General features: G+C 42.7%; 2 protein-coding genes and 1 pseudogene across 2 annotated transcripts; 1 reads left to right on the plus strand and 2 right to left on the minus strand.

Annotated features, from left to right (window-relative positions):
• Positions 1–17,609: 17,609 nt before the first annotated feature.
• LOC144503063 (peptidyl-prolyl cis-trans isomerase A pseudogene) lies at positions 17,610–21,341 on the minus strand (annotated as a pseudogene).
• Positions 21,342–23,844: 2,503 nt separating this feature from the next.
• ndufa8 (NADH:ubiquinone oxidoreductase subunit A8) lies at positions 23,845–39,118 on the minus strand. The gene is made up of 3 exons (XM_078226570.1): positions 38,757–39,118; positions 33,471–33,636; positions 23,845–24,144 (listed from the first exon to the last, which is right to left on the minus strand). The coding sequence occupies exons 1-3, from the start codon at positions 39,104–39,106 to the stop codon at positions 24,007–24,009; spliced, it is 654 nt and encodes a 217-aa protein (XP_078082696.1). The 5' UTR covers positions 39,107–39,118; the 3' UTR covers positions 23,845–24,006.
• A 494-nt stretch (positions 39,119–39,612) lies between these two features.
• On the plus strand, positions 39,613–58,428 carry morn5 (MORN repeat containing 5). The gene is made up of 5 exons (XM_078227592.1): positions 39,613–39,683; positions 49,688–49,835; positions 50,386–50,494; positions 51,219–51,350; positions 58,161–58,428. The coding sequence occupies exons 1-5, from the start codon at positions 39,613–39,615 to the stop codon at positions 58,268–58,270; spliced, it is 570 nt and encodes a 189-aa protein (XP_078083718.1). The 3' UTR covers positions 58,271–58,428.
• Positions 58,429–65,263: the final 6,835 nt, after the last annotated feature.

Genomic DNA, 65,263 nt, shown 5'->3' on the forward strand with positions numbered 1-65,263 from the left:
CCAGAGGTCCTTGATCCCCGTAGGGCCGTCTGTGGTTTAGAGGGACCACATTCCTGCTCTCACTTCCTGGGGCCACTTCCATCCACGCTGCCTGGCGGCTCACCGTTAACATATAGCATGTCTGTGCTTTTGAAAGAAGGTGAGCTTTTCTGAAGGGCAATTAAAGATACTGGCCGAGCCAGTGATGCCCACACCCTGTGAGATAATTGTAACATTTTCTATGCCTAATTTGTACCTGTTATTCATTTGGATCTATATAAATGTACAGGTGAGAAATCCAGGACAACATTTTATATTAACAGACCGGCAGGAAGTGGAGAGTCCAGTAACGGATCAGGAACCTGTCTGTTCTGTCAGAAGGCTTTGCTATGACTCTGTGGCATGCTGAATCCGTCAGAGGGAGGATTTCCGCAATCCCGGCATGGGTTCGAGTGGAGAACTCCACATTGATTCCTTAGACATCCGCAATTAGACCTGGGAAGGTTTCTTTCTGGCTGCCAGCCTCTCACCCGGAGGTTCTGCTGTGGGGTCTGAGGGAGTGAGGTGAAGTGATCTTTCCCAAGGATATGAGTAAGAGTCGAATCTCTCCACCCAGGCAGCGTGGATGGAAGTGGCCGAGGAAGTGAGGGCAGGAATGTGGTCTCTCTGACCCAGACACAGCCCTGCGAGAATCAAGAACCTCAGGAGGACTGGAAAGTTGAATGGCAAAACACTTCGCTTGTCCAGCATTCTCTTCCAGAACACTCCTCACAACAACACACCTCGCAGCTTGCTCATCCCACTCTCCAGGCACCACCTCACACATCCCTCTGAACAGCCAACCCTCACACCTCACCCTCATTTCACACCCATTCCTCACAATCACCCTCCACAAATCTTGTCCTTCCTTCTTTTTCCACACTATCTGTTTCTCACACTGAACTCTCTATAATTTCTCCCATTGTAGGAGGAGCATACACAATGATCGTTGTTCTTCTTGTTTCTCATCAGAGGTGGAAAGTAGAGGTGCAGAAGCTTTTTCCCATTGCTGCAGTGAACGCTGACAACAAGGGAGGCACAGACCAAAGTGAGTGAAGGTAAACTGACTTCCCCAAGAAGTTGGAAATCACCTGAACACATTCTCAGGATAAGTGCTGTGAGCAGCGGCCTCTTACCTAACCATGGCTGGAGCTCTTTTGTATCACTGTTCAAAGCCTTCCCAGCCTGTCCGTTTCACTGAACAATTACATTCCTCAGTGCCCTCACCATATTGTTCTTGGTGAATTCCATGCAGCCTGGGATACCCAGGCATTGGCTACTAACGCCAGAACACTGGTTGAACCCTGAGGTGATAGTTTCTTTGAATATTTTAATTACTTAGCCAACAGCCCCATGGTGGAAATCTCTGTCACCTACAAACCCAGCAGTAGATGGGATCTTGCTGTGCTCCTGACCAGATGTCAGTTTCATGGCTTGAACCAATGCTCCCATTGGCAGTTCACATTTTGCCCCCTGTGACCCGGAACAACTTTGATAATAAACAGATGCAGAAAAGTAATTTATGAAAATTACACTCTTTAAATGCTGTGGTTTTTCTCATAATCCACAGTTCAGCCAATCTGCTTACTAAAGTTGTTAATCTCAGCCATCGAGCAAAAGCCTGGTGTGTAAACGTACTTCTCCCACAAGCAGATGCCTTCACAGATGTAAGTGTAAAAAGCACCAAATGCAATCCTTTCATTAAAAGCTTTTTAACATTTCTACAGTGGTTTGATACAACTGAGTGGCGCTGGGCTACATCAGAGGACAATTCAGACTCAACTACATCGCTGTGGGTCTGGGGGTTACATGTAGGCTAGGCCATGTAAAGACAGCAGATTTCCCTCTCAGGAGGACATTAGTGAACCAGGTGGAATTTTAAATGCTATGGCTTTTCTCATAATCCAATTCAGCCAATCTGTTTACTAAACTTGTTAATCTTAGCCATTGAGCAAAAGCCTGGTATGTAAACGTATTTCAACAATTTTCATGACTAAAACGGGCTTTTTATTCCAGATTTATTCATTACTACACATCTTTGTGACTTGGAATTAGAATCGCCATTACTTCATGACAGATATCACTGTTGTCAGGTCAAAATCCTGGAACTCTCACCCTAACAGCATTGTGAATGTACCTACGTGACATAGACAACCACAGTTCAAGAAGATGCCTCACCATCACCTTCTTGGGGCAATTGGGGATGGGCAGCAAGTGTTGGCCTTGTCAGTGATGCTCACACACCCACAAGCAAATCTAAAAAGATCATTTGTGATAGATGATTGCATGACGAGGAATGAAGATGATGGATTGCAAGTGGAAATTTACACAATTCACTCATTGCTGTAAGGCATTGTAATCATCTGCCTTATGGGATTAATCCCATTTTAAAGCATCATCGAGTAGTCTCCATTTCCTAGATATTTTATCTTGTTGTTTATTGAAATATAAGTAAAGTTGTCAATCTCGAGTCACAGCCTGCCTCTGATTATAAACAGCAATTGTCATCAAACAAGCTACAAAAACAGATGTTTGAGACAAAAACATTATAAAACCTACTATAACCTACTACAACCACTGGGCAGCACGGTGGCACAGTGGCTAGCACTGCTGCCTCACAGCGCCAGGGATCTGGGTTCAATTCCCGGCTTGAGTCACTGTCTGTGCCGAGTCTGGCCAATGCACCTAACCAACACGTCGTTCGGACTGTGGGGTGGCACGGTGGCACAGTGGTTAGCACTGCTGCCTCACAGTGCCAGGACCACGGGTTCAATTCCCGGCTCGAGTCACTGTGTGTACGGAGTCTGCACATTCTCCCCGTGTCTGCATGAGTTTCCTCTGGGTGCTCCGTTTCCTCCTTACGGTCTAAAGATGTGCGGGTTAGGTGGATTGGCTGTGCTAAATTGACCCCTAGTGTCAGGGGGACTAGCTAGGGTAAATGCATGGGGTTATGCAGATAGGGTCTGGGTGGGATTGTGGTCAGTGCAGACTTGATGGGCCGAATGGCCTCCTTCTGCAGGGATTCTATGGATTCTATGACAGATGACATCAAATAGTGCGAAGGAAATGTTATCAAAAAATCTTTCTTTACATCTTACACTTAATGTGCCAAATAAACAGCAAACTTCAATATTGCCCAGAGCACTTTGTGTGATGATCTTTCAACAGAGTTGTGTTGTCTGATGTTTTGTGTAATACAGACTGGCTGTGCGCATTTACAATAAAAGTTCCAGTTTCCATTTATTAGTCTTGTCAGAGAATCAGTGTGCCTGAGTGTAGCAAGCTACAGCGTTCACTACAGGGACCTAAACTTGACTGAGTCACCAGAGATCGATAAAAACAAGTGCCAATCATCGCGGAGCAATAAACAAACAGTCAGAGGAAACACAATAATAAATATTTACAGTTGAAGTGCAAATTGGAAGATACTTTCTTCCTGTCTCAAAGAAATACGGCACTTTTGTTCCGAGGCTTTGTGCCTTTTTCATTTGCCAAGATCGGCTTCCTCTGGTTGTCAGCTGATGGTGACCTCCACCTTCCTCTGTGCAGCTCAGAGCACAGACTGCCACGAGCCCTCGCAGCCACACCTCGGGCTGACCACAGCTCCCTGCCGCTTGCACATTGCCAGGGTCAGGCCTATCTGTCAGCAGCTTCCTCAGCCAGAGACCACACCTGGAAAAATCTCCATTTATCTTGAGCGCAGTCAGTCTCAGCGCTGTGACTTTGTGTTGCCCGATTGTTGTCAGCAGCTTTCAATGAGCTATATACATCCTTTCACGATAACCACGACTTTTTGAAAATACCGTCAGCCTGGAAACGAAATAACATCCGCGCTTAAAATTCATACTGTTCAAAAAGGTTTCCTCATGCACTATTCATAGAATCTCTACAGTGCAGAACGAGGCCATTCGGCCCATCGAGTCTGCACCCACAACAATCCCACCGAGGCCCTATCCCCGCAACCTCACATATTTACTCCGCTAATCCCTCTAACCTACACCTTCCAGGACACTAATGGGCAATTTAGCATGGCCAGTCAACGTAACCCACACATCTTTGGACTGTGGGAGGAAACCGAACACTCGGAGGAAACCCACGCAGACACGGGGAGAACGTGCAAACTCCACACAGACAGTGACCCAAGCCGGGAATCAAATCCAGGTCTCTGGCGCTGTGAGGCAGCAGTGCTAAACCACTGTGCCGCCCTGTTACAGCTAGTTTGCCCCATTGGAACAGTTCCCAGGCTAGTGTGGAGGTCTGTGAAACCACTGTGAGTGCTTAACTGATTGTGAACCAGATTTACAACGCATCATTAAATAAAGTCTTTTTTCATTTTTAAATTTATTTATTAGTGCCACAAGTAAGCTTACATTAACACTGCAATGAAGTTACTGTGAAAATCCCCTAGTCGCCAGACTCCAGTGCCTCTTTGGGTATACTGAGGGAGAATTTAGCATGGCCAATGCCCCTAACCATAGTAATAAATTATTGTAGAGTTGCAAGCACTTCCTATTTACAAAACCTCACTTCCTGTTGTTGTGTTTTTACAACCCTATAATGTCGGCCTTTTCCATTGTAAATTGTTAAACCCACTTTTAGAATGGAAAATGCCAATGTAAACTTTGGAAGGTGTAATTTGGACCTTCTGCCGGTGTTGGTTCTCCAGCACCACAGTTTTGCACCTGCCAGCTCCTCGAAGAAACTTCTGCCTCCAATCTTCACATATAACAATAAATAATAAGGTTAAATCTAAACATAATATAAAAATAAAGAATAATGTATGGCTTTAAATAAAGATCGAATTAAACCTGTTTACTCAGGCCTAATTCTCCCTCACACTCTAATCCTACTCCACCTTAGGTCTCAATTCCACACACGCAATGGAATGGAAGGTTAACTAATGATGGCTATTAAAACATATTCCTTGCTCATCACTTTAACTTTCTTGTCCGTCACATTCCCTTTAGGCAGTCACATCCCCTGTGTGTTACACTTGATTTCACTCAAAGTCTAGAATACTAAAACTGCAACCTATCAGAACTTAGGGCAGCACGGTGGCACAGTGTTTAACACTGCTGCCCCACAAGGACCTGGGTTTGATTCCTGGCTCGGGCCACTGTGTGTGTGGAGTTTGCACGTTCTCCCCACGTCTGTGTGTGGGTTTCCTCCGCGTGCTCCGGTTTCCTCCCACGGTCAAAAGATGTACAGGTTAGGTTGACTGGCCATGCTAAATGCCTTAGTGTTCTGGGATGCTTAGGTTATAGGGAGTAGCAGGGTAAATATGTAGGGTTACGGAGATAGGGCCTGGGCGGGATTGTTGTTGGTGCAGAATTGATGGGCCGAATGGCCTCCTTCTGCACTGTAGGGATTCTATGATTTCTAACTCAGTAACTCTGAGAAGTGACAAAACAAATCTGATTTATTTAGCTCAAATCGATTTTCCAAAGACAAAATAAAGTTTGAATTTTCTTCTCCCACGAGCATGAACATTTAGGGATCAGAGTGATTTTTGTTAGCGCAATACAATATTAAAAAGTACACTGTCATAGAAACATGATTAAATGGGCCTATAAAATTGTCTTTGAGCACTTCATTAAAGTTTTTACTTCAAACCCTGAGGCCCTGTCAAAAGCTCTTGTCGTGCAGTTGAAACGTTTTGCAGAAAGTATCACTCTGTCAGCTGAAAATGGGAACTGTGCCCCTAATTTCACAATGTATGTAGAACTTTCCAGAATGCATTCTGCTGCCATGGGGTTTTTCAATTTGTTCCTTTTCAAATGATGTGAAAAAAAGCTGATGAATTTTTAAAAGTTCTTTATTTCAGGTGAAGCTGCATTTTTAAATTATTATTGAATCTTCAGTCTTTACTTATGAGAGATGGCAGAGCTCACACAAATGGAGCGGCACGGTAGCACAGTGGTTAGCACTGCTGCTTCACAGCTCCAGGGACCTGGGTTTGATTCCCGGCTTGGGTCACTGTCTGTGTGGAGTTTGCACATTCTCCTTGTGTCTGCGTGGGTTTCCTCCGGGTGCTCCGGTTTCCTCCCACAGTCCAAAGATGTGCAGGTTAGGTTGATTGGCCATGCTAAAATTGCCCCTTAGCGTCCTGAGATCCGTAGGTTAGAGGGATTAGTGGGTAAATATGTAGGGATGTGGGGGTAGGGCCTGGGTGGGATTGTGGTCGGTGCAGGCTCGATGGGCCAGATGGCCTCTTCCTGCACTGTAGGGTCTCTATATGTTTAATTTAATGCCTGTCGTTTATGCTGGAAAGTATAAAAAAGCTAATGATTGTTACAGAAAAGGTATTTTTCCCGGTACAAATGTAACATTTTTCAGGTCATAACACATTCATAGTATATTGCTTATTTCCAATGATTTGAAAACAATCTGCAAAATTAAAAGTTTATTTATGAGTGTCACAAGTGGGCTTACATTAACACTGCAATGAAGTTACTGTGAAAATCCCCCAGTCGCCACACTCCGGCACCTGTTCGGTAACACTGAGGGAGAATTTAGCATGACCAATGCACCTAACCAACACATCTTTCAGACTGTGGGAGGAAACTGGAGCACCTGGAGGAAACCCACGGAGACAATGTGCAGACTCTGCCCAGACAGTGACCCCAAGCCGGGAATTGAACCCAGGTCGCTGGAGCTGTGAGTCAGCAGTGCTAACCACTGTGCCACCGTTGTGAGATCATCAACGTTCACTATTGAAATAAAGTTGTTTCAAGATCTTCAAGAGTTTTCTTTTAAAAAATGTGACTCTGACTTTTAAAAGTTCTGATGGAATCTGCTGAGTGAAATTGATTTAAATGATCTTTAGGAGTAAAGAGAAAATCGCATGAAAATTGCCTGTTGCTTATTAACTTGGTCTTTGGATTTCTTCGGTCTATTTTTAGCTGCAAATATTTTTATTTACCACTCTTGTAGGTAATCCTTTGGTCACTTTGTGTCAGAGAATGTCTTTACTTGCCCAGATATGTGTACAGGACACAGAAATGTCTCTTCAATGAAGTACAATGATTTGTCTTACCACAAGCCCTTGTGTGATCTTTCTTGTCTTAACATTAATTGGAAGAAAACAGGTAGATTGACGGTTAGATTTTTACCTGCCGCTTTGCCAGCTCCTCAAATTGTATACAATAAATAAGTTGCAACTACAGTGCAAAATTAAGGCTCCGCTTTATTCTCAAGCTGATCTGTCCCTTCACTGACCATCAATGGGAGCTGCGACACTTACAAAGAGTCTTTTCTGACCAGTAAGATTCCAGACTTACTCACTGATCAGAAAAGAAAATAGACTAGTATTGACCAGGTCTGTTTAAATTTTAAAAAGGTTGTTAAACATGTACTTGAACAGATTGTATAGGATATTTGTATTTGAGTTGAATGATCCTCTCAGGCACTTGTCTTTAGACTAGTTGCAATGACCTAATTAATTATGCACCCAGGGTTTAGCGCCATATTCCCTGATGGACTAGGCATGATGGTGTATGTCTCGCCATCCTATCTGGGTGCCATATTGAAAAGACACCCAACATCATTCACCCCGCTGTTGAAGAAAGAAAATGGACCTCTTGACAAAGAAGATGGGTCTCCAAGAACTCTGAGACTGGAAGAGGGGCTTCCTCAGTGACACTATCTGGAAGATCCATCTGTAGATGCTCCCACCAGCCATGGCTGTGATGGTTTAGGGTTGTTGACGGTCTCCGTCCCAAACTCTGGAGGCAGCTACGGGCATTGTTCAGGTGAGTCCCAACCTCTGCATGCCATGTTGTTCCAGATGTGCTCTGGACCCATTGTGTTTTCCTGCTAGTGTCACTGATAATCAGGCATGAATGGAAGATTACGGTCAGGCCTTCATCTACATCCCATTAGCTGGATGTAAATCAGATCTACGCTGGCCTCCAGTGGGTTTCTCGATCCATCATGCTGGGCACAAGCAGAAATTCCTGTGGGAAATTCAAGCTGGCATAAACTGATTTTTGTATTCCTGCTGAATCCCTGCCTTTTATCTCTGCTCTTCTCTCTTTCTTCTTAACTGGTACCTATCCCTGCCTGGGACTCCCTTTTGGGACCTTTCCCTGCCCCTTCCCCTTGTTCCCTGTCTCAGACCTCTTTGGGATCTCCCCATATCCTTTTCGTATCTCCTGCCTAGGACTCTTCTCTGATGATTGTGCCCCACCCTTGGGTCATATGACAGGGTTTCACACCATTTCTTTTGGTTTTCTATTGTGGGACCCATCCTGATCTACAAAACACTGGATTGGGTATGTGCTACCGACTCCTGGTCTGCACATGTGCAAAACTCTGGGGCCTGTTCAGACTTGGCTTTCCTATCTTCCAGCTCGATGAGGAAGTAAGTTGGATCTTGTAACATTCCTGTAAGTTTTCATTTTGTTACATACTGATCACTGATTCCGCCTCTATTGGAATTTCTGTCCTTTTAGCAAACAGTCCATAGTTACTCCCAGCTTCCAATGAGTTCCTGGATCTCTGTTTTGCCAAGTAGTAAGTTTGAGTGACTTTCTCCAGGCACTTCAGTTTTTGGAGGGTTGTTTAAAGCACATTCCAATGATTATTCTTCCACCTGACCATGCCAGAATGAATGTATTGGAATCTGTAGAAGTCCGCAAGGTGCATCTCTTAAACTAGAAATTGTATCCTTCCTGCATCCAGCAGCGGCAGCTTGCAAATTCAAGCACCCTTTTTGCACTACTGACTACATGAAACCTTTCCTGTTTGTTTGTGATACTCACTGATTTGTAGGGAAGCCTGTAACCTGATGTCAAAAATGACTTCCACTGCCCTCTTCCCATGGCAGTTAATATGCAGCTCTGGCAAGGATTCCTGCATAACACAGGGATGACTGAGATATGGGAATGATCCATCACAAAGTAATGTACTGGAGAAAACTTTCACCCTTATGTTTCAGGGTTTTCGTGATGTGCATTAGCCTACTCACATTTGAAATTGAAAATCAATCAATTCTCATTGTGATTGCATCTAGGTAGAAATATTAAATAGTTATTCTTGACATCAACTCCTTGTGATCTTCAAAGTAGATGGACAGCATATAGCATAACTGTCTAGAACCAATATCTATACAATTTATGGAATTTTAGGAGACTCAGAGTCTGCTCATTGGTAAACTCGGAGATTGCTGCCATTGTCTCCAAGCATAAATACCTTGCACATTCTACCCTCCTTTGAAGTCTAACAATCAAACCAATCTGTCAAAATAGGTTGTTAACCCTATTTCTAAGCTATGTGCCAAAGTATAATAATCTTATAAACAGCATATGTCTAACACTTACATACTTCAACTTGCAGTCTTCTGACTAGTGCAGAGTGATTGAATTTGCTGTCAAACTGATGCATTGTCAGATATTGAGTTATTAGAGAATAGGAATGCAGAATTGATCAATCAGTGAACATTGTTTCTATTGTTTTACTGCAGGAGGACTGATGGGCTCCAAGACAATTTTATATCTCATGTTATATGGGTTCGTTGTTTGACATCCCGATTTATTGCAGACTTGTCAACATGTGAATTTGAACGTTTTCTGAAAAGGCTAATATCCTAATGTTTAGTAACTTGCAATCCAGATTCTTTTTTAAAATCACAAATGAGAATTGACTGATTTTAAATTACAAATGTGGGTAGGCTAATGCACATTAAGAAAACTCTGAAACACAAGGGGCACAGTGGTTAGCACTGCTGCCTCACAGCGCCAGGGACCCGAGTTCGATTCCTGGCTTGGGTCACTGTCTGTGTGGAGTTTGCATGTTCTCCCCATGTCTGCGTGGGTTTCCGTTAGGTGCTCCAAATTCCTCCCACAGTCCGAAAGATGTGCTTGTTAGAGTCATAGCATCCTACAGTGCAGAGGGAGGCCATTTGGCCCATTGAATCTGCACCAACCGCAATCCCACCCAGGCCCCATTCCCATAACCACATGCATCTACCTTAGCTAGTTCCCCCTGAACTAAGGGGCAATTTGGCACGGCCAATGCACTTATCCTGTACATCTTTGGACCGTGGGAAGAAACTGGAGCACCTGGAGGAAACCCTCGCAGATATGGGGAGGATGTGCAAGCTCCCCACAGGCAGTGACCCAAGCCGGGAATTGAACCCGGGTCCCTGGCGCTGTGAGGCAGTAGTGCTAACCACTGCGCCATCGTGCGGCCCCACAGTCTGAAAGACATACTGGCTAGATATATTGGCCATGCTGAATTCACCCTCTCAGTGTACCCGAACAGGTGCCGGAATGTGGCAACTAGGGGATTTTCACAGTAACTTCATTGCAATGTTAATGTAAGCCTACTTGTGACGCTAATAAATAAACTTTAAAACCTAAAAAAGCTTTCTTCAGTACACTTCTTTGCGATGGGTCATTCCCATATCTGAGTCAACCCCGTGTTACACGTGAAACCTTGCCAGAACTGGAAAAAGGGACTGGGAATAAGAAAAACTGAACAGGATCCTAACCTTCTATCACTTTCCGCCTTAGCCACAACGACCTGCCTTGTCTTTTTACAACTTAAAATGGTGCGGAGAGCTGCAGTCACAGGCTGATCAATTCTTTCACTCCCCCTCACTTAACAATGTGTTGAGTTGTTGGTTAACAACATATCAGAGCAGGTAAAAGCAAATGACTGCGGATGCTGGAATCTGAACCCAAAAGAGAAAATGCTGGTAAATCTTTGCCAGAGGGTCATCGAGACTCGAAACGTCAGCTCTTTTTTTCTCCTTACAGATGCTGCCAGACCTGCTGAGACATATCAGAGCAGTTTGATCTTAGCAGTTCCGTTGCTGTGCATTCCCATAAGCTTTCATAAATAGTGACCAAAGATTTTCTAGAAACAATACAGGGCAGAAGAAGTTTAAACTCTGAGGGATCATTTTACTGACAATCTGGAAACACGGCTGTATTTCAGGTGAACATGTATTCTGTTTCCCGTCACTGCTAGAACACAAATTAAGAGTACCTCATGGAACAGCTGATTAAACTGACTGAAACCCACCACAAGAACCCTTCCAAACTAATTCTAATTTTTAAAAAAAGTCAGATAATATCAGTGAGTAAATGCTTCCTGTGTTTTCTGTTAAGATCAAATAAATATTTGATATACACATGTAAGCCAAAATTAGTGCCCTAAATTCTAACCCAACTTCTTTACAGGGATAATTCGATACCTTTGGTTTTAAGCTACTGTATAAATAAAGCCTCAAAGCACCCAATTCAATCCACTATAGTGGGTCTCTTATGGTGATGTAATGTATCATCAACTTCAATGGAGGCTAGCTTGGAAATGGGAGTCACTCCGAGTGTTTGAAACGGTCGAATTGTAACCGAACCCCCAGTAACTAGCCACGTTTAATTACTTGGAATCAGATGATAATAGGACCCAGGTATCCTACCCTACATAACAGATTGGCTTCAGGGCAACGGGTTCTGGAGGGAACGGGGAGAGAAATCTAAAATTTACCTCAGTTAAGAAGAAGTCACATAACTCCAACAACAAATGATACAAAGCCCAGGTGCATGAATTTTAAAAAAAGGTCTGTTTAAAAAAGGCATTATTTTACTTAGTGTTTAAAAAAATAGCGGCGGTGGTTCTGTGGAATGGTGTATCTAAGGGCTAACCAAAAAAAAAAGAACAAGGTCGCCAGTAAGCGCACTGTTTTATACCAAGTGACGAAATCAAATTGCATTTGAATTACATTTTTTGACTGAAGCTTGCAGGATCACATTGCACGAATAATTAGACCCTGCGGTTTGTGGTAACTGAATAAATCAAATGTGTTTTTTTTCCCCCGAATATGGGAGTGGAGGATTTGGAAGAGTGATAATCTACAATTGTATGCATCTTTCAGAGCCCCGCATCCGTGGCCTTGACCAATCATATTTCAAGTACCGGCAATCTGGCTGGGGCTATTAAGTTGTCAAAGAATTAAGAGTTACATTTGAAAATGTGTTATTCATAAGGCAGAATTTATGGTTGGAGTGGTTATAAATGGCTATAAATCAATGGTGGCCTGGTCAAGGATGACATTCTACACTGCATGTACTGTGCTAAGGAATAAAGACATTGTCCAGTAATAGAGGCCGATGCCGTGTTCAGGGAACATTTCTCCAGCAAGGATATAAATATATATAGTCCACAACATTTGTATAGGATCTGATTTCTGATTGAACTGCTGGGAAGTGCTATTTAATATGTTAGCATGTCCATTACTGAAGGGCGATTTCTAAATTTGATTTGATTTATTATTGTCACATGTATTGGGATACAGTGAAAAATATTGTTTCCTACGCGCTATACAGGCAAAACATACCCGTTCGTAGAGAACATGGGAGAGAAGGGAAGGAAAGGGTGCAGAATATATGTTGCATTCATAGCTAGGGTGTAGGGCAGCAAAGTATACGATTAATAAACAGGGAGATTGAAAGTATTTTTAGAACATTTCTTACCTGGAGCAACCCCCTTTTAACGCTATCTCTTTTTACCACATATTTAAAATGTGCAAAGCTTTAAATTCTATTGGTTTTAGTCACTCAATCATTTGACATGTACCAATTTCCATTCCTTCTTCTCCTGTCTCACTTGCGATTGATAGGTCGCACAGTGGTTAGCACTGCTACCGCATAGCATCAAGGACCCAGGTTCGATTCCCGGCTTGCGTCACTGTCTGTGTGGAATCTGTACGTTCTCCCAGTGTCTGCGTGGGTTTCCTCCAGCTGTTCCGGTTTCCTTCCACAGTCTGAAAGACGTGCTGGTTAGGTGCATTGGCCATGCTAAATTCTCCCTCAGTCTACCCGGGTGGGCATGGCGGATAGGGAATTTTAACTGTGGCTTCATTGTGGTGTTAATTTCAGCCTACTTGTGACTAATAATAAAATAAGTAACTATAAACCTATTTCAGTAAGAATTCGTCTTGATAATATGCATATTAATTGGAATGAAACTCACCTATTTTTTCCAAAAGTATACTTTATTAATAAATCTATGAGAACATTACAACATTCCAAAATGACCATCACACAAAAAAATATTATTCAGGTTCTTTCCATACATCAGGTGGCATTCTGAGACGCTTCAATACAGTAAAGGAAACATTTCAGGCATTTTACAATGGTCTTACAAATGTTGCAATGTTATTTTAAAGGTTGTCGACATAGAAAAAGTTACACTCCGAGGTGCTTCAGTACAACTGAGATACATGTAATATTCACAGTATACACTCAGTGAGTCAATGAAACTCACCTGTTTTCAACATTCAGGCAGAGTAACTGAAGATATGTGCTGTGCAAGTCCTAAGACAATGACTTCTCTGGGACAGAGTTTTTGCCTTTTAATCAGCTTCTTCTAATCAATATGTTCTTCATTACAAACTGATTTGGATAGTACCAGATGCTTTGTTCACACAGAAGTTTTTATTTGTAAGAGGAGTTGCCACAGGTACAATTTTCACGCAAACAGGCGCAGAGGATTGATAATTAAAGAATGGCAGTGCGTTGGAAATGTGTGAGAGGCTGAATAGTCATTGGGGATCAAAACAGAAAGTTCTGGAAAACCCCAGCAACGTTGGCAGCATCTCTGCAGAGAAAAACAAAGCTAGCTTTTTTATCCTTTTACAGGATGTGGGCGTCACTGGCTAGGCCAGCATTTATTGTACATCCGTAATTGCCCTTGAGAAGGTGGTGGTGAACTGCCTTCTTGGACTGCTGCAGCCCCTGAGGCGTAGATGCACCCCCAGTGCTGTTAGGGAGGGGAGGTCCAGGATTTTGATCCACTAATGGTGATATATTTCCAAGGGAGGTGAGTGGCTTGGAGGGGAACAAAGAACAAAGAACAATACAGCACAGGAACAGGCCCTTCGGCCCTCCAAGCCTGCACCGATCATGTGTTCCTAACTAGACCATCCGTTTGTATCCCTCTATTCCCAGTCTGTTCATGTGGCTATCTAGATAAGTCTTAAATGATCCTAGTGTGTCTGCCTCAACTACCTTGCTTGGTAGTGCATTCCAGGCCCCCACCACCCTCTGTGTAAAATACGTCCCCCGCATATCTGTATTGAACCTTGCCCCTCCCCCCCTTACCTTGAACTTGTGACCCCTTGTGTTTGTCATTTCTGACCTGGGAAAAAGCTTCCAACTGTTCACCCTATCTATACCCTTCATAATTTTATAAACTTCTATTAGGTTGTCCCTCAACCTCTCTCTTTCCAGGGAGAACAACTCTAGTTTACTCAATCTCACCTCATAGCTAATACCCTCCATACCAGGCAACATCCTGGTAAACCTTTTCTGCACTCTCTCCAAAGCCTCCATGTCCTTCTGGTAGTGTGGCGACCAGAACTGGACGCAGTATTCCAAATGTGGCCGAACCAACGTTCTATATAACTGCAACATCATATGCCAACTTTTATACTCTATGCCCCGTCCAATAAAGGCAAGCATGCCATATGCCTTCTTCACCACCTTTTCCACCTGTGCTGCCACCTTTAAGGATCTGTGGACTTGCACACCCAGATCCCTCTATGTGTCTATACTCCTGATGGTTTTGCCATTTATTGTATAGCTCCCTCCTGCATTAGATCTACCAAAATGCATCACTTCGCATTTATCTGGATTAAATTCCATCTGCCATTTCTCCGCCCAATTTTCCAGCCTATCTATATCCTGCTGTATTCTCTGACAATGTTCATCATTATCCGCAACTCCAGCAATCTCTGTGTCGTCCGCAAACTTACTAACCAGACCAGCTACATCTTCTTCCAAATCATTTATATATATCACAAACAGTTGGAACTTCCAGGTGATGGTGTTTCCAGGCACCTGCTGCTCTTGTCCTTATAGTGGCAGAGTTTGTGGGTTGGGAAGGAGCCTTGGGGAGGAGCCGTGGATTTGAGAGCCAGGATGGGAAGTTTAAAGTCCTGCAGTTGGATGGGATGAATGAGCCTGCAGATGCGTGAAGGGAACACTGTGGAGCTAGGCTGTGGATAGCAGAGATTTTGGAAGAGTTAAAAAAAACGGATCCTCCCCAAATAGAAAAATAAGTCAGAGAGATATCATAGCACTATCTCAAACCCACTGGCAAACTGGCAAACAGAAGCCGCACAAATCTCGCTGAGTGTTGTCCTCAATTGTGTGGTTGTAACTTTCTGCTACCTTCGACTGAACTCATCTCCGAGGCAGTGTAGGGATTCAAACTTGCTGCCATTTTGCCCAGCTGTGATAAAGATGTTCTTTGAGATCTAAGCATAGCAATTTCTCCACCTCCTCCGTGAAATGTACATAACACCCGCCTCTTTCTCATCTGCCCACCCACAACACTTCAGATAGCCCCATGTCCGGAGGGACATAACAGCTATCGGCTAAAATAAGACGGTCCAAAACCTGTGTGCCCATTCTTTTTTTTACAGGAAACCTCACCTGGGCTATTCTATAGGGCTTCAGTAACACACATTTCTTGAAAATTAGTTACTGTTCAGAATTTTTGTAGAGATGAATTAAGGTCCAAATCATTCCCCACAGCAATACCAGAAGTTCTCACAGGATGGTGGTTGCATGAGATTTGAAAACGGCTAACCCCTAACCCTGGTGAACTCCACCTTGCCGACAAATCTCAGTAAAATATTTTGAAAACTAGCTTGTCAAAAAGGTAACATCCGCACTGTCACTTTCAAAACACAATGTTGCGTTGTATGATAAAGATAATAAATATTAGCAATCAGCAGTATTAAACAGGACTTCGCAGCTGATTTACCACTGAAAGTTACGCGATAAATGGCTTAAACCGTTATTAATAAACACACTTCTTAGATACACGATTGACGTCCTGTGTTTGCACTCTTGTGATAGTGGGAGTGTCAGAATGATTTATTGAAAGTGTAGAGATTTTTCTGTTGGATTGCCAGCCCTCCAGGCAATCTGTAATGTTGCATGGTCAGTGCATTTTATTGGAGCTGTTAAAATATTCCCAGGAAATCCAAACCAGCTGCCTGTTTTCTATTGTCTACTGAGAAAGCCCAGGATACACATCAAATGCCGTGTTCTGGCCATTTGAAAACAGGTGGGGCCACCATGCGCACTGACCTCTGGCTGCCCTCTCAATTGAGTCTTTAATGTCAGCATCTCCAGTCATTGAATCAGCAGAGCAAGAGGGCACCATAGCAAAACACAGAGAGCACTGCCAGATCAAGATAATTCACTCCAATCCAGGACCTATGACCATATGCACCTAATTCATCTTGTACACCATTCCACTGCGGTAAGATTAGTTGTAAGTATTCGCATTCCAACCTGTATTCATGTAAATTGAGTCTGTGTCTTTATAAACTCTGTTTGTGAACAGAATTCCCACTCACCTGAAGAAGGGGCTTAGAGCTTCGAAAGCTTGTGTGGCTTTTGCTACCAAATAAACCTGTTGGACTTTAACCTGGTGTTGTTAAACTTCTTACTGTAAGATATAGGAGCAGAATGAGGCCATTTGGCCCATCGAGTTTGCTCCGCCATTCAATCATGGCTGATAAGTTTCTCAACCCCATTCTCCTGCCTTTTCCCCATAACCTTTTACCCCCATGCCAATCAAGAACATATCTATCTCTGTCTTAAATAATGACCTGACCTTCACAACTTTCTGTGGCAATGAATTCCATAGATTCACCACCCTCTGGCTGAAGAAACTCCTCCATACCTCGGTTCTAAAGGGTCGAGCCTTTACTCTGAGGCTGTGCCCTCGGATCCAATCTCTCCCACTAATGGAAACATCTTCCCCAGGTCCACTCTATCCAGACCTTTCAGTATTCTGTAAGTTTCAATGAGATCCCAACATTTCTTCCGCCTGTTTCACACCTAGTGTTCGCTTGTTACACTTTGCCTCTTCACGTCACTGTTTTACCATTTGGACATTTTCACAGAGACATTTCATACAATACTCTCTTAAATTTGCATCCCATATTAGTGTTCATTTCATCTGTTTAGGGTTTTCTTAAGACTCCATTTGCATGCTGCCCAGGTAATTGTGTTGCCATTTAGCGGAAATTCATTGCTGGCCATTCTGCAGCCTGGGGTGTGAAGGAGAAAAATGCAACTGTGTGTGTGGACAAATCCCAGCTCTATTTGGAGAGAAATATAAGGTGCTTCATTATTCTGCTGGCCGACTCTCTCTCTCTCTCTCTAATGGTGCGGGGAGTTTTTTAAAGTGTAAATGATCACATTTTATTTAAATTGTACAATTCCATTTGAGTCATAGAATCTACAGTGCAGAAGGAGGCTATTTGGCCCATCGAGCCTGCACCAATAACAATCCCACCCAGGCCATATCCCCGTAACCCCATGTATTTACCCTGTTAATCCCCCTGACACTAAGGGGCAATTTAGCATGGCCAATCCACCTAACCCACACATCTTTGAAATGTGGGAGGAAACCGGAGCACCCGGAGGAAACCCACCCAGACACGGGGAGAACGTGCAAACTCCACACAGACAGTGACCCAAGGCCAGAATTGAATCTAGATCCCTGGCGCTGTGAGGCAGCAGTGCTAACCACTGTGACACTGTGCCGCCCCTTAATTACAATTAGTTCAGCTGCCCACAATCGGAGATGATAACTTCCTTGGAGGTTTTTCCACCTTGGCTGCCCAATTTTTCCATCTCCTTCACACCTTCCATCCCGCTACCGCAGAACCAAATACAACATGTTTTCCATCCAGCTATTTAGTTTTCTCAGTGCAGAGAAAGAACTAGGGTCCACTTGTATTTGGCCCAGCATTAACCACAGACAGGATACCAGATCCTGTGTGCTTCCAGCTGAAAATTCTCATCCTTAAACCTTTCACCATAAATGGACTTCCCACCAGTGCCATTGTGCTTTGTGAAGTGCTGGCACATGAATTTGGGGAATGATTCTGTGGAATGTAGAGCCCTTGTAACCAAATCCTTTCTCACCAGTGTGCAATGCGTGGAAATTTTCTGCAGTTTTTGGAACCACACCATAGGCACACGGTGGCACAGTGGTTAGCACTGCTGCCTCACAGCGCCAGGACCCAGGTTCAATTCCTGGCTTGGGTCACTGTCGGTGTGGAGTCTGCACATTCTCCCTGTATCTGCGTGGGTTTCCTCTGGGTGCTCCGGTTTCCCCCCAGTCTGAAAGATGTGCTGGTTAGGTGCATTGGCCATGCTAAATTCTCCCTCAGTGTCCCTGAACAGGTGCTGGAGTGTGGCGACTAGAGGAATTTCACAGTAACTTCACTGCAGTGTTAATGCAAACCTTACTTGTGACTAATAAATAAACTTTACTTTATATCAGCCTTTGAGCTCCATCACGATCCGGAAACATCCAGGAAACAAGCATTTCTGAGCAGCCATTCTGATTCCCTTTACAACCAAGAGCGATTGTCAGTCTGCTCATGGTGTGGGTACATATAACCCATTCCACTCACCAATACTGGACTCGCTGGAAAATAAGTGATAGTGTACTTAGTTCTTTTCCAGCAATGGCGTCGTAAATGTCCGGCACTTTTTAATAACGTGCGTGAGATCTTCTCTGCCTTTTATGCCAAACACATTATGTGTACATGTTGTACACTTAGTTTTCATACCACACCAAGTACCAACCCGAGTGCAATCTGAGTGGACACAATATTCGGAATGGACCAGATACAGGGTTGTTTGGAAATCTAATGTATTATAAATTCAGGTTTAAATGAGAACACTTAGACATAAGCGATGTAATTTCCGAATTTAATTGCCTGCCCAGCAAATTGTAATTGAGGGATTCCGCTGAACTGAGGGCAATTTACTAGAGATTATATTCCAGTCTTAAATTTAAAGATTACATTTATTTATTACTTTTTGGTGAATTTGAATGATGTCACTGTTAGGAAATCTCTCAATGATCGGGGCAATGCAGGACACAGATTAGGGAAACGACCCAATTACATTGTCCAGGTGTCCTGACCTAAAATCAGAGGCTTCTCTATTTCCTGAATTTAGAAAAATTGAACTAAAAATTAAGGGTGCGTTGGTCCACTAGAACTGATTCAACTTATTTCATTTAGTACCCAGACAGGATTGAGATACTTTCATCCCTTGGGTACTGATCACCATACAAACATGGTAGGCACCCACCTTCAGGAAGTTATTTGCCAATAAATCAGACTTGTAATATTAAACTGGATCCAATGTTCTGCTTTACAAAATAAGACTATGAATTTACCATCTGGAAAGACTGAAGCAACATCCCAGTGGCGTGAAGCTGCAGCTTCTAAGATGGCTGAAAATTTGCATCACTGAACACAAATTCCAAAACAATGAAGGCAACCTGTCTAGAAAGCCCCAGCTGGAACAGTTGCCATAAAGAATGTGAATTGGATAATTTCCTAACCCATTGACAGAACATCCCAACAATCAGCAGCACAGGACAGCACAGTGTCACAGCGGTTAGCACTGCTGCCTCACAGCGCCAGGCATCTGGGTTCGATTCCCGGCTTGGGTCACTGTCTGTGTGGAGTTTGCACGTTCTCCTCATGTCTGCGTGGGTTTCCTCTGGTTTCCCTCCCACAGTCCAAAGATGGATTGGCTATGCTAAATTGCCCCTTGTCAGGGGGACTAGCTAGGGTAAATGCATGGAGTTGTGGGGATAGGGCCTGGGTGGGATTGTGGTTGGTGCAGGCTGAATGGCCTCCTTTTGCACTGTAGGATTCTATTACTCTATGATCACCTGGATGGGGACTACATATTAGATGTAATCATCCCAGACTGAGGAATTCTGGCTGAGAAAGGAACTCATCCTAGCCTTAATCTAATCAAGTTGAAGCCATCCACCTGGAATACACTTGCCACGGTCATATTTGGGGCATTGGTCAGTTGGTGAAAGGGGATCGGGTGACAGCTAACTTTTTTTGTGCTTAAGAAGTTGTTTTATCCTGCCAAAGATGAGTAGGAATGATGCTGAAGTGGCAAGAATGCTCTGTGGGCCTCATTCTCTCTCTCCAGCCATCTGGTAAGCTTGAACCCTATCTGCTGATTTTGATTATCCACGTGTGCCAAGATCTTACAAAGAACTCAACACACCGGCTGTAGTCTCCAGAACAGATAAATCATCCGTCTACATCTGTTCACCACCTCAACACTGAAACTAGCAGGATCACCAAACCCAACTTAGTTCCACCCAAGTCATCCAGCTATGAGAATCGTATCACTTTCATCTTTATTAGACTTAAAAGTAGCATTAATTCTATCCTCCCAATCTTAACTTACTGACATGTGCGAAGCCTGGAGCATCATCATATTTCTTAAATCAGGTTAAATACAATAAAAACTACTCCCTTTTCATTTAAAAAAACCCCAAGAAAACCTGTCTGTGGTCTTTAATGCCATGGCACATGCTGAATTAGCAAGCATATCCTTAAATACATAATGCAGTCAAATGAATGGGAAAAGAGGGAGCCGTCTTCCAAAGATGTGCAGGTTGGGTGGATTGACTATTCAAAATTGCCCCTTCGGTTAGATGGATGGGAAAATGTGTGGGGTTACAGGGATAGAGTGGGAGAAGAGGGCCTGAGTAAGATACTCTGTCAGAGAGTCGGTATAAACTTGAAGGGCCAGATGGCCTCTCCTGCACTGTAGGGATTCTATGATCTCACGCCCTCCTTGCCTGATCCTAATAGAAACCATGAAACAAACTAACATGAGCAATGCTGGGCTTTGATAAGGACAGTAAATACATTTTACAATATAGGTAGCCTAATGTACTTTAAACTTATATTGTCAGAATAGCCCATCGTAAAAAAAATAATGGGCTGAAGACAACAGAACTGCTGAATTTCTGTCTTTTGTTTTAAGGAGTTGCAGCACAATGGTGTGCACCAATGTAGTTGCTGAGTCAACCCAATCAGCAGTCGGCTAGAAAATACTGGGTATCAGTTCCAGCAAGTTGCTCTGAGTTTTGGAGCATTCTGAAGAGTCCCATGCATTCAGGAACATTAAACTTTTAAGTCCCTTTGTCCCAAATTTGCCATTTCTTTTCCTCAAGTTAGACAGGTGTAACAGAATTTTGAGCTGTATAAATTAATATGTCCAATTTATGAAAAGGACATTAAATCTACAGATAGCAGAGAGGACAGCTTCAGCAAGATGGCCCAAGGAATGGGATGCGATAATTAATAGACTTAAAGCATTGCAACTAGCTCCAATACAAAGAGATTTCATGAAGATTTTAAAATGAAGAGTTTTGGTAAGAATACCAAGACTAATTCCAACTGCTTGGGGAATTCGAACTGCTTGGGATGAAGACCAATCGATAATCATGACCAAGTGTGTTCGATTAGCTTGTGTGTGGAATGTTTGGTGACAGGAAATGGATAAGGTAGACATAGTTTTCATCTTTTCAGGGAAAAGTGGCTGAATATTTATAGTAGTTAAAAGGGCTATTGGGGGGCAAGACAGAAAATGGGATTGCTCCAAAAATGCCAATACAGACACAGTGGGCTGAATGCTCATTCTAAACTGTATCTGGAAACCCAGTAATTGTGTTTGGACCTTTGTAGATATAAACACCTTCTTCTGTGGAACCATATTTGTCTCCCTACTTAAGTATTTTGGGTTGCATGTGGCACTGTTTCATTTATGAATGATGCTTATCTGAAAAGTTGAGTAACTGAATAGTTAACAGCTTTCAAAATACTATGTTCACATATCCTGCACTTTTAATATTCTTACTAGGTTCTTAAATGCAAACTTTTATTGTTCATCAATAGGGTTCGTGGTGGGAGATATAGGAAGGATATCAGAGGTAGGTTCTTTACGCAGAGTGGTTGGGGTGTGGAATGGACTGCCTTCAGTGATAGTGAAGTCAGACACTTTAGGAACATTTAAGCGGTTATTGGATAGGCACATGGAGCACACCAGGATGATAGGGAGTGGGATAGCTTGATCTTGGTTTCAGATAAAGCTCGGCACAGCATCGTGGGCCGAAGGGCCTGTTCTGTGCTGTACTGTTCTATGTTCTATATCACTAATTGTGACTTTTAAGGGGCATCTGGACAAATACATGAATAGGATGGGAATAGAGGGATATGGTCACCAGAAGGGTAGAGGGTTCAGTCAGGCAGCATGGTCGGTGCAGGCTTGGAGGGCCAAAGGGCCTGTCCTTGTGCTGTCATTTTCTTTGTTCTTTGTAATTGCTATGTTTTGCATTTGTAGTCTGTAAAATATCAGTGTTTTATTATATAATATATATATATATACACACACACCATTCTGAAATGAGTTTCATAACATTCAATCCAAATGGACACTAGGGCAAGCATAATTGTTAATCCACAGGGGGTGCAACTCCACAAAGGTACATTATTTTTTTAAAAGCAGAGTTTCTGTATCAGAATATGCAAGTTTTGTTTAGGAGATTGCAAGCATAGACAATTATGTATAGGACACAAATATGTAACATGGAATTGTGTGGAAAGGTTTATATGCATTTCTATATATATACACACTATACAAAATCCCCAGCTGTTTTTTTTAAAACATTCAGATGGAGTTATTTCAATCCATTCTGTAAGTTTAAGTATTAATAAAAATATTGAATGTGTGCTTGTAAACCTTTAAATTTATAAATGCTTCTTTAACATTTCCAAAACTAAAACACCTACACATATTTCAGACCCAAGTCCCAAAACTATATTTAGTTTTGCACTTATTCATTCTGCACGTGGTTAACAAAAAGTAGAGACCAGTGCTGTTATAACTTTACTGCCGACACCGAGCACTGTTATTTTCAAGCTCCTCCATAGCCTCATCCTTCATCTGCAACCTTCTCCAACCTAGAAAGACCTCCAATTCTGGACCCTCAAGCACCCCCAATTTGGATTGTTCCACCATTGGCAGCCATGCCTTCAGCTGCTGAAGCCCTAAGCTCTGGGATTCCCTCCCTAAATCCCTCCACCTCTCTTAAAACCTGCTTCTTTCAGTAGTTTGTGGCTATCTGTTCTAATATCTCGTGTGGTCCCAAGTGTCAAATTTGGTTACCAATCTTCTCTTGAAGTGCCTTGGGACACTTAGAATCATAGAAACCCTACAGTGCAAAAAGAGACCATTTGGCCCATCGGGTCTGCACTGACCACACTCCCACCCAGGCCCTATCCCCATATCCCTAGATATTTACCCGCTAATCCCTCTAACCTACGCATCTCAGGACACTAAGGGGCAATTTTAGCATGGCCAATCAACCTAACCCGCACATCTTTGGACTGTGGGAGGAAACCGGAGCACCCGGAGGAAACTCACGCAGACATGAGGAGAATGTGCAAGCTCCACACAGACAGTGACCCAAGATGGGAATCGAACCCAGGTCCCTGGAGCTGTGAAGCAGCAGTGCTAACCACTGTGCTACCGTGCCTCCCTTGACTAGGTTAAAGGTGCTATATAAATGCAAGTAGTTTTTGTTGAGCCTACTATGCACATTAGGGAAGTGCATCATTGTAGTGAGGCAGTGGCATTGTCATTGGATTAGCAATCCAGGGAGTCAGGGTATTGCTCTGTGGACCTGGGTTTGATTCCCACCATAGCAGATGTTGAAATTTGAATTCAATAAAATTAAAAGTCTAATGATGATCATGAAACCATTGTTGTAAAAACCCATCTGGTCCATTAATAAGCATAAGGATGGAAATCTGCCATCCTTACCTCATCTGGCCTATACATGACCCCAGATTCTGAAATGGTCCAGCAAGCCACTCAGTTCAAAGGCAATTAGGGATGGGCAATAAATGCTGGCTCACATCCAAGGAATAAAAAAAAGTAACTTCAAAGACATGGTTAAATTATTTTATTTCTCTCAAACATTATTTGTATACATCAATAATAAGGATGCCTGTGGTACAACTGGCCCCAGGTATTTTTAAACACCCACTTGGCTTGGTTCAATCACAAATTATCTAAATTTTTCAGTCTCAGCGTGGCATTGCTCCATCCTTCACCAGTTCCAGAAGAAGAGTCTGCTGCCATATTTGGCAGGTTGCAATTCCCCTTCACTGACTGGGTTAGGCTCTGGTCTTGGCCTAGAGTGATAGACATTCTCAGGAACTGGCCGGTCTGTCTGTACCTTGGTAACCTATGAAAAACAGAAACAAACAACGCATTGAAGCAACTCAGAAATACTCTCCACAAAGCTGCACACTACATAATTCATATCGATGTATATCTACAGTACACTGAGAAAAATACAGTATTTTCCTTAATGCAATGAAATGCAGGAAATCAGCTTGAGAGAGGCATCAACTAATCTTTAAAAGTATTGCAGCAAGGATCAATAAAGGTGAAACTACACCAAACACAAACTTCCTTTACTGCAACACTTTACACACCACAACTAATTCTATCAGATCAAAGCTGAATTATTAGTGACAGTCACATTGCCCACATTAACTTGTTTGTCAAATCTGTGTCACAGCGTTCCTGCTGAAAACACAACATTTGCAAAAAAAAACGTTGTGCGTTATTTGATGACACTTGACTAAAATCTGAAGGAGCATCCGGGGAATGATCACTCTCTTTATGGGCACTGCCTATTGCTAAAGTTTACCCGCACAAATGATTCTATTTAAAAAACAACAGTATTACTTACACTAATTTGTTTTGGATGAGCTGAGGCTGCTAAACAAAATAGTCCAGCTTTCCTGTCTTCAGCCCTGACAAAGGGTTTATTACAAAGATTAAAGGCACATACTGTATTCCCAGCAGTAATAGTCAGTTTCTAATTTAGTTACTGCCATTTGGATCTGCCAGTTCAACTTTTGAACCACTTAATGATTAATACCCAACCCACAGGGTAATCTGAGGCTGTAAAGCACAGTAACTAGCACAGTGCTGCAGCAAACTGAAAATACTCTATATCCAAGTGGAAGCTGTTTGTTTAGAAAACTGACCCAGTCTTACATTGAAACATGTTAAATCTAGTCATCTGGCACAATATTTTTTCCTGTGGGGCATGAACTGATAGATTTACAACCTAATGTACAATAGAGGTCATCATATCTTTTATATAACAGACCCAATTTACATCAATACTATTCATTCAATTGTAAAATGCCTTTTATGAGAGTCCTTGCATATGTTTATAAAGTGCTATCATGGACACATGCCAAAGTATAGTAAGAACTTCTGAAACAACACCCCCTCCTACCTCAGAGATAAATAACCAATTTACTGCTCTATAGAAAGTCCCCGGAGATTTTGTACACTTACAAGAGCTGCTGTAGAAAATTCAGCAATCCACCAAGGTACGTAGATATTAGGGAAACTACTAACAACTCGAGTTTGTGAGCAGCATACTGCTGATGAGTACTGCTAAAACAGTGAGGAATAGCTTGGCCCAAACTTGTGACTGAAATAAGTTTGTACGGTATAGGTTCAAACATACCCATTCCTTTGTTGTGTCAAATCAAACACACACACTCCCATTGAATTGCAGGTCTCAGATGAAAGGCCAGAACAAGTGAAAACATTGAATATCAGCAAGTACAAAAGAATCCAATACCAAAACTTAGTGAAAAAGATCTTTAGCTAGATTTCACCAACATTAGCAGAAAGGAAAAGCTTAAAAGATACAAATTATAAAACCTCTCTGCTTTGACAAGGAACCATATTCAATGACTATGAGCTCTGAAGATTTGTTGCAGCTTCTAAAATACAATTCATTTGAAGATCGATTATGCATCTGCCAGTAAGAGTTCCAAAGTTTCATCAGCCATTAGCCTGGGGACATTAACATTCTAGTTGCTTCCATCTTGCACAAGTCATGCTCTGTCAGATCATCATCTGGACATTCCTCTCCAAGCCACTCACCATCCTGACTTGGAAATATATCACAGCCATTCACTGGGTCAAAAATCCTGGAACTCCCTCCCTAACAGCACTGTGGATATATCTACAACGCAGGGACTGCAGCAGTTCAAAAAGGCAGCTCACCACCACCTCCTCAAGGACAACTTGGGAATGGCAATAAATGGCGGTCTAGTCAGCAATGCCCACATCCCATGCATGACTAAGAAAGTCACCACATCTTTACTTCCTGCTGCCACAATTTTGTTATGCCCGTCTGCATTTCCACTGTAATCTTTACATAGAACATACAGCACAATTCTCCCCAACAAGAATATCCAGCACAGAAACAGGCATTCACCCCAATTAATCCATACCAGGGTCTATGCTCCACTTAAGTGTTCTCTCATCCTTCATCTCTCAGCATTAGCCTCTGTGCCCTCTCCCTCATAAGCCTATCTAGCTTCTCCTTAAATTAATCTCACCTCAATTGTGGTAGAATTCCACATTCTCACTACTTTAAGAAAATACATTTCTTCTGTTTCCCATTTGATTTCTTGGTGGCTACCTAACATTGTTGGACTTTGCTCTTTCCCACAAGAGGAGTATGTGTTTGTTCTCTTGAAACAGCTCATAGGTCACCTTTCTCTCTTTGAAAAAAAAGACACAGCCTGTTCACTTTTCCCCAACATGCATTATTTAGCAAACTTACAAGGATAATACCAGAACTGCATTGTAACTTTTCCCCCTCCATGTAATTTTGCTGTGTCAGTTACTGTGATCTCACAGGGCTCTGGTGCCTTGACAATTCTATGCAATAAGCATATGAAATCTCTCCCCCAATTCAGTCGCTATCTTGTACCTAAAAATACATGTATATATTTTTCAAGTGTGTGTGGATAACAACACAGGCAATTTTCTAGCATACAATTAAGAATGGAGGGAAGAATGGATCAGGGACAGACATTTGATTATACACAAAATATCAATGCCACCATTACTAACAAAAGTACAGTTGCATTACAAGTTGAACATTTTAAAATTCACATCATACTCACGTTAGTGTTGTCTAACAGAGGGTTAAAAAACAAGAAATCACAATCTCACTCAATAAATGAAACATATAAATAGTATAGCCTGGAGATATGAAACGAAGCAAAACCTTGGCTTGATGCCCAATGTTAGCACAGAATTGTTTTTCTCACAACTATTAACATTGGGTTCAGTTCTCTGAGGACGACAGTACTGGCAAATGGTTCCTGAAAATTCCGCAAAATATTTATAGCTGGATGACAGACAAGCCAGTGGAGGCACTCAAGTTGGATGTGAACAAGTCTGCTCGTAATATGCCATGGTGCCAACTAATTGAACAGCAAATGTTTGAAGATGCAAGAATGCATGCCTCAAAAGAGGAGAATATTTTGCTGCATGATTTAAACCGCAGAGTTCTCTTTTTTGGGAGGGCAGTGGACAGTACACTCAGTACAAAAGATTGCAGGTTTTACTAATTTTCTTCTTGCAAGTAAAAAATAAGTTGCCTCAAAAAGAAATCCATTCAGATAAAAAGGGTCAATAATCAACGCAATCACTACATAGGTGGTAGGTATGTAATATCAGGGATTAAACCTTGCACTGACCCACTGGCAAACCTCCATCTGTATTATGCACAACATCCAAATCTTTATTTTCATGTAACCCACTAATTTGGAACAAATGTCTTCCATATCACTTTAAAAGTGGCACAAGACAAGTTTTGTAATATTTAACACAGCCATAGCTGAGTGAATAAAATCGCTTGTCTGTACAGTAAATACTGCAAATGTTAACAGACTTGTGTGTTTAAAAAGAACAAATTGAATTACTGACAATTTTATTAATGGGTTTAAAAAATCTTTACCATCACTGTGAGAAAATAAGTACTGATTGGATATTTAAGGGAGCTAAATTACCACTCACCAAATAATCCATCCATGGGTTAATGGCGATTAAAATTGACATTGAAAAATACTTTAACAAGTGCACAGCAGAATTCACTTTCCACAACACGATCTTGAACATCAAATTCGAGAACAATTGGAATTTAAACGTTAGGGATTTAAACACTTGCAGCCTTTCACACATTCAGACAAGAGGATTCAGAAAAGAGTAAGTGCAAAAGCAGCGAGAGAGAAGTTAAGGTTCTGCAGTAACTAGCAATTTGGGGAAAAATAAGATGTGATACAGGAAAGGGCAAATAACTTAACAACGGTATTAAGTTGACATCAAAGATTAACAAAAAAGTTAAAGTTAAGGCACTAAATCGGAATGCATGAAGCATTCATAATGAAATAGATTAATTAATGGCAGAGACGGTGTTAAAAGGGTTTGATCTAACAGCAGTTAGAGAGACATGGTTGAAGTGACCAAGCTTGCAGACCAAATATTGCAGGATACTAGATTTTTAGAAGAGTTTGACAAAATAGAAAAATGAGGGCGAGGGTAGCCCTGATAATAAAAGGATGGGATAAAGGCGGGAGAGAGAGAATGGATCTGAGTTTAGAAAATCAAGATGCTGATTCAGATTTGGTGGAGCTGAGAAACAACGAGGGGCAGAAACACTGGTGGAAATAGTTTATTAGCCTCCTAACAGTAGTTGCAGTGACAGGTAAGAGTTTAAATGTTGAAACTAGAGGTGCATGTGACAAGGGTAATACGTTAATGATGGGGGACTTTAAATAGAGTGGGAAAATCAAATTTGCAATAATAATATGGCGTTCATGGAACACATTCTAGACAGTTTTCCAGATTAATATATCAAGGAACCAACTAGGCAACAGACAATTTCAGATCTCAAACTGTGCAATCAGACAAGATTAATATAAAAGGAAATTACTGCAGATGCTGGAAACAAACAAAAACAGAAAATGCTGGAAAAATCTCAGCAGGTCTGACAACATCAGTGGAGAGCGAACAGAGTCTGGATGAATTTGTCAGAGCAAGGTTAATTAATAACCTTGCGGTTGAGAAGCTCAGATGAGGAATGAATCACAACATGATGCATTTTACATTAAGTTTGCAAGTAATTTAAGTTCACTAGGGCCTTCAATCTGAACAAAGCAAATGACATGGGTATGAGGAGCACACCGGCTAAGGTAGATTGGGAAACTGGGTGAAAAGACAATGGTAGATAAGCAACGGCAAACATTTAAAAAGATTAATTCATAGTTCAAATCAAACATGCAGTCCCTTGAGGAATAAAATCTCCCAAGAAAGTGGCTAACAAGAGAAATTAAAGATAACATTAAAATATAGGAAGAAGCTAAGGCATTGCCAAAAAATAGTAAGTCCAAGGACTGGAAGGATTTTAGAACTTAGTAAAGAGTGACCAAGAAATTGATAGTGAGAAAATGGATGAACAACAAACTAAAGAGATACAAAAACAGGTAGCCAAAGTTCTACAGGTGCGTCAAAAAATAGATTCGTAAAAGCAAATGTGGCAGAAACAGGAGAAATTATGAGAATAAAGAAATGGCACGAGATAATTAAACAAACTATATTTTCTTGGTAGGAAGCCAGGAAAGTCTGAAAATAGTGGGAAACCAAAGGTCAAGTGGGAAATTTAAAGAAAGCAATATGAGTAAATAAATAGTACTGAGGAAATTAATGGAACTAAAAGCCAACAAATCCGTTAGACCTGATGGCCTACAATCTCGGGTTATAAAAGTGGTAGCTAGAGATTGAGGAAGATTTTCCAGAGTTCCCCAAATTTTACAATGGTCCCCACAGATTGGAAGGTTATCAAAAGTAACCCCACTATATAACAAGGGATGGAAAGAAAAAGCAGGTTAGCCCAGTTACCATGAAATCTGCAGTAAGGGAAATTGCTGTAGAATTTACCATCAAGAGCAACAGTCGACGTGGTTTTATAGGAAGGGAAGCAATGTTTGATAAATCTGTTCAGAGTTTCTTTGAGGTTGCAATTAGGTTAGGTAAGGGGAAACTGGGGATGTAGTGCATTTAGATTTGTTAAAGATACCAAACAAAGTTATAAAAACAAGGGGTTGTGGGATTGGGAGTAATATATTAGGATGGATTGAAGATTAGTTAACAGATAGAAAACCAATAGTAGGGATAAACAGGTCATTTTTATGGGTTGACAGGCTGTAACTGGGAAGGTATCACACAGATCAGTGCTTGGGTCTCAGCTGGTTACAACATGTATCAGTGACTTGGTGAAGGGTTCAAGTTAACCGTTGATACAAAATGGCTAAGTGAGTGAGCAAGAACATTGCAAATCGAATATAACAGGGAGAAATCTGAAATTATCACTTTGGCAGAAAAATATATTTGAAATCTTTGCTTTTCAAAAGGTGAGACAGAAATGTTGGTATTTGTATATGAAATCACAAAGGTAGCATATAGCCACAGAAAGTAATTAGCCCGTATGACAAAGGAATTGAAGCAAAAATGAAAAAAACATGCACTTAGTACTTTTCACCAATGTAAAAATCTTTTATAGCCAATTAAATACTTTAAGTGTCCTTACTGCTGTAATGTCGGAAAGACAGAAATATAGAAGGGTAAAGAATGCTTTCACAATTATACAGGACCTTGGTGAGACCATACCCAAAGTACAGGTGACAATTTTGGTCTCTTTTCCAAAGAAGGAGATTCTTGCCTAAGATGATCGCAACAATGATTCACGAGGTTGATTCCTGGAATGAGTGAATCGTCCAGTGAGGAGAGATTGAGCAGACTGGACCTATGCTGCACAGGGTTTAGAAGAATGAGATGCAATCTCATTGAAACATCAAATTCTAGAGACTAGGAGGATCCTCACTCAGAATAAGGGGTCAATCATTTAGTAGAGGTGAGAAGAAATGTCTCTATTCAAATGTCTGACAATCTTTGGAATTCTCTACCCTAGAAGGCTGGGATGCTCAGTTGTTGAGTATATTCAAGAGACTAAACAAAACATTTTTGGATACTAAGCGATATGGGTATAGTACAGGAAGGTGACGTTGAGGTGCAAGATCCAATTATTGAATGGCAGAGTTAGATTGACAGGCTGAAAGCTTACTCCTGCTCAAGTTTATGCTCCAAGAAATAAATATATAGCAATGCATGTGAGCAACAAATTGATACTTGCAATTGCAAGTACCTGGGACAGAATATTCTAAACAAAGACTTTAAAAGTTTTTTAATTAGTTCATGCTAACCACTGCATATAATGAGCATCATTTGCAAATCAGTGACGTGAAAGGTTTAAAAGTATATTTTATAGAAGTTTGGACTTAAAAACATTGAATAAATGTATAAAACTACGAACAATTCTCCCCTCAACAAGCACTGACTTCTAGAAGTACTGGGGCTATCTGGTATCCTGGTATTGCGTACAAATCTAGAAAGTGAGTAAGGCTATTTGGCCATGTGGATCTCACACCAAAGCCTGATCGTCTTTTCACTTGCAGATGCCTTTACAAGACAGGACAGAACCTTGGCTGATCACTTCCCTCTAGAAGATTAATTCTAGCCCCTACTACCACCCTGTTAAAATAATTTAAAGATAATAAATTAAAGCAGGGACCTTCTTGTCTGTGAATATATAGAGCCTTTGCCAACAAAGGCATTAAGGGAGCTAGCTACAAACTCGTCAAATAACTAACACAGACACGAATCTCAATTACAATTATATTTTTGAGGGCTATGCAACCGCTACAGTAACTGTTTTTAAAACTTTGCACAGCTGATGAAAGCCATTCCAAGGTGTAAACTGGAGGAGCATCTTAATATAAATGGCTTGATAAGAAAGTTAACATTTACTTATGGGAAGAGCATCCTTGAGAAATCTAGACCTTTATTAAAGGATGAATAAATCACTTGATGGAATTTCCTGTGGCAATTTACTTGGATTTTGGTCAGATTCTTCACAGAAGACTTTAACTAAGCTGAAACTCGAAGGTATACAATGGGTCTGGGTACAAACTTGGTTCTGGGATAGGAAGAGGATGCTGATGAGGTATTTTGACATAGCAAAGATGGTGTTGAGTGGTGTTCTGCACATGATAACACTACATACTTGTACAAGTAATTGGAATTTTTAAACCAAATGCAAAGTTGTGATGCTTACAGTGAAAATGGAAAGCAGCAAGGGATTTGTAAGGGAAACAGAACAAAGATGAAATGTAATACAGTGATGCACAGTGGGTGAAAAAAAGCACAAAAGTACAAAGTGAGTGGGACAGAAGTAGCAAGAAACATAGCCAGAAAGAATAGAAATGCATCAAAGGAGATTAGGTACAGTATTGCAATTCATGCATTGCAGTGTTTTGGTCTCCAACATGCATCAGGAATTTGTTTAAAAATATATGAAAACATTGGAGAGGGTGCAGAAAAGTAAAATGTGATAGATTGTAAGTACAAGAAAGAGGATGTTTTAAGAAAGGACTTGAAGTATATAAATTAATAAATGGTTTACATGCAGTAAATCTCGAAAGATAAATAAGTGATTGTAACTATACACCAGTGAAAAATAGAGAGGAAACTCTTTCACATCAAGAATAAACACATGGAATAATCGGGTAAGCCAAAAGGCATGCAGATATTAAGGCATTCCGATATTAAGGCATTTAAACCAGCTGGAATGCTATACTGGAACAGCCTGAAAACTAGCTGAAGAGGATTCACTTTATCAAATGACACTGGCACTTAAATGAATGAAACATAAGCAACAGAAACAGTTCATCTAAAAGATCAAAGGTACAATGCTGCAGTGAGAATGAGCTAACGCACTACCACAGGAGACCCATTGGCGAGGAATGCCATTTGACAGAAACTTTTGCTACAATCATCAGTAATAAGGTCTCCTTTTGTGCCTTTAGTGGCATCACTCTTGCTTCTGAGTCATACAATTGTAGATTCAAGCTCCACTTCAAAGGAGTACATCGCCAAGGCCAACACTTTATGGTGGCACAGTGGTTAGCACTGCTGCCTCACAGCACCAGGGACCCAGATTCGATTCCCAGCTTGGCTCACTGTCCGTGGAGTTTGAACATTCTCCCCATGTCTGCATGGTGCTCTGGTTTCCTCCCACAGTCCGAAAGATGTGCTGGTCAGGTGCACTGGCCATGCTAAATTCTCCCTCAGTGTATCTGAACAGACGCCTGAGTGTGGCAACTCGGGGGTTGCTTCATTGCAGCGTTAACATAAGCCTACTTGTGATACTAATAAATTCCAGTGCTGCGCAAAGGTAATGCTGTATTATCAGAGGTACTATCTTTAATGCAAGAGGTTAAAATAAGGCCTGCTCAAGTACAGTTAAAGAGTCCATCGCACTATTTGAACAGGAGCCAGTCAGCTCCCCACTTGGTGCTGACATTTACATCTCAGGAAAACCACCAAAAGCAGATTAATTGTCATTTTTCTCAGTAACAGTGGAATCTGCCAGCTTTGCTTGCATAGAAACCACGACACCTCGAAGGCAATTTTACTGACTGTAAAGTACATAGGTCAACCTGACATCACAGAAGGAATTTTAAGTTGCAAGTTCATCTTTCCACCATTGTCCTCAAAATAAAAAGGAAAACTCCAATGTCCACAATTTTCAGTTCTGGCTGAAGTTAAAATAATCGACTTTACCTTTGAGAGTTCTCCTAGGTCAGGTCGAACCCAGCCCAGTTTGTCTAGCACGCAGTTATCAAAAGCATCTTGTTGCTTGCGGCATCGGCGGAACTCTTGCAGATTGCTATAATCGAGACATGTCCAGTACTCCGTGAAGGGCTCGCTGCAGTGCGTTTTTACCTTCCTACATGAGAAAAATGTCAAAAATGAGCAATTCTGTTTCCAACTAAAATAGGCCAGAATCAAGACAGTTCTATAAAGTACTTTGAGAATATATATAAGCTCATGCAGCACAGTTATATTATCCCACTGATTTGTCAGCAAACAATTTTTCCTTTAACCTGTCTCACTTCCTACAAATAAAAGGTGTGGCTAGGAGACCGTGCATGGGCCCTAGTTACGATTGTCTTCTTGTGACGTTTACGGAACATTGCCTGTTCCAGAAGAGAAAATGCTGGAAAATCTCAGCAGGTCTGGCAGCATCTGTGAGAGTAAAGAGCTGACGTTTCGAGTCCAGATGGCCCTCTGTCAAAGTTTTGACAAAGGGTCATCTGAACTCGAAACGTCAGCTCTTTTCTCTCCTTACAGATGCTGCCAGACCTGCTGAGATTTTCCAGCATTTTTTCTTTTGGTTTCAGAATCCAGCATCTGCAATAATTTGCTTTTATTTTATTGCCTGTTCCAGTACTGCCCAAGCCCCCATCACAATACTTTTTCTGGTACATTGATGTCTGTAACTGTGCCTCTTCCTGCTCTCATCTGGAACTGGAAAAATTCAAATTTTGCTTCCAATTTCACCCTTCCCATCACGCGGTCCATCTCTAATACCTCCCTTCCTCAACCTCTGTCTTCTCTCTCCTTCCCCCTTTTTCAAAAGCATGAAAACCATTACATTTCTACCTCTATTCAACTCAACGATTTCTTTCTCCACAGATGCTGCCAGACCTGCTGACTTATTCCAGCAGTTAGTTTTTATTTTACATCTGTTATATACTTTGCCAGTCATAGCAAATTTGGAATAAAATAATCTTGGATAAAACAACCCTTCAATGTCGTAACTGGTGAATATCACCATTGCCACCCTAACATTGAAAGAGAATTTACAACATCAGGAACAGTTCTACACAGTGCATTGCCAAGCTGACTAACAAACTGGGTTTAAATCATTTTTTAAAATTAGAAAGGTGATTAAGTTGACATAACCCCATTCTGGCATCTAGATCAAAACCTAGATCCCAACTACAGAAATAAAAACAGTAAAGTCTCAAAAACAATATTAAAAATATTCAGTCTGGCTAACTGAGTGGAGTATTAAGTTAGCGACTGGCCTCTCAAATGTAAAAGTTTATCTGTTAGCGTCACAAGTAGGCTTACATTATCGGCACGGTAGCACAGTGGTTAGCACTGCTGCTTCACAGCTCCAGGGACCTGGGTTCGATTCCCAGCTTGGGTCACTGTCTGTGTGGAGTTTGCACATTCTCCTCGTGTCTGTGTGGGTTTCCTCCGGGTGCTCCGGTTTCCTCCCACAGTCCAAAGATGTGCGGGTTAGGTTGATTGGCCATGCTAAAAATTGCCCTTAGGTGTCTTGAGATGCGTAGGTTAGAGGGATTAGTGGGCAAATATGTAAGGATATGGGGGTAGAGCCTGGGTGGGTTTGTGGTCGGTGCAGACACGATGGGCCGAATGGCCTCTTTCTGTACTGTAGGGTTTATGTTTCTATATTAACACTGCAATGAAGTTACTGTGAAAATCCCCTAGTCGCCACACTCCAGCGCCTGCTCGGGTGCACTGAGGGAGAATTTAGCATGGCCAATGCATCCAACCAGCACGTCTTTCAGACCGTGGGAGGAAACCGGAGCACCCGGAGGAAACCCATGCAGACACGGAGAGAACGTGCAAACTCCACATAGACAGTGATCGAATCAGAGTCCCTGGCACTGCGAGGCAGCAGTGCTAACCACTGTGCCACCCCAAGATCGACCAGGTCTCACCTCTGAGACCTGTTCGAAATCCAGCCCTGGTTGGTGAAATGAAAGTCCTTGTCTTCTAGCTCTAAGGGCTGTACCTGAAATGAGTTTGGCTAAACTCAATCCATCCTGGTTAGTGTGGATTCAAGAGCACAAAACTGCCAATCTCACAGAGGACACAGGATAGCTGTTGTGGAAATTAGAAAAAATTACTGCTGCAGCAAAAGCTGGTCTCCTGAAGCACATTGTAAGCAGCACAGCTGAGAGGCTACATTCAACAATAAACTGCTGCAAAGTTGTTAAGCGGCAGCATGGTCATGGTCCATTATGCCCAAAACGGAAGGTGTTTTATTACACAACCAATTTCAGCAGTGAAATGAGAAACGGGACAAATCATGACATTTAATGCGATCCTGTTAATTCCTTCAAGTAATTGTGAGCACGATTGGCACTGATCTGAGAAAATGCCTTTGGATTGCAGTCAAGAACCAAACTCCCAAAATTTCTACTAAAATAGCAAGTAACAAGTCTAGCAATATATTTGGCAAAAGCATCAAGGCTAATTTAACCAAAAACACCAGTGGTTTCTTTTGTGTAACCCATCAAATTAGTGAGCGATTGTCACAGGTGTCAAAAGGAATTCACAATGAAGCTGTCAGTTGCATTATTTATGGTTAAGCCTGGCATCCACCACATGCCAGCTGTAATGTTGCATGCAATTTGGTACAAAACAATTTATCTGAAGTCACATTGAAAAGTTCAAGTGCTTGCTGAAACAAAAATTTAATAAGTGCCAACAACTGATAAGAGAAGCAGTAACCATCCCATTCAATGTAACAGGAGGATAGTTGCTCCTGATAAACAGATCTGCTACTGAAAATTGGAGTTTATTGGTGTGAATGGAAGCCACTTGATTTCTAACCTCATGTTCTTTTGCTAATATTTTTTAATTGGTGGACTCTGGTTAACAAAACATGTTTCTCCCTACTTGACCAAAACCCCTCAATTTTGAATATCTCTAACATGTTTCTCCTTAAGCTTCTCTGCTGTAAGATCAATCAGAGTTTCAGCAATTTCTCCACCCATGTAAATACACATTTGGGATCAAAGACACAACTATGTATTTTGTTCTCATAACCCAAGTATCATGCCTTTGCTAGCACCTTTTAATAAAGCTGCAGTTTGGTTGGGGTCAGCATTTATTGCCACCTTGTCAAGGTAATTAGGATGGGCAATGAGCCATCTTCAACCGTGCAATCCATGTGTTCTAGATACATCATGATGTGGAGATGCCGTAGATAGCCAAGTTCCGCACACATGAGGACGGTCTAAACCGGGATGTTGGATTTATGTCACATTATCAGTAACCCCCACAGCTTGCCTCCTGGACTTGCACAATTTCACAAGCTGTACTGTCTGGAGACAATACACATCTCTTTAACCTGTGTAGAATGCTCCCTCCACCCACATTGTCTGTACATTTAAGACCTGGCTGGCTGTAGAGATTTGCATTCTAATCAGTATTCTGTAATTTGATTTCTGTGTCTGTGCCCTGTTTGAGAACAGAGACCACTCCATCTGACGAAGGAGCATTGCTCCGAAAGCTTATGGTATTTGCTACCAAATAAACCTGTTGGACTTTAACCTGGTGTTGTGAGACTTCTTACTGTTCTAGATACATCCACAGTTCTGGAAGATTTTGACCCAGTGACAGTGAAGGAATGGTGATATAGTTTCAAGTCAGGATGGTATGTGACTTGAAGGAGAATTTGCAGGTGGGTGGTGTTACAATGTATTTCCCACCCTCGTACTTCTACATGGAGAGGTTGCAAGTTTAGATGTGCCAAAGACCAGATGAGCTGCAGCAATGCACTTTCTAGATGGTACACAGCTGCCACCATGCATCATGGTGGAAGGAGCAAATGGTCAAATTGGTGCATGGAGTGATCAAGCAAGCTGTTTTGTCTTGGATGGCATCGAGCTTAAGTGTTGTTGGCGTTGCATTCGTCCATGCAAGGGGAGAGTATTCCATCACATTCCTGATATGTGCCCTGTAGATAATGGACAGGATTGGGGAAGGCAGGTGGCAAATACTTTTTTAAAAATTCATTTATGGGATGTGAGCATCACTCACTAGGCCAGTATTTATTGCTCTTCCCCAGTTGCCCTTGAGAAGATGGTGGTGATCTGTCTTTTTGAACCACTGCAGTCAGGATGGTAAGTGAGTTGGAGGGGAACCGCCAGGTGATGATGTTCTCAGGCATCCGCTGCTCTTTGTCCTTCAAGATGGTAGTGTTCGTGGGTTTGGAAGGTGATGCGAGGGGAATGTTGGCGAGTTCCTGCAGTGCATCTTATAGATGGTACACACAGCTGCCACTGATCAGTGGCAGAGGGATTGAATGTTTGTGGAAATGGTACCAATCAAGCAGACAGCAAACACGCACACACCACCACCTCCGATTAACACCCTGACACCATGTCTTTTTGACAGGCAGCAGGAGAAATAAGAGGGGCAATAAGAGGGCGGCACGGTAGCACAGTGGTTAGCACTGCTGCTTCACAGCTCCAGGGACCTGGGTTCGATTCCCGGCTTGGGTGACTGTGTGTGGAGTTTGCACATTCTCCTCGAGTCTGCATGGGTTTCCTCCGGGTGCTCCGGTTTCCTCCCACAGTCCAAAGATGTGCGGGTTAGGTTGATTGGCCATGCTAAAATTGCCCTTAGTGGCCTGGGACGTGTAGGTTAGAGGGATTAGTGGGTAAATATGTAGGGATATGGGGGTAGGGCCTGGGTGGGATTGTGGTCGGTGCAGACTCGATGGGCCGAATGGCCTCTTTCTGTACTGTAGGGTTTCTAAGATTCAATGGATACCAAATAAAATACCAAAAATATAAATTTGAAAATCATTAGTCTTCATCAAATCGTTTGGCAAATTGGGATTGTCATCCAGCAAGTCTTCCAACAATGATGTTGCATGCAGCTGTCTAAACATTGTCAACAAATTTAACCCATTTTAAACTCACGGGTGAAATCCACCGTGGACTCAAAAAGGTTTTTGAACAATTTCAGGAGGATTCGTTCACGAAAATCTCTTGACCCAAGAATACATTTTCTTCTGGACTTTTTAAAATTAATATTGAAAGCCAGTGACAGCGCCCCAAGTTTCTCAGTGAAGGTCAGACAGTGGGGGGGCGGGGGACGTCTGCCCTTGTGCTGTCACTTTAGGTGTCCTCTGAAATCCAGCCCGAGGCTTGCGGCCTTCACCACAAAGGTGCGGGAGCAGAGGCGGTTTGACCAGGAGTTACACCGAGGCTTCTATCCCCCTGGGGGCTGCAGTACCTGAAGAAATCCAGCGCGCACTCATTGACCTTCCTCCCCTCCTGCAGGCACCTCCGCGGGTCCTTCTCCTCCCAGCGGCACAGCATGAACTCCTTGTTGGGCCGGTCGCACTGCGAGCCGTAGTGGTGAGCCGCCGCCTTCAGCACCGCCGACGACACGTTCACCTCCTGCACGTTGAGCTCCTGCAGCGAGGGCAGCTCGGACGCGGTCATTTTTCCTCCTCCTTCCCCGCCCGGGCCGCACTTTCTCCCCCCGCCGCCGCCGCCGCCGCCGCCGCCTTCACTCTCACATCCAGCGGGCACCTCAGGCCCAACAACACCCCGCCGCCAGAAGGTCACAGAAACGCGCATGCGCCGCACCCGCGCATCCTAACTTGATGGCGCCAGAGAGTGATTGGCCTGTTCCTGGGCTGGCTGACGTCACGTATCCGTACCTGATTGGATGGTATCACTGTCGATCATTGCCCGTTCTGGGCGGTCGGCGCAATACCCGCAGCTGATTGGATAATCCCACCGTCAATCATCATCCCTTCTGGCTGCCGTCACATCTCCGGCAGCTGATTGGGTAAGCCAACTGTCAATCGTGGTCCTCTCTGGGCGGTCCGCCCAATACCCGCAGCTAATTGGCTACCGCCGCTGTCAATCACCGACGCCCCAGCGAGTTCGGTTAAATGGCGGCACGGGTGACTTTTAAAGGACGAATTTCTCTCAGCTTCTACCTCCCGCTTTCAACTTATTTATTCGCGCACATTTTGAAAATGTTTAATTGTTCCGCCTTTTCTGACTAATTTGTTTGCCGTGTTCTTTATTTAGCCGTTGGCGGGGGGAGGTGGTGGTGAAGGTGAAGGGGCGTTGCCATGGTGACAGTGTTGTTTACAGCCATGGAGTACACAGGCAGCAGCTACACAGGAGACTATCACAATGGCAGGTATGGAAACAGCTTCCTTGTGTCCCTGGGAAAAGGGGGCTTCAACATCGGCCTGGATGGCAGGCAAACTGGTTGGCAAAACAGGAAGCAAAAGGGACTTGGGGAAAGGTAGATGAAAGGAGCTGGGTGTCAGACTGACATGCACCATCCTGACACCGTCTTACGCTGTTGTGAGGGCTAAATATTGGTTAGGATCCCCTTGCTCTTCTTTGAATGGTGCCTTGGGATCTTGGGTCCTCAGTGGCACAGTCGTTAGCACTGCTGCCTCACAGCGCCAGAGACCCGGGAGGGGGGGGAGGGGGAGGGAGGGAGGGGGGGGAGGGGGAGGGAGGGAGGGGGGGAGGGGGAGGGAGGGAGGGAGGGGGGGGAGGGAGGGAGGGGGGGGAGGGGGAGGGAGGGAGGGAGGGGGGGGAGGGGGAGGGAGGGAGGGGGGGGAGGGGGGGGGAGGGAGGGAGGGGGGGGAGGGGGAGGGAGGGAGGGGGGGGAGGGGGGGGGAGGGGGGGAGGGGGAGGGAGGGAGGGGAGGGGGGGGAGGGGGAGGGAGGGAGGGGGGGAGGGGGAGGGAGGGAGGGGGGGGAGGGGGAGGGAGGGAGGGGGGGGAGGGGGAGGGGGAGGGAGGGAGGGAGGGAGGGGGGGGAGGGGGAGGGAGGGAGGGAGGGAGGGGGGGGAGGGGGAGGGAGGGAGGGGAGGGGGGAGGGAGGGGAGGGGGGAGGGAGGGAGGGGAGGGGGGGGAGGGGGAGGGAGGGAGGGGAGGGGGGAGGGAGGGGAGGGGGGAGGGAGGGAGGGGAGGGGGGGGAGGGGGAGGGGGGAGGGGGAGGGGGGGGAGGGGGAGGGGGGGAGGGGGAGGGGGGGGAGGGGGAGGGAGGGAGGGGAGGGGGGGGGGGGCTCGGTAACATGCTCTTCAGAGAATCAGTGCAGACCTGATGGGCTGAATGGCCTCCTTCTGCAGTGTAGTGATTTTATGGTCTTCTCCAAAAATCAGCACCTCTGACAGTGCCACAACCCCTCAGTACTGCACTGGAGCAGTATCATTGGCTTCAATAGGGAGGGTGTCCATCATCCACAACCAGTAAGGGAGAGGTTGCCTATTCACCAAAAAGTTACCACAGGCTGACAACATCTGAACACAGGTTAACACTTCAGCTGGAAAATAAAAACCTTTGCCTGCCGCCTTTGTCACTCCTTTCAGATATCGAGTGATGTGCCTTGTGTTTAAAGAGTTTTCTATTTTCTGCTGTCTGCCAGAAAGGATGGCCCAGTTACAGGTCCAGGCAGCGGGCAATCGAGGGGGCCGTCTATCCTGACTGTCTGCTCCTCTACCGCGGCTACGTTCGCGGCCAGGTGTCCCTGGAGACGGAGCATGCGGTGTCCACGGACACGGTTGACGCCTTCCGCGCCCGTTGGGCACCGCAGGGGTTGGGGTGCATTATCGACACTAATAATCACATTATGATTTGATGTTTTTAAGTTTCCTTTGTACTTTGATTTTTGTTCGGGCTGTTCCCCCTCCTTTTGGCGAGCTGCCCCTTTTACTTTGTCCTGATTTAATTTGAGTTTGTTTATTTGGTTTGACCTTAAAATGGGCCAGAAAGGATGGCATGGTGGCACAGTGGTTAGCACTGCTGTCTCACAGCGCCAGGGACCTGGGTTCAATTCCAGCCTTGGGTAACTGTCTGTGTGGAGTTTGCACACTCTCCCCGTGTCTGCGTGGATTTTTTCCAGGGGCCCTGGTTTCCTCTCACAGTCCAAAGCTGTACACATTAGGTGGATTGGCCATGCTAAGTTGCCCTTTAATGTCCCAAAATGCGTAGGTTAGGGGGATTAGAAGATGCGTGGGGTTGCAGGGATAGGGCCTGGGTAAGATGTTCTTTTGGAGAGTTGATGCAGACTCGATGGGCCAAATTGTCTTGTTCTGCACTGTAGGGATTCTATTCTAAAGCACTCTTGCCCCCAAGTCAAAAAAGTGTTACATAGAACATAGAACAGTACAGCACAGAACAGGCCCTTCGGCCCACAATGTTGTGCCGAGCTTTATCTGAAACCAAGATCAAGCTATCCCACTCCCTATCATCCTGGTGTGCTCCATGTGCCTATCCAATAACCGCTTAAATGTTCCTAAAGTGTCTGACTCCACTATCACTGCAGGCAGTCCATTCCACACCCCAACCACTCTCTGCGTAAAAAACCTACCTCTGATATCCTTCCTATATCTCCCACCACGAACCCTATAGTCATGCCCCCTTGTAATAGCTCCATCCACCCAAGGAAATAGTCTTTGAACGTTCACTCTATCTATCCCCTTCATCATTTTATAAACCTCTATTAAGTCTCCCCTCAGCCTCCTCCGCTCCAGAGAGAACAGCCCTAGCTCCCTCAACCTTTCCTCATATGACCTACCCTCCAAACAGGCAGCATCCTGGTAAATCTCCTCTGCACTCTTTCCAGCGCTTCCACATCCTTCTTATAGTGAGGTGACCAGAACTGCACACAATATTCCAAATGTGGTCTCACCAAGGTCCTGTACAGTTGCAGCATAACCCCACGGCTCTTAAACTCCAACCCCCTGTTAATAAAAGCTAACACATTATAGGCCTTCTTCACAGCTCTATCCACTTGAGTGGCAACCTTTAGAGATCTGTGGATATGAACCCCAAGATCTCTCTGTTCCTCCACAGTCTTCAGAACCCTACCTTTGACCCTGTAATCCACATTTAAATTAGTCCTACCAAAATGAATCACCTCACATTTATCAGGGTTAAACTCCATTTGCCATTTTTCAGCCCAGCTTTGCATCCTATCTATGTCTCTTTGCAGCCTACAACAGCCCTCCACCTCATCCACTACTCCACCAATCTTGGTGTCATCAGCAAATTTACTGATCCACCCTTCAGCCCCCTCCTCTAAGTCATTAATAAAAATCACAAAGAGCAGAGGACCAAGCACTGCTCCCTGTGGCACTCCGCTAGCAACCTGCCTCCAATCCGAAAATTTTCCATCCACCACCACCCTCTGTCTTCGATCAGACAGCCAGTTACCTATCCAATCGGCCAACTTTCCCTCTATCCCACACCTCCTCACTTTCATCATAAGCCGACCATGGGGGACCTTATCAAACGCCTTACTAAAATCCATGTATATGACATCAACTGCCCTACCTTCATCAGCACACTGGTTTGTAGTTCCACTGCAGCACAAAATGCTAGGCAGACACTCCAGTGCAATACTGAGGGATGGCTTGTGGCGCTGCCAGAGTTGCTGGTTTTCAGATGGGATATTAATCTGAGGCCTCCAAATCCCAAGGCAATAATTAAAGAAGGGCAGGGGGAAGGGTTATTCACTGTGTCCTAGCCAATATTTATCCCTCAATCAATGTCACAGAAACTGATTATTTATCCCTTACTCTCTGTACTCTATGAATGGTATGCTTTGTATAGCACGCAAGAAACAATACTAATACATGTGACAATAATAAATCAAATCAGAGAATACGTTATCAACTCTTACCGTCTGCAATGAATCAACACGATGTAACTATCATTTTATCTGCAAGCATTGTTTTCATTTGTTGCAATTATATTTTCTTCTTCAATTCTCTGCCAAAAGTGGTTCTGAAGCACAGCACCACCATGGGTAGGGCAAGGAGGCAGGTCCCAGATCCACCCCAGCTGGCACAGGGATTGAACCCCCTGGCTGTTGGCTGCAATCTGATCTACGGCAGCCATCCAGCAAACTCACCCAAATTATCTCCCAAGGAATCCAAGTTACTGCAGCATGTTGTAGACCAGAGCTATGAATAGTGATGGCAGAGGTTCCAATTTCCTTTCGATTGCACGGCTGAGCAGGAATCTCTCCTGCTATTACTGCCTGCTGTTGCTGCACATTGGAACCTGTTTAGCCATGTTACAAATACACATTCCTTGGTCATCAAGTCCTAGAGCGGGTCTTGAACCCAGAACCTCTGGTGCAGAGGCAGGAATGATATCACTGCACCACACAACATCCTGATGTTATAGTACATGTTTAAATATAATAGGCACAAAGTGAATCTAGAATGTGATCTTGGTGATATTTGAACTCTTATGTTTCATTAAATCATCATCTTTTATTGGCTCCCAATCACTAAAATGAAGGAAAAGAAAGGAAATTTACACAACTTAGGTTCGGATGAGAAAAACCCTTTGCCCCATCTGAGCTCATCCATCAGAATGCTTAACTGTTCTGTTTCTAATAGCCACACCCAGCTCTTTGTTAAATGGTGCCTGTCTATTGGTCTCAACACCCTTTTTTGGGAAACTGCCCCAGTTGTTGATTGCCCTCTTCCTAATGTCTATTCTAAGTTTGCCACTCAAAACTCAAACTGTGTGGCACCTTGTCCTAATGCCTGATTTTTCTGAAAGTATTCCTTCGGATTTACTTCCTCTATGTTGTTAATTAACCTCTAATCTTATATTACAAGGTATTCATAGTACAGTAACAGCCATTTAACTCAACAGGTCTATGCTAGTGTCATGCCCTACATGAGCCTCCTTCCACCTACACCTAACTTCTACAGATGCCCTATTCCATTCTCCTTTGTGCTTATCTAGCTCTTCCCTGAAGACATGTACAATATTTGCCTCAAGTACACTCTGTGGAAAGTGCCATATTCCAACCTCTCTCTGAGTAAAGAAGTTTCTCCTGAATTGCCTATTGATTTAATAGTGACTATAAGCTTCTATAATATCCTGTGCGGTATCCCTTTCAAGTTTGTGAAGGCCTAGTTTATGACTTTTTTCTATTAGCTCTTCTCATGGATGCTGAAAATCAACCTTGCTGCTTCCCTCCAGAGATGGATCCCCACCTTACATTGCAAGAACTCTGCATCCCAGCTGCAACCTGACTAGAGCTTCATCATACTTCTGCAAGTTTCGACTTATTGATTCAAGCAGTACCCAGCATCATACTGACTCTGTTATAGTTGCCTTATGGAGGTCTTGTGGTGCAATGGGGAGCGCCCCTGCCTCTGAGCCAGAAGCCCTGTGTTCAAGTTTCACAGTAAGAAGTTTAACAACACCAGGTTAAAGTCCAACAGGTTTATTTGGTAGCAAAAGCCACACAAGCTTTCGGAGCTCTTAGCCCCTTCTTCAGGTGAGTGGGAATTCTGTTCACAAACAGAGCTTATAAAGACACAGACTCAAATTACATGAATAATGGTTGGAATGCGAATACTTACAACTAATCAAGTCTTTAAGAAACGAAACAATGTGAGTGGAGAGAGCATCAAGACAGGCTAAAAAGATGTGTATTGAGACAATACACAACTTTTTAGCCTGTCTTGATGCTCTCTCCACTCACATTGTTTCGTTTCTTAAAGACTTGATTAGTTGTAAGTATTCGCATTCCAACCATTATTCATGTAATTTGAGTCTGTGTCTTTATAAGCTCTGTTTGTGAACAGAATTCCCACTCACCTGAAGAAGGGGCTAAGAGCTCCGAAAGCTTGTGTGGCTTTTGCTACCAAATAAACCTGTTGGACTTTAACCTGGTGTTGTTAAACGTCTTACTGTGTTTACCCCAGTCCAACGCCGGCATCTCCACTTCAAGTTTCACTCCAGGACTTGATGGCCAAGAAAGGTGAGTTATTAAGACAGCCAAACAGGTTGAGTATCTACCTGCAAAATCCTTCCAATGGCAGGTGGTAAGAGCAGGAGAGACTCCTGGTCAGCCGTGCTTGGTGTAGCATTTATAAAGTTTAAAGTTTGAAAAGTTTTTTTAAAAAGAGTGCTGCCCCTCAAGCTATATGCCTCTGGCAACAGGCTAGTGACCTGTTCCAGGGAAAAAACTTGCTATGGAAATGGATGAAAGTTTGCCTTGTGCACCACTAGGTGTGGAAAGAGAGACAAAATCGATGTCTTGCTCTATTTAAACATGATGAGCAGCATTTGTCTTTTTCCTCCTTGACAAGTTGACCCACCAATTCTTTGCCCATCTGAAAAGAAACATGATTAATTGACATTCCTTTGACATACTAAATGAATGGGTGAGTGTTAGTGACTGTACTATTGTGATCCTAGCACTCCATCCTACCTCTATCCTGGTTTTCATTAATATATTCTCTAGCAATCATAAGTTAAAGTGCACGTCTAACAGCCCATTGAATGAAATGTCATCCATTAAAGCAAATGAAAACAAATCATTGTTAAATAAATGATGTTAATATGAAGGTAAGTACGGAAACTACTAATGAAAACTCAGCAAATAATTTGTAAAAGGTGGAAGGGGAACCAATTAACTCGCTCAAAATGTTGCTTTGTCAACATTTTCTCATTGCAAAAGCATAAAACTTAACTGGCCAAACATCTGAAAACTTACACAAACTGAACATGCTGGAAAATCTCAGCAGGTCTGACAGCCTCAATATTCTCTCTCCACAGATGCTGTCAGACCTGCTGAGTATTTCCAGCATTTTCTGTTTTTGTTTCAGCATCCATAGTATTTTAGTAGATCCATTGGTGGTTATTTTCCAAAATTCTTTGGACTCTGGACTGGTTCCTACAGATTGGAGGGTAACTAATGTAAGCCCGCTATTTAAAAAGGGAGGTTGAGAGAAAACAGGGAACGATAGACCAGTGAGACTAACGTCAGTACTGGGAAGTTGCTAAAGTTTATTATCAAGGATTTCATAACTCAGCATTTGGAATTCAGTGGTATAATCAAACAAAGTCAGCATGGATTTACAAAAGGGAAATCTTGCTTGACGAATCTATTAGAATTCTTTGAGGATGTAACCAGAAGAGTTGTCCAAGGAGAACCAGTGGATGTGGTTTATTTAGATTTTCAGAAGGTTTTCGACAAGGTCTCACATAACAGACTACGATGTAAATTCAAAGCACATGGGATTGCAGGTAATGTCTTGAGATGAATAGAAAGCTGGTTAGCAGACAGGAAGCAAGAAGTTGGCATAACTGGGTCTTTTTCTGATTGGCAGTCAGTGACTAGTGGGGTTCCGCAGGGATCTGTGCTAGGACCCCAACTGTTCACATTATATATTAATGATTTGGAAGAGGGAACAGAATGTATTATCTTCAAATTTGCAGATGATACAAAGTTGGGTGGGAGGGTGAGCTGTGAGGAGGATGCAGAGATGCTTCGGCGTGATTTGCATAGGCTGAGTATATGGGCATATGCATGGCAGATGCAGTATAATGTGGATAAATGTGATGTTACCCACTTTGGTAGCAATAATAGGAAGACAGATTATTACTTGAATGGGTATAAATTGAGAGGTGGATATTTAGCGAGACCTTGGTGTCCTCATGCATCAGTCGCTCAAAATAAGCACGTAGGTACAGCAGGAAGTAAAGGAGGCAAATGGTATATTGACCTTCATAGCGAGAGGATTTGAGTGTAGGGATAGGGATGTTTTGCTGAAATTTTATAGGACATTGGTGAGGCCACATCTGGAGTATTGTCTGCAGTTTTGGTATCCTTATCTGAGGAAGGATGAGCTTGCTATAGAGGGAGTACAGCTAAGGTTTACCAGTCTGATTCCTGGGATGGCAGGTCTGTCATATGAGGAGAGACTAAGTCAGTTAGGATTATATTCACTGGAGTTTAGAAGAGTGAGAAGGGATCTCATAGAAACTTATAAAATTCTAACAGGGTTAGACAGGATAGATTCAGAAAGAATGTTCCCAATGGTGGGGGAGTCCAGAACTATGAATCATAGTTTAAAGATAAGGGGTAAACCTTTTAGAACTGAGGTGAGGAGAAATTTCTTCACCCAGAGGGTGGTGAATGTGAGGAATTCACTACCATGAAAGTAATTGAGGCCAAAACGTTGTGTGATTTCAATAAGAAATTAGATATAGCTCTTGGGACTAAAGGGATCAAGGGATATGGTGGGGGAAGCGGGATCAGGATATTGAATTCGATGATCAGCAATGGTCAAAATGAATGGTGGAGCAGGCTCGAAGGGCCGAATGGCCTACTCCTGCTTCTAGTTTCTATGTAGATGGTCTTCTTTCCCCTGGTTTTCATAGTAATGAAAAGTTGAATGTGATGTGAGTGCATTAAGTGTTGATACGCAAATACTTGCAACAGTAATCTCTGGACTAATATATTCTAAGTTTGTAGAATGACTGCAGTATATATATGCTTATCATACCGTTGTTAAAATGTTGGCCCCAACTCTGCAGAGATTAACTGCACTCCGACATCGATATAGAATATGACTAGTGCAAACTCTTGAAAATATGATTTTTAAAAGAGAATCAGAATGCCTTGTCTTATGCTACTGTTTCCACAAGGAAATTGAGCCAATGCTCAATCCCACTGCACCAAAATGAGAAATCATCCTGATGATACAGGCAGCAGCTGAGCACCAGTTCTTTCTTTCAGGATTCTGCTTTCAGATGAAGAAATAAAACCAAATGGATGCAGTCACTGGGAGTTTGTTGCACATTACCAACTCATTTTAACACGAGCATTTTCTCATTATTTTTTAACGAGTTGAGATGCTTCATATCTTGTGTAGTGATGGGTGGCACTGTTCAGCACTGGGAGGTCACACTAAATAAAAAGTGATTGATGCAGCACCCATTTGCTGCCACAAGGGGCCTGAAATTCTTCTTTTAGTGAGAAGCAAGAGAAATGTTTGTGTCCCTGGCTAATAGTCGCAGTGTGTGTGGAGCTTCAAAAGCGTGATTCTTGAGACTGCGATGTTACTGGCAGGTTGATAATTACCAAGAAAACAAATATGTTTTTTTCTGGTACAGAATGCAGTGAGCTCTACTTCAAAACGCTGTACAGTAAGTTACTATTTCTCAATTGCACCAAAGACCATCAACTGAAGAAAGCTATGGCTACACCAAACTCTCAGCACTGTTTAAAGGACATTAACAAACCCAGTGATGTCATCATAGAATCATAGAAACCCTACAGTACAGAAAGAGGCCATTCGGCCCATCGAGTCTGCACCGACCACAATCCCACCCAGGCCCTACCCCCATATCCCTACAGTCTAGCCCCATACCCCCATATCCCTACAGTGCTAGTCAAGTATATCCTACTTACAACCTTTTTCTTTTCTATCTCCATGAATGTGGTAAATATTGGTAACACGAAAAGACTATTTGAACCGGGGCTGACCTTTTGCAGTTGACCCAAGTACTACTTTTCCATGACATCCCGCAAGCCATTCTTTCCCGAGTAACATACCCAGTTGTGTCTGGAATCAATTGCTAATTTTCTTCAAATGCCTTCCTGGCAACTTGTCCAAATATACCAAAGCAAAAATATTGCAGACACCGAAATCTGAAATTAAAAAAACAGAAAATGCTGGAAATATTCAGCAGGCCAGGCAGCACCTGTGGAGAGAGAAACAGAGTTAATGTTCAGCTCCGTGGCCTAGAGATGTAATAGGTTTGAAGCAATTGAAAGAGGGGAAGGTCTATGACACGGTGGAAGGCAGGATGGATTAAATGATAGAAAAGGTTGCTCAAACGAGGCCTGAAGAACACATCTTTTGTTTCTTTGCTTGCCTTATTATCACTTCGCGGGTTGGCAAGGGGACACAGTGGTTAGCACTGCTGCCTTGAAGCGTCAAGGACCCGAGTTTGATTCCTGGCTGGGTCACTGTGTGGAATCTGCGCATTCTTCCTGGGTCTGTGTGTGTTTCCTCCGGGTGCTCCGGTTTCCTCCCACAGTCCAAAAGACATGCTGGTTAGGTGCCTTGGCCATGCTAAATTCTCCCTCAGTGTACCCGAACAGGCGCCGGAGTGTGGGATTTTCGCAACTTCATCGCAGTGTTAGTCTAAGGTTACTTGTGACACTAATAAATAAACTTCAATTGAGACATAGTTCTGTCTGAATGAATCTGAGAAGCTATATCACACTGGAAGGAAACTGTTATTCTGTCACATTGACTGCCACAGTGGATAGTCAGCCGATAATGGTGCAACCTATTTTCTCTCCTCTGTTTCCTGTTTCTTTCTTTCCTGCTTCTTGTTTTCTGCTTTCTTTCAGGATGGAGGGCTACGGGATGTATACCCTCCCGACGGAAACAAGATATGAGGGAGGAATGAAAGATGGCATGTTCCATGGTCAAGGAACCTTATATTTTCCGAATGGAGGCAAATATGTAGCCACTTGGGACAATGGAGCCGTAATACAGGTCTGGTTTGAATCTCTTGCTTTGAACAGTCCCAGAATTTTATCACTTGTTAGAAATGACAATCATTCAGATGGATTCACAAGTGTTTTAATGTTTATTAGTCACAAAGTGGCGCAGGAGGGCAGCACGGTGGCACAGTGGTTAGCACAGCTGCCTCACAGTGCCAGGGACCCAGGTTCGATTCTTGGGTCACTGTCTGTGCGGAGTCTGCATATTCTCCCCGTGTCTGCGTGGGTTTCCTCCAGGTGCTCCAGTTTCATCCCACAGTCCAAAAGCTGTGCTGGCCATGCTAAATTCTCCCTCAGTGTACCCAAACAGGCGCCGGAGTGTGGCGGGATTTTCACAGTAGTTTCATTGCAGTGTTACTGTAAGCCTACTTGTGACTAATAAATAAACGTTACTTTTTAAAAGCGACAACTTTGCGCGATAGGCAATTTTACAGCCTTTCAGTCTACCTAATCAAACATGTTTTCCAGGAGCTGTTTCTAATGGTTGTGCAGTGTTTGTGGTCTCAGTTGGCACTTGTTGATTAGCTATACTTGCCTTGCAGGGTAACTACATATTTGCAGATGGATTGGAATTTGATGAAGATTGGACATATTGCGATAGTTATGACAGGCGTTTTTACACTGAAATATGTAAAGGGTTGAAACCAGCAGGTATGTTATAAGAGAAAATGATATTTCACAAAGAAATTAGCAAATAATAAATGATAAGTATATTTGTCAATTAAAATATTTCTTGATATGTGACTGGGATTACTGGAATTCTATATGACACGATAGCTTCTGCCTTTCCAGTTGCATCATGCCATTTCTCACCATTTCATAGAATCCCTACAGTGCAGAAGGAGGCCATTTGGCCCATCAAGTCGGCACTGACTCTTCGACAGAGCATCTCACCCAGACCCTGTTCCCATAACCCCATGTATTTACCCTCCTAATCCCCCTTATCTACACACCTTGGGGCATAAGGGACAATTTAGCATGACCAATCCACCTAACCTGCACAACTTTGGACCATGGGAGGAAACCGGAGCATCTGGAGGAAACCCATGTAGAAACGGGTAGAATGTACAAACTCCATACAAGACAGTCACCCAAGGCTGGAATTGAACACCGTCCCTGGCGCTGTGCCACTTTGCCACCAGGATATTCACGATATTAACCCAAAAGAGTGAACATATTATAAAGATTAACAACTTTATTTAAGGGCTGGACCTTGGAAAACTTTTCATAAACGCTTCAAGCTTTGCTCTCATGTTTTGCGACATAATTAGATTTGACTGTATTAGTGCAGTCAACTATCTAATATCCTATACATAAGATAGTTATATATAATAGATGTTATTGTAATCTGTTAATATTTCTGCAATTGGCTAAGGTCGTTCCCAGCTCACAAACTTGGATCCTCCGAGGACAATTCCAGAAGGACATTATGACTGTGGTGATGGTTTCTATAACCCAGTAACCAGAGTAATCACTGGTTATGACAATAAATTTCTTCGCAATGCTGGTAAGTTTCTTAATCTTGTGGACTCTGTAGATTTAAAATGTAAACTGGTCATTTGCTCCTTTCCATTACTAATACACCATGGCATTTAACTGTTTTCTTTAATATTTCATAACTCTGTTTCACCCTCTGCAGATGCCACCTGACTTTTTTAAAATTCATTTATGGGATGTGGGCGCCACTGACTGGGCCAGTATTTATTGCCCATCCCTAATTGCCCTTGAACTGAGTGGTCTGCTCGACCATTTCAGAGGGCATTTTAAGAGTCAACCGCATTGCTCTGGGCCTGGAGTCACGTGTAGACCAGACCAGGTGAGGATGACAGATTCCCTTCCTTCAAGGACATTCATGAACCAGATGGGTTTTTATGACAGTCAATAATGGCTTCATGGTCATCAGTAGACCGTTTTTAAAAAAAATCCGGATTTTCATGAATTCAAATTTCACCACCTGCCTTGCTGGGATTCGAACCCAGGTCCCCAGAGCATAACCATGGATCTCTGGATTACAGTCCAGTGATTTACTGAGCATTTCCAGCATTTTTTATTTCCATTTCAGATTTCTAGCATCTGTATTTTTCTGTAATAATCGTTAATCTATTGTTTGACAGGCATCAGACACATGATAACACCCCATGCTTATTTCTCTGTTTCTTGCCACCTCTGCGATTCATAAACACCTGTATAGATTCATGTTTTTGCAGCAATTGTGAAATTTTCACAACTTGCCTCACATGTGCTGCGGTTTTACATGGATGCTGAAGTACGTTGAATAATATTAACATTTAATAATAATAGCATTTCTGAATTAAAATAATTTCATAAGTCGAATGAATCCCACTATGTATTTGCAGAATTTGACAAATTCTTACTGCAAGCTCAGACAGAATGAACAATCTATGTACTATAAATAATATTTATTTCTGGGACTAAAAAGATGTATGTTTTTCTGTCTGACATTCCTGTCTTGTTCATGTACAGAAGCAACTGCTGTGTAATGTTCCATGTATAATTCTGCTTTAGTCTGCACAAAAAAGGATGACTTTTTTTTACATCAAACTGCCGCAAGCTTAGTCTCAATGTATAACAGTCAAACCCATTACCAAGGGTGTGTTACAAAAGATAGATGCCAACAGCGTTCCTTCAAGAAAGAAAACAATTGGGAGGTAGTTGGTATCCAGTATGCAGAGGAACTGGACTCCCTTGGGAGAGATAGTATGGGCCAGAAGGCCAGGGCTGTAGAGGAAGAGTAAATGAACAGCTGCAGACGGGAGGAACTGAGGAAGAAGGCTGGGATAAAAGGGACAGACCTAGAGCTACTTCTGTGTCGACATTGCAGGAAGGGACAGGAAACACCAAGGCTTCTGGCCAGGGCTTGAAGCTAGCAAAAGCAGATGGTAGGAAGCATTCAGGAAGCTCTTTACTCGACTCCAAAGACCAGACAGGTTAACAGAAAGTGTTGCTGTCTCTCTCTTAGGCCTGGGAGTGGCTTAAAAGGATGCACAGGTTCCTCGGCCTTTAACCCACGTGCTTGACTATTCTCTGTAGAGACTGGTGTTTTGTTCACTGATAAACAGGGTGTAAAACAGTCCCTCCTTTGACAATCCTGTGCTTAATTTGTTCTTGACGAGGACAAAGCAGAGTTTTTAATCTACAGCATCCACCATCAAAAGTGGAACCGAGTTTATTCTTCACATTTATTTAAAAGATAGGAAGCTAATTTTAAATGCAAGTGAAAATCTGAAGAATATTCCCTCTCATACTTTTATTAATTGTTAAAGTTAATGTTTTGAGGCAAACACATTGGCCCAGAATTTGTTGCAAACACAATGGCATGTAAATGATGGGTGCCTTATTAATATACAGATTGGCCAGCGAGTTCTGATGGGGGAGAGATATGAATTATAAATCCTGATAAGTTCATAGACGATTTGCACTTCTCTGTCTTCAACTTCACGAAACTGCATCTTACTCTTGACCTTCTTGTGGGTTTCATGAAATTGCTGCTTTTGTACTTTAAAGTTGCCACAGAAAGTTAAGTTTATTCATTAAAAGCATTAGTACCTCTTTAACAATGTGATCATTATTAATGCCTGCCAATCAATTTCCCTTGGCCAGAAAGTGAGGAGTCTCATTCCTTCAATATATTCAAGAAGGAAATAGATAGATTTCTAACTTCATACAGTGTCATGGAGAATGGGGAAAGCACTGGAGTATGGCCTTGATCATGCTGGGCACAGTGGCACAGTGGTTAGCACTGCTGCCTCACAGCTCCAGGGACCCGTATTCGATTCCCGGCTTGGGTCACTGTCTGCGCGGACTCTGCACCTTCTCCCCATGTCTGCGTGAGTTTCCTCTGGGTGCTCCGGCTTCCTCCCACAGTCCGAATGACACGCTGGTTAGGTACATTGGCCATGCTAAATTCTCCCTCAGTGTACCCGAACAGGCGAGTGTGGCAACTCGAAAATTTTCACAGTAACTTCATTGCAGTGTTAATGTAAGCCCTACTTGTGACACTAATAAATAAACTTTTACTTTAAAAACTTTATGCTGACTGGTGGAGCTGGCACAAAGGGCTAAATGTCCTGCTCCTATTTTCTATGTTTCAAGTCATGAATTGCCATTGAGAGATGTATGGTCATTTTCTTTTTCCTTTCTGCCTCTTTTGTTCTCCCTTAGTCCAACGTTTCACTCCCTCTCTCTAAGTCTAATTTGACATTTAAGTTTAAATTTATTTATGAGTGTCACAAGTAGGCTTACATTAACACTGCAATCAAGTTACTGTGAAAATCCCCTAGTCGCCACTGTCCGGCGCCTGTTCGGGTACACTGAGGGAGAACTTAGCATGGCCAATGCACCTAACCAGCACGTCTTTTGGACTGTGGGAGGAAATTGGAGCACCCGGAGGAAACCCACGCAGACACGGGGAGAACGTGCAAACTCCACACAGGCAGTGACCCAAGCCAGGAATCGGACCCACTGTGAGGCAGCAGTGCTAACCATTGTGCCACCATGCCGCCATACTTGCTTATACCTCGCTTTCTCTGCCATTTTTGTTACAGATTATATACTTTTTGGAAAAGACTAGTTTTTGATCTTTATTATTGTAAAGTACTTTAACAATCAATTAATTTTTTGGGGTCATTTTAAGAGGGGTCATTTTTTGCTCTAAATTGATCAAGTGTTGGCAGTTACTTGCATCTGCTCTTGCATAATGTGGCTATTTTTGTATTGATTCAAACACCTATAATCTGTAATAAATAGAAGGAGTATCTGAGAGTCAGATAAGCTATGTTGCTAACCAAGGGACTGTTTTTCATTTTTTGAACATCTCAACTGGGTAGAGCAGCAGTGAAAGTGATAATTATCTCCTTTACATACAACCTATATCTCTCACACAAAGACAGTATAGCTTCAAAGTGAGACATACTAAGGTACTGGAGCACGTTGTGTGCTACAAACCTGGTCTGCTCAGCAATTTGGAGAATTGTGACGTGTATTTTCTTTCAAAAGCAATGCTGACTGTTATTCTACCCTTTGTACAAGAAACAGACTGGGCAAATGTGTTAGGTATGTTCTCTCTGCAAATTTCAGTGTTGAATCATTCTTGATACATAAAGTTCCCTCTACTTGTTTAAGGTAGAAGGGGAGAAACAGAATGTAAAATGATCACTCCTAGCTGTCTGATGTATAGTTCAATGCACAGTCAGCAGACACTGCTAATTGCCCAGTGACAAAGCAGTTCTGTGCATATGTGCACACCTCATGTCTTCTGAGTCTGTTGCTACATTTGGCAGCACCACTACACATCAATGTGAACATGATAGCACAGCAACATGACTAGTAGTAATATCACCATGGGAAATATTATGTGTTACCCCAAATACCCTGACTGGCAAGTACAGGATACCTGCAGTTATGTTCTCAGTGCAGTGCTTATTTACTTCATACCCAACTAAAACATCTGCAGGCTTTGATTTTGACTCTCCTCCAAGGCAAACCAGTGTTTAATTCTTTTAGAATTTTTTTTTACTGCCAATTTTCATTGGGTTTGGGCACTGTGCCACAGCAATGTGAGGAGAAGGCATGTGGATTTCCAGATGATACTGTATGAATTGGTAGGTGGTAGTGCTGCAGAATTACCCTCATACAGCAACTTGCATTTATATAATGCCTTTAATGTAGCAAAAACATCCCAAAGTGCTTCACAGGAGCGTTATCAAACAGATAGTTGACACTGAGCCACATAATGTGATATTAGGTCAGATGACCAGAAGGTTTTAAGGAGTATCTTAGGTGGAAAGCTTGGTCGAGAGGCAGAGAGGTGTAGTGAAGATATTCCAGGGCTAGGAATGACTGCTTTAAAAACTCATTTTAACTGAAATGTTGTGGAACATGGTGGCTGAACATCAGATGTGAAGTTTTTGAGTTGCCAAGTTGATTGCTGTAAATTGGAAAATAGCTTCTTCGATATGGTTAATATTTGGTAACAACTAATATAAACAACTGAAGGCATGACCACCAATGATGGAGCAAGTATAATTGGGAATACAGAGGCCAGAATTAGAGTAAATCGAATATCTCAGAGAGTTGGGGGGCTGGAGAAGATTATAGAGATAAGGGGAAGATTATAGAGATAAGGGGAAGATTATAGAGATAAGGGGAAGAGAGGCCATGAAGGATTTGAAGACAGGGATGAGAATTTTCAAACCAAGATGTTGTTTGACCAGGAGCCAATGTAAGTCAGTGAGCACAGGACTTACTGTGAATTCGAGTACAGGCAGCGGACCTTTGTATGAACTCAAATTTATGGAGGGCGGAGAATGAGAAACTAACTAGGACAGTATTGCCTGTAGGAAACAAAGGCATGTGTGGGGATTTTAGCAGCAGGTGAACTGAGGCAGGGGTGGTAGCGTGGAGGTGAAGCAGGGGGTACCAGTGATGAAGCAGATATGAGATGAGGAGCTCATCTTAGGGTCAGATAGGATGCCAAGGTTGTGAGCAATCTGATTCAGTTTCCAACAGTGACCAGGGAGAGGGAAGGAGTCAGCAGTTGGGGGATGGAGTCTGTGCCAGGAACAAAAGAAATAGCTTCTATATTCCCAATATTTAGCTGGAGAAACCTCTGCTCGCCTGGTAGCAGCTGTCAATCAATGTAACAAATCAGAGACAGAGGATGAGTTGAGAGAATTGAGGTATAGTGGAGCTGGACATCACCAGAACACACATGGAACCTTGTGTGTTTTTAGATAATGTTACCAAGGGGAAGCACGTAGATGACAAATTGGAGGGGGCCCCAGGAGACATCCTTGAGGAACTTCAGATGTAATGGTGCAGGAGTCAGGATTCAGATCTGTTAGCAAATGTGCTGTGATATAAAATATAGCATTAGACACTGAAAACATATATATTGCAGTAGGTACTAAAGATTATGCTTTACCATGTCACTACTTTAGAGGGAAAGCATCAAAAGGAAAACTCCATTTTATGCTCAGAACTACTTTCCTTATCACTAAAATTATTAATATTAAATTAAAACTAAATTATTCAAATCAGAAAATTAACCCTTCGGTCCTAACATTGTTAAATATTACAATAATGTACTCTGCCACTTGTTAAATCATAAGGTGACTTGAGCAGAATGTTACATGGAAAAGTAAAAGGAAAACCCTGGTGCTGCTCTTTAACAGTTTTGGGGGGGCCAGGACTATACATTATGAAGAGTGTGCTTTATGATATGATTGGATTTTTTGACAACATTTAAAGAGGAAATCACACAACTTGCTATACTTAAAGTCTTGTTATATCAGAGAATACATATTTGATACATTATCCACCCAAATGTTTGGAAAATGCATTTGAATATTGTATTCCTTTGCAAAGATAAAATGGTGAGACTGAGATCCTGCCAATGATCAAATCCCAGCCAAATAACAATTTCCAGTTGATTATAGAGTTGTGTTATGTTAAAAGGAGAAAATGTAGCTGCAGCCTCAAAGACTAAATTATATAAAAGGTGAGAATATGCAGAGCAATTGTGTTTAAGCTTTAATTACCATATGCAAACAATTGCAGTTAAGCTAAATGGTAATTATAGTTAGCTGGTAGCTGGGACGAATGAAACCACAAGGATTAATTGCGCTTTAAAAAGTGATAAAATCTGTTTCTTGAGTTTGACCCAGTGTCACAGGACGAGGGAGAATAAGAGAAAGTAGTTAGTCTCCGTGCAGCTGGCAGGAATCAGCCTGGGCATCTGGGATTTAATGTGGTGGCCATACAGCCAGGTAGAGTGTGAAAAGGCTAGTCAAGTGGCTGTTAAGGCCATCGTCACCAATTATGAACAATCAGGGAAGGATTTAAGCCTTGTTCACGACAATAGCCTAGTTCATCTTGTTTCATGGGTTACCACTGAAGAGGTTGCAGCTGCACTGATTCAAATTAGCCAGAAAACCTACTGCAATTATCCTACAGGGTTCTACTGAAGCTGGAATATGTTTATCATCCAGTATTATAAGACAGTACGTGGCCACCCCGAGCAGAATGGTGCATCCAACAAAAAAACCCGCAAGTTAGCAGATGTAATTGATGTAACAAGAAGGAGGTAGCCTGACATGATGCCCATCATAAGTCATAAAATAACAAAGGGTGCATTATTGGAACCTTCCCTGATTGAACATGCAAAAAACACAAATGTTTGGGTCTGAGGGATTGAGTCAATTTAAATCTAATTGCAGCTTGCTGCAGTCTGAACTTTACTGGCAAAGTTCCACTTTCATCTGACAAATTACAAGGAAATGTCTGTCTGTACTTTCAGATGATGATGAGCATGAATGGATAGTCCGGACCTGTCGGAAGGGTTGGGATCAGATAACGGGATACAGGCCTGAACTACACCTGCAACAATTGCCCAAATACCCTTCGTGATTGGGGGCCGAGCATTATGATAGCCACAATAATGCCTCATGGCACACTCATTCCTTTGGTGTTTTTGCAGTATGTAATAAATCTTACAGAATGTTTTGGCTAAACATGCTACTGACACACCATCCTTTACTCGAAAAGAATAAATTAATTCATAAATTATCTTCATAAGCGTGTTTATTTCATTGGTGAGCCTAAGGAAATATTAACTTCAATCTTTTTCTTTATTTTCCATGCATATTTCATGTAGGATACGGTTCATAAGTTTTCAATATAACATTTATCAGCCCTGATAACTCTACTGATTTGACACATGCTGATTAGCATACATCCTAAAAGTAAACTGAGAAAATGGTTACACTGACGGGTACATGTGCCCTTGATATCCATTATATAAACCTGTTCTGCAAATATTGCAATTGACCCTCAATCTGGTTAGCCAAAAGGAGTTTATCACTACAGTATAATAATCACGATTACCAATTTAAGCCAAAGGCAGTCCCCAACTTGTGAACTGGACTTTGACTCTGTGACATTCATAATTATTGACTGTAGTTTTGACTATTGTCCTTAAATGCTGTGAACTTGTTCCTGGTAATAGATAAGGATAGCTACACCATTTTATAGATGTAGCCATGAGGTGGGAATAGTATTGTCCTTCACTCGTCACAAACAGCTTTCTACTGTCTACCAGTTAAAAAAATAATTAAAATACAATGAACGGAAGTGGAGGAATAGGAAAGATGTTCATTTCTTTGTGAAAATTGGAAGTTCTAACCTGCAGATGTACATTTACATCTTCCGACACTTGCTCAGCTAATTGAATTTGATTCTATTTGTCAATTTGAGCTAATTAACGTAACACCTTTGACAGGCAGGAGCTGATAATCTTTCAGGCCTGTTTATTGGGATACATGAGCCTTTCCCAGTCTTGTGCATCCCAACAAAAGGTTATCAAACTCCTTGTCTAAGAAACATAATGACTCACATTACACCTTTTGTCAGCACTGAATCTAGGAGAAAATGCAGCTGTACTAAATTATTTATATTATAAACCTGTTAGTCCTTCATGTCTGTCACAAAATTGGAAGGAGATTTGTATGTTGATTCTTAGGCCAGGAAGTTAATTCTAGTTCATCTCATTTTGAAAATAAAAGTGATGAATGGACATTGAAATGTTTCTAATGCGCTGGTGTCAGTGCATGATTGTATTCTCTCATCCTCTGACTCATTTCCATACTCAAAACATTGCAGGTTCTGTTCTGGCAGCAGCCAGCGGCTTGAGACTCCTTTCAAGAACTGATTGCTACTCGCAAGGTATCTGAGTGGTCGGGTAGGGTGGGAAATCAGCCAGCTCCCACGCTGTATTAGCCGACAGTATCCGGAGCTGGAGGAGGGAATCTTAGATGATCACGTGCAGACACTGGCGGCAGGCCAGTGTAATCCTGTGCATCCAGAAGGAACATGACTTGTTTTTGCTGGTCCCTTTACGGACTGCCGATTGGGCTGTTCTGGGCCAAGGAGCAACTCAGTGGAACATGCATGGTCCTGGCCTGCCCACTGGGTCCACGCAAATCATATTCATGGAACAGAATCATAGAAGAGCATCCCTACAGTGCAGAAGGAGGCCATTCGGCCCGTGGAGCCTACACCAACAACAATCCCTCCCAGACCCTATCCGCATAATCCTATGTATTTGCCCTGATAATCTACCTGACACGAAAGGGGCAATTTAGCATGGCTAATCGACCTAACCTGCCCATCTTTGGATTGTGGGAGGAAACCAGAACACCAGGAGGAAACCCACGCAGACACGGCGAGAATGTGCAAACTCCATACAGTCACCCAAGGCCAGAATTGAACCGAGGTCCCTGATGCTGTGAGGCCCCAGCGCTAGCCACTGTGCTACCATGCCACCCATGGTCTTACAATGAGTGCAGAAGCATAATTTAATCATTTTTTAAAAAGTATCCTATTTGCCTATCACCCTGTTTCTCAGCAGATCCCCAATCAACAATTGGATCCAGTAACCTGTGAGCTGGAGCAGCAGTCAGGGCAGTACCATTGGCCTCCTGAGCTTTAGGAAGCAGCTATGGGAGGGAAGGGAACTCACCAAGTTTATTGCTAACCATTGACCATTTCTGCAAAATTTGTATTTTTGACAATGTATAACCGCAGGACTTGGCAGATTATGATGCCTACCCCAGTTGCTTGGTCTAATTGTTTTACAGGCTGACACATTGACCCTGTCCAGATAAGCAGGATGTCAGAGGCGAATTTTATTTCAAACTACCAGTTTAGATCTGCATTGACTACAGACTTGAGACTTCCAAAATGCACGTGTCCAAAGGCACGGTGACACAGTGGTTAGCACTGCTGTCTTACAGCGCCAGGGACTGGGTTCGATTCCCAGCTTGGGTCACTGTCTATGCAGAGTCTGCACATTCTCCCCGTCTCTGCGTGGGTTTTCTCCGGGTGTTCCGGTTTCCTCCCACAGTCTGAAAGACATGCTGGTTAGGTGCATTGGCCATGCTAAATTCTGCCTCGGTGTACCCGAGCAGGCGCCGGAGTGTGGCCACTAGGGCATTTTCACAGTAACTTCGTTGCAGTGTTAATGTAAGCCTACTTGTGACACTAATAAATATCTTTCTCTGCTCCCCAAAAATAGAGTAAGAAGCCTAACAACACCCCAAAAATAGTGACAGACTGGAATGGTAATTTTGTGCTTGTGGCAAGAATTTTAGTACTGCATCACAAATGCAAACATTTACGGATCATTGAGCAAGTCTCGTCCACAAGATATGTTTAAAAAAATATGGGGGGGGGGGCGGTGGGGATCTATTGATCAAAGACAGTTGCACTGTAGAAACACTTCATTGTTTGATGAAGAAAGTAATCTTTTTAGGAATATGAGCCATCAGAAGTCTGGACATGAAGCCGTTTTTAAAAGGACTGTTAACATTTATCCAGATGGTGGTAAGTAAGACACAGTTCATTGCAATACTGTACCAAGTTAAGCTATCTCCTCCCTAAATTATTTTGTGAACTAGGTTCTATTGTTGGAGGATTTATGATATCAGTAATTGTACATTGTGTAAACAAAACAAAGGGTGATATTTGTTCCCGCGTTGACATTGCTTTCTGTAATATAGCAGAGCTTTAAATCACAGTCCTCAGCAATCAGTCCCTCAGTTTTGAAATCTGTTAATTCCTTTAGTTTATGAAGAGTGGAATAAAGATAAGTTCCATACACACTATTTTGAAATACTCTAAGGTCACATTAATTATATTAATGATTTGGGTCTGAATGATCTGAGTTCTAGCTCTCCCAATGTTTGTAAGTCTGATTGCTTTGGTACAGCTCATGCACTGCGAGGCATTAGATTCTCAATCCAATGTGTACAGAACTTTTTTCTTCAACTGCACAAGATTGCCATCATTCAGTCCCAGCAGCCTGATGCCAATCTGCATCCAAGCCAGGCCCACTCCATTCATTAGAAGGAGATGCGGGTTTTAGTAAAACTGATGAGTGACAGCAAATAAATATAAAACGCTGGAAGCGGACAGGTTAGTCAGCGACACGAAGGCAACAAAAGAAGAGCTCAGTGGCATGCCAAGCTCAAAGTTCATTAAGGCCAGGGCGGAAAGGGGTTGGAGCTGAACTCTTCATTAAGGAAGGATTGTTCAAGTTCAGAGAGTGGAAGGAAGGGTGGGGGGTAATGTGGTGGCATTGTGAATGTACAGCATTGGAAGATGAGAAGAAGGGACGGAGGTCAAAGGAAAGTGAAGGGAAAGAAAGATCTGGAGGGGTGTACTCCTCAGAGCCGGTGTCCCTTCACCAGATTCCTTTTATTTACAAACTCTAACCCACTCCTAGAGAGCTCCTGGCACACAGTCAGAATCTAGAGTGCCAGTGGACCTGACACTCCCAGTTTTATATACAGATGAGGCTCCCTGATTGTGCAGGGAATTATGACCTCAATCGGGGAGCTCATACTCCAAGAGGCCAACCTCATGGACCTTGTTGAAGACATTACAGTGTTGGTACCCAAAAGTCATTGGAGATTGCGATCCTTTACACCTGAAAGGAAGAATAAGAAGTTTTCTGTTAAAGTTGTTGGCTGAGATGAGAGAAGTACCTTGATTGTTTACTGCGAGACACAGTCACACAAGCTAGAAAGAAACAGGGGCAGAAAGAGGAATGTAGGACATAGTCAGTAGGATAGCGGGGCTGGGGGCGGTGGGGGCGGCGGTGGGGGAACCTACTGGAGGCTGAGAAGGATGAATCACAGAAACCGGTGCTACCAAATAGGTACAATGTAGCTGCTACTTATGGGGAGGATGGCCAGAAGATTAACCAAGACAGGGAGCTGCCCAAGATTATAGATATAGGGAATTTAATAATTAGGTTAATAGAGGATAGTGTCTGCATTCCCAATTGAGAGTCCAACAGACTGTTATCAAGTCAAGGGAAGTCACGCATTGGCTGGAAAGTGTGTTCAGTTTTTGTGATCTATGTCAGAATCAATGACATAAAAAAACAGGGAGAAGCTCCTTCTAAGGGATTATCACAAGTGATGCCTTAAATTCAAAAGCAGGACCTTGAGAGTGATCATCTCCAGATAGTTACCTGAGCACTGCGTTAATTGGCATAGTGGCAAATATATCAGGAAAATTAATGCTTGGTAGAGAGATTGGTGTGGGAAAGGGGCATTGATTTCATGAGGCACTGGGACAGGAATGTGCGGTAACACTGGGGCCAAGGGCCCAGTGGAAAGATCGAATAGAATTGTAGGAATGACTTGAAAGAACTAAAATGGAGAAGGGAGACTGGGGAGTGCAGTCTAGGTGTAAAAAATAATTACCCAGTGATAATACAGAGGAGAGAAGAGCAAACCTTGGTACAATAGGAGATAAATTTATACTTACCTCCCATTGTACTAACCTTTGCTCTTACACTCCAGAAGCAGAAAAGGTTATTGAAATCCTAATAAAATACCTGTTAAAAATAAATCAGGGGTGATGAAGACTCAAACCTTCAAATTGTCTGTATGACCATCAGTAAAGCACAGTGGCGCAGTGGTTAGCATTGCTGCCTCACAGCGCCAGGGACCCAGGTTCGATTCCCGTCTTGGGTCACTGTCTGTGTGGAGTTTGCATGTTCTCCCCGTGTCTGCATGGGTTTCCTCCAGGTGCTCAGGTTTCCTCCCACAGTCCAAAAGGCGTGCTGGTTAGGTGCATTGGCCATGCTAAATTCTCCCTCAGTGTACTCAAACAGGCGCTGGAGTGTGGCAACTAGTGGATTTTCACAATAACTTCATTGCAGTGTTAATGTAAACCTACTTGTGACACTAATAAATAAGCTTAAGCACAATTGTTACACATCAAAAGTATAATCTAAAACACCATCAGAGCATACAGCAAGGATGGGAACAGTTATCCAAGTAAGGATTAGGTACATAAATGCACATTGCGGATAAAATAGAAGTAACAAATTCAAAGCACAAATTAAAGTTAAAGGATAGGATGTAGTAGCCATAACACAGAGCTGGAAAGAAGTTGGGTAAGATTAAGAGTTAAATATTCCAGGCTATAGGATCTACAGAAAGGGAAACATACTTCGGAAAGAAGCAATGTTGATAAACAGCACAATCAAAGAAAGGATGTCAGTAACGGGGAGCAAGCAATGCAAACGGAATGCGGAGTAGCAAAGTATGAAAGAGTCTGGTAGGGGTTGCCTTCAGTGGTGTAGTTGGAGGATGTGTAAATAGAGAGAGCAGGAAAGTGCACAATGTGCTTATAATGGAAAATTTTAATTTTTGTATAGACTGGGAAGCAGCAAATGACTCAAGTGGTAAAGGCAATGAATCATTGAAATGTATTTAGGACAGTATCCTGGAACAATATGTTACAGAACTGACAATGGGTAAAACCATACTAGATTAGTGATGAGTAACAAACCAGAATTAGTTGATCTGACTGTGCAGGAATATCTTGTGAATACTGACCATAATCTGAATGAATTTAATACTTGCCTTGAGAAGGAGAAGCAATGGTCACAAACCACAAATCCATCTTTCGGATGAGATGTGAAACCAAGGTCCCATCTGCCTGCTTAGGTGGCACAGTGGTTAGCACTGCTGCCTCACAGCACCAAGGACCTGGGGTCAATTCCAGCCTCGAGTGACTGTGTGTGTGGAGTTTGCACATTCTCCCCGTGTCCGCATGAGTTTCCTCCAGGTGCTCTGGTTTCCTCCCACAGTCCAAAGTTTGATTCAAGATGGCGCCAGAGTGTGGCCACTTCTTGCAAGCTGTGCCTAGCATACCTTCTAATTCTATCTTTTACTCTTGTTCTATGCTTCTAAAACTTTATTTTAACTCTTTTAAAGTCTCTAACAATGCTTTAATTCAATCTACACCCGAGCTATGACTGTAACATTCTGCACTCTCTCCTTTCCTTCTCTATGTACAGCATGCTTTGTCTGAATAGCGCACAAGAAACAATACTTTTCACTGTATACTAAGACATGTGACAATATTAAATCAAATCAAAAATAATATTGTGGCTCTAATGCTCAACTTGGGAGACAATCTGGGATTACTGTCTTCTACCACTGGCAAATGATGAGCCAGCAATCAGCCTCAACAGCCTTTCAACTTGATGGGGGATGTGCGTCCACTAGCTGGGAGTTAGCCGGGGTCAACTGCCCACTAACCAGGGATCAACCTGCCTGAAGAGCTATGTGCGCTGACCAGAGATCAACCGAGTTTCAATTGTCCCAAAACATCGTTCCTAACTGCTGACTACTTTCTTTGAGGTGAACCCGCAAACAGTGGAAAGTTTCCAAAGAAGTATTTGGTTCAAGGGAAATCCAGACCAAGAGGTCCACCTCCGCAGTGAAGTAATCATGGCCAACAAATACGATAAAAGACAGTATGAAACTAATTTAGAAAAAGCTTACACTAAATGCAAGGGAAATGCAAATCTAGCTGATT

The sequence above is a fragment of the Mustelus asterias genome, chromosome 13 (genome assembly GCF_964213995.1).
Source record: "Mustelus asterias chromosome 13, sMusAst1.hap1.1, whole genome shotgun sequence".
Classification (NCBI taxonomy): domain Eukaryota; kingdom Metazoa; phylum Chordata; class Chondrichthyes; order Carcharhiniformes; family Triakidae; genus Mustelus; species Mustelus asterias.

Coding starts and splice junctions, on each gene's coding strand:
- morn5 (XM_078227592.1), top strand. CDS start 39,613: ATGGTGACAGTGTTGTTTACAGCCATGGAGTACACAGGCAGCAGCTAC. Junction 39,684..49,687: donor GGAGACTATCACAATGGCAG/GTATGGAAACAG, acceptor GCTTTCTTTCAG/GATGGAGGGCTACGGGATGT. Junction 50,495..51,218: donor TAAAGGGTTGAAACCAGCAG/GTATGTTATAAG, acceptor CAATTGGCTAAG/GTCGTTCCCAGCTCACAAAC.
- ndufa8 (XM_078226570.1), bottom strand. CDS start 39,106: ATGCGCGTTTCTGTGACCTTCTGGCGGCGGGGTGTTGTTGGGCCTGAG. Junction 33,637..38,756: donor TGCGCGCTGGATTTCTTCAG/GTACTGCAGCCC, acceptor TTTCTCATGTAG/GAAGGTAAAAACGCACTGCA. Junction 24,145..33,470: donor ACCTAGGAGAACTCTCAAAG/GTAAAGTCGATT, acceptor TGTTTTTCATAG/GTTACCAAGGTACAGACAGA.